Raw genomic sequence first — 72,089 nt, 5'->3', positions numbered from 1 at the left:
CCCCTGCAATGATCCACATTTCCCAGGAGTGGAGCCTCACTGGAGCTAGGCCAAACTGATGCTCCACAATCACAACCAGATCATGGTGGGTATAACTACTGAGTTATTTGTTGAACTAAGTTTTCTTCTTCAGTAGAAGAATAACCAGACAATGATTCATCTGCCTGATAATAGACATGAAGAAAAGTCAGTAGAACTTATTCTTGATCACCTCGCTAGCCCCAGGGCTGAATTTTTCCATCACCTGATCTGGAGTTCTCTGTATCCTTTAAGACTGTTATTAAAATAATATCACATCTAACTGCCATTATAAAGCATTTACAAATGTTCCTCAGCAAGAAAAAAGAAAGTCTAAATTCTTTCACACTCCTTAAAAATTGGTATTCTCAAATAGCATGTTTAAAATTTAAAAATATTTGGGGTTAGAGTCATTATTCTCTTTCTACTCTTAATAATTTTTAAAAAATCAATATCCTACATTTGCAACACACCTCACAGACTATAACTGGTCCAATAAACATAGTTGACCATGCTCTTAGAAGTCTCCAGAGAAGCAAGAGTCTCTCAGTTTTACTGAAGGTCAGGTGATGGGCCAACCTGTGCTTGGATTAACTTTCCTAACATTCTAAAGTTACTCCATGCTCTCATCTAACATGATATAGACATGAGTTAGGGCAACTTGGACTTTCCAGATGGCTCAGATGGTAAAGAATCTGCCTGCAATGCAGGAGACCCATACTCTATCCCTGGGTTGGGAAGATCCCCTGAAGGAGGGCATGGCAACCCACTCCAGTATTCCTGCCTGGAGAATCCCCATGCACAGAGGATCCTGGTGGGTGACAGTCCATGGGATTGCAAAGAGTTGGACACGACTGAGCGACTAAACACAGCATGCCACACTGGGCACCTTTGCACAAATATCTTTTTCACTATTACCGCCCCCTGCCCAAAAGGTATTTTGTTGGATGTTTCGTTTCCTTAACCACTTTCTCTTCTGAAATAGGAATGCCAAAAATTTGCCATCTTTTTATGTGATTTATGTAAGTCTGTGCATAAAATTAAAAACAGTAAAAAAAATGTTCATCCCCTAAGAAAAGATTTTTACTTCCTTGAGAAAGATATTGCCCTCATTTCAAATGCATATTTTTAAATAGGTTGCTTAATTTTTAAAATGGAAGGAGGATAGTATGGTTATTTAAACTCTGAATAAACTGAAATTTTAGCAGTGCTTCAAACAACTGCACATATCTATATGCAATTTTTTTCTCTGCTACATCACCCTCTCATAAAACATGCTTCATATTACCCATTACTAACAAAATTTTATTTTTCATTTCTTTACTTGCTTATTATTTACTTATTCACCACTGGAATTAGTTCCTCACAAATTCAACCCTTTTGTATTATTCAATGTTGTATACCCAAATCCTACAGTTTTTTTCCCCCCACTGTAGACACTGAACAATATTTTTTGAATGAATTTAATGTCTAATTTTCCTAACTGAATTAACCATGAAGCCAGTTTTCAAGTAATAGATGTTAGCATTGTGGGATAACAATGGCAAAAGCCCTATAGAAATAACACCTGTTTAGCTCCTCAAGGTGCTACCCTCGTGCCCAAACTCAGTATCAATCTCCTCAATGATTAAGCTATTTTTTTCCTCCAAATATCTTTCACCCAAGAGTCACTTTCTTTGAAATTCAACCATTTGAATTTCATTTCTTGAGCCGATTATATTTCACTTTTCATGATGCCCATGAAGGGTAATATATCTCCAAAGATGAGACCATCAAGTGGCTTCTCTCTAACAAAAGTGGAATCAAAAAAGTGCAAGTCACGTGAGGAATGAAGGTCAAGGGAGAGCTGAGGGAGGACAGTGTCTCTGCCCCACTAAAAGGGAAAAAGTCTCAGTGGCAGTATCCACAATGCGACAAATGATCATATCTGTGTTTTGATATTTTCACGTCATGACAACAAGGACTACTGTTGTCAGGTGAGAAGAGAGGAAGGAAACAAAGTCTTAAAGTCTTGATGTGTGGCTTACCTTCACTGAGTCATATATTTTTCTATTAAATGCAGTAAAATCCTCCTTAATTACACTTGTTGCTTAAATTATTTGAATAACCTATGAAAATGTATGCCTTAAAGTTGTGTTAGTTTTTCAGTCATGTTCAACTCTTTGTGAACCCATGGACTATAGCACACCAGCCTCCTATGTCCATGGAACTTCCCATGCAAGAATATTAGAATGTGTTGCCATTCCCTTCTCCAGGGGGTATTCCTGACCTAGTGTTCAAATCTGCATCTCTTGTGTAAGTGGTGCTAGTCTTCATGTATATGGTTTGTTAATTTTGCTCAAAAATAGTCTTATTATTAAGGTAAACCTTAAATTAGCTGTCAATTTATGTTTAAATATAAATTAAAATTGTTACTACTAATTAATTCAAATTTTAAAAGCTCAGCCATGACTTCAGATTCAATATAGCAAGTACTTCAGTGTTCTTCAAGAAAATTAGAGATACCAAGGAAACATTTCATGCAAAGATGGGCTCGATAAAGGACAGAAATGGTATGGACCTAACAGAAGCAGAAGATATTAAGAAGAGGTGGCAAGAATACACAGAAGAACTGTACAAAAAAGATCTTCACGACAAAGATAGTCACAATAACGTGATCACTGACCTAGAGCCAGACATCTTGGAATGTGAAGTCAAGTGGGCCTTAGAAAGCATCACTACGAACAAAGCTAGTGGAGGTGATGGAATTCCAGTGGAGCTATTTCAAGTCTTGAAAGATGATGCTGTGAAAGTGCTGCACTCAATATACCAGCAGATTTGGAAAACTCAGCAGTGGCCACAGGATTGGAAGAGGTCAGTCTTCATTCAAATCCCAAAGAAAGGCAATGCCAAAGAATTCTCAAACTACTGCACAATTGCACTCATCTCACACACTAGTAAAGTCATGCTCAAAATTCTCCAAGCCAGGCTTCAGCAGTATGTGAACTGTGAACTCCCAGATGTTCAAGCAGGTTTTAGAAAAGGCAGAGGCACCAGAGGTCAAATTGCCAACATCCGCTGGATCATGGAGAAAGCAAGAGAGTTTCAGAAAAACATCTATTTCTGCTTCATTGACTATGCCAAAGCCTTTGACTGTGTGGATCACAATAAACTGTGGAGCATTCTGAAAGAGATGGGAATCCCAGACCACCTGACCTGCCTCTTGAGAAACCTGTATGCAGGTCAGGAAGCAACAGTCAGAACTGTACATGGAACAACAGACTGGTTCCAAATAGGAAAAGGTGTAAGTCAAGGTTGTATATTGTCACTTTGCTTATTTAACTTATATGCAGAGTACATCATGAGGAACTCTGGGCTGGAAGAAGCACAAGCTGGAATCAAGATTGCCGGGAGAAATATCAATAACCTCAGATATGCAGATGACACTACCCTTATGGCAGAAAGTGAAGAGGAACTCAAAAGCCTCTTGATGAAAGTGAAAGAGGAGAGTGAAAATGTTGGCTTGAAGCTCAACATTCAGTAAACAAAGATCATGGCATCTGGTCCCATCACTTCATGGGAAATAGATGGAAAAACAGTGGAAACAGTGTCAGACTTTATTTTTGGGGGCTCCAAAATCACTGCAGATGCTGATTGCAGCCATGAAATTAAAAGACGCTTGCTCCTTGGAAGGAAAGTTATGACCAACCTTGATAGTATATTAAAAAGCAGAGACATTATTTTGCCAACCAAGGTCTCTATAATCAAGGCAATGGTTTTTCCCATTATCATGTATGGATGTGAGAGTTGGACTGTGAAGAAGGCTGATCGCCGAAGAATCGATGTTTTTGAACTGTGGTGTTGGAGAAGACTCTTGAGAGTCCCTTATACTGCAAGGAGATCCAACCAGTCCATTCTAAAGGAGATCAATCCTGGGTGTTCATTGGAAGGACTGATGCTAAAGCTGAAACTGCAATACTTTGGCCACCTCATGTGACGAGTTGACTCACTGGAAAAGACTCTGATGCTGGGAGGGTTTGGGGGCAGGAGGAGAAGGGGACTACGGAGAATGAGATGGCTGGATGGCATCACCGACTCTGTGGACATGAGTTTGAGTGTACTCCGGGAGTTGGTGATGGATAGGGAGGCCTGGCGTGCTGTGATTCATGGGGTCACGGAGAGTCGGACACGACTGAGCGACTGAACTGAACTGAACTCAGTGTTACCAGATTGCAGAGGAAGAGTCTTTTTCAGTCACTGGTTATTAAAAAGATGTATATATTCACTTAAATATTCACTTTTTTATTCTAGCATGTTGGTATGAAAGCTTCAAACTCTAACTCAAACCTTTCACTAGACTGTATATAGATAGATAGTTTCACTATGTTTGATTGGTTTCATCAGGAAAACAAGACGGGGAAGGGAGAGAAAACCCTTATAGTTGACCTTCAACAATAGAGAACTCACTTTCCTCACTTAATGCCTAATAATTTCACTAAAGTCCAGTTTAAAATAATGTATCCTTATATAAAGATCCACACATTTATCTAACTAATTTTAAGGAAACATACTTGCATGCTTCTATGTTTTATTTATTTTTTAATTGGAAATAATTAGGTCGCTGTTAGTCTTCAAGAGATATTCTTGATGATGAGTATGAGGGACATCTTAATATACCTTAAACTTACAAGCCAGCAAGTCTCCAACTGAGAATGCCAGATAGCCTTATATTTCCATCTTCCGCTCCGAAACTTTCTAAGTTTTCTGTTGACAATTTATAATATACAGCTTATTAAACTTCTCACCCCTCCAGCAAGCCCTTCATATAGCCCCATTGGCCTTAGTTTTCCTCTTCAGATCCTCCCTTTAGTCTTAGAGTAGAAGCAGTATTTATTCAAGAGTTTCCCCATTCTTATCCCTGGATTCTGCTCAGCTAATCTCTAACAGTCACAAGACAAAATGAACCACATATTATTTAAGTCTAGACTCTTGAAATGCTTAATTATCATTATCAGTTGCAAACTTAATCATTTTAACAGCTTAAGGGGCTTCTCACCACTCCAGTACTCTTGCCTAGAAAACCCCATGGACGGAGGGCCCTGGTAGGCTGCAGTCCATGCGGTCACTACGAGTCAGACATGACTGAGTGACTTCACTTTCACTTTTCACTTTCACACATTGGAGAAGGAAATGGCAACCCACTCCAGTGTTCTTGCCTGGAGAATCCCAGGGACGGGGGAGCCTGGTGGGCTTCCGTCTACCGGGTCACACAGAGTCGGACACGACTGAAGTGACTTAGTAGCAGCAAGGGGATTCCCAGGTGGACCGGTTAGATTCCTGGGTTGAGAAGATCCCCTGGAGGAGGGAAAGGCAACCCAGTCCTGTATTCTTCCCTGGTAAATCCCAGGAACAGAGGAGCCTGGCAGGCTACAGTCCTTTGGGTCACTGAAGACCAACATTAGTATTCAATTTCACTAATGGAAAGAAATAGATTTTTGCTTTTCTGAGAAAGAAACAAATCTGATACCATACTAACTAATGTTGGCTTTTGTAATAGTGAGTTGGCATAACTCACCATGCCAAAGCGGAAAAAAAAAAAGAAAAGAAAAAAAAATTGTAATTTTGAAATATATTGCTACATGTGAGAAGAAACTGCAACAGATTTAACACTATCTTCTGAAGGACACGGGCTTTCCTTATAGCTCAGTTGGTAAATAATCTGTCTGCAATGCAGGAGACTTCTGTTCAATTTCTGGATCAGGAAGATCCCCTGGAGAAGGGATAGGCTACCCACTCCAGTATTCTTGGGCTTCCCCTGTGGCTCAGCTAGTAAAGAATCTGCCTGAAATGCAGGAGACCTGAGTTTGATCCCTGAGTTGGGAAGGTCCCCTGGCAATAGGAAAGGCTATCCACTCCAGTATTCTTCGGTTTCCCTGGTGGCTCAGCTGGTAAAGAGTATTCCTGCAGTGAAGGAGACCTGGGTTTGATTCCTGAGTTGGGAAGATCCCCTGGAGATGGGAAAAGTTACCCACTCCAGTATTCTGGTCTGAGAATTCCATGGAGAGTCTATGGGGTCGCAAAGAGTCAGACATGACTGAGCAACAAAGTAAATCATTAAGACTGCAGATATTTGTCTCATCTATAGAACCAAACATACCACAGACTTCAATGTTTCATTTGAAAGAAAGTAAGAGTGAGTTTGAAAGACCTGAGTTGGAAATTCATCGCTGAAACTTTTGAAAGGAAGCTAGATTCCAGTGTAATAGTTCCTGACACACTAATGAGGGAAACACATGTGATGTGAAGCAAGTGAACCTCTCTTGGTTTCAAGTTGTTCTCTGTAAAATGGAGATAATAATAACGAAACTACCAGCTTACAACATGGATGAATAAACTGGTGTCTGATGGATAATAAAATGATCATGTGATGCAAATACATTTATCAGACCTACAGAGCAATAGCTTTCGAACGTAAAAATATGACCTTGTTGAAATTTAATAAAGGGTGTTTCAGTTCAGTTCAGTCACTCAGTCATGTCCGACTCTTTGTGACCCAATGAATCACAGCACATCAGGCCTCCCTGTCCAACACCAACTCCCAGAGTTCACTCAAACTCATGTCCATCGAATCAGTGATGCCATCCAGGCATCTCATTCTCTGTCATCCCCTTCTCCTCCCGCCCCCAATCCCTCCCAGCATCAAAGTCATTTCCACTGAATCAACTCTTTGCATGAGGTGGCCAAAGTATTGGAGTTTCAGTTTTAGCATCAGTCCTTCCAATGAACACCCAGGACTGATATCCTTTAGGATGGACTGGTTGGATCTCCTTGCAGTCCAAGGGACTCTCAAGAGTCTTCTTCAACACCACAGTTCAAAAGCATCAATTCTTCAGTGCTCAGATTTAGTCACAGTCCAACTCTCACATCTATACATGACCACTGGAACAACCATAATTTTGACTAGAAAAAATGCTGTAAAGAGCAATATTGCATAGGAACCTGGAATGTTAGGTCCATGAATCAAGGCAAATTGGAAGTGGTCAAACATGAGATGGCAAGAGTGAATGTCGAATTCTAGGAATCAGTGAACTAAAATGGACTGGAATGGGTGAATTTCACTCAGATGACCATTATATCGACTACTGTGAGCAGGAATCCCTTAGAAGAAATGGAGTAGCCATCATGGTCAACAAAAGAGCTAGAAATGCAGTACTTGGATGTAATCTCAAAAATGACAGAATGATCTCTGTTCGTTTCCAAGGCAAACCATTCAATATTAGAGTAATCCATGCCTACGCCCCAACCAGTAACGCTGAAGAAGCTGAAGTTGAACAGTTCTATGAAGACCTACAAGACCTTTTAGAACTAACACCCAAAAAAGATGTCCTTTTCATTATAGGGGACTGGAATGCAAAACTAAGAAGTCAAGAAACACCGGGATAACAGGCAAATTTGGCCTTGGAGCACGGAATGAAACAGGGCAACGGCTAATAGAGTTTTGCCAAGAAAGCACACTGGTCATAGCAAACACCCTCTTCCAACAACACAAGAAAAGACTCTACACATGGACATCACCAGATGGTAAACACCGAAATCAAATTGATTATATTCTTTGCAGCCAAAGATGGAGAAGCTCTATACAGTTAGCAAAAACAAGACTGGGAGCTGCCTGTGGCTCAGATCATGCACTCCTTATTGCCAAATTCAGACTTAAATTGAATAAAGTAGGGAAAACCATTGGACCATTCATATATGACCTAAATCAAACCCCTTATGATGGTACAGTGGAAGTGAGAAATAGATTTATGGTACTAGATCTGATAGAGTGCCTGATGAACTGTGGACAGAGGTTCGTGACATTGCACAGGAGACAGGGATCAAGACCATCCCCATGGAAAAGAAATGCAAAAAAGCTAAATGGCTGTCTAGGGAGGCCTTACAAATAGCTGGGAAAAGAAGAGAATCGAAAAGCAAAGGAGGGAAGGAAAGATATAAGCATCTGAATGCAGAGTTCCAAAGAATAGCAAGGAGAGATGAGAAAGACTTCCTTGGCGATCAATGCAAAGAAATAGAGGAAAACAACAGAATGGGAAAGACTAGTGATTTTTTCAAGAAAATTAGAGATACCAAGGGAACATTTCATGCAAAGATGGGCTCAGTGAAGGACAGAAATGTTGTGGACCTAACAGAAGGAGAAGATATTAAGAAGAGGTGGCAAGAATACACAGAAAAACTGTACAAAAAAATATTGTCACAACCCAAATAATCACGACGGTGTGATCACTCACCTAGAGCCAGACATCCTGGAATGTGAAGTCAAGTGGGCCTTAGGAAGCATCAGTACAAGCAAAGCTAGTGGAATTTATGAAATGTCAGTTAAGCTATTTCAAATCTTGAAAGATGATGCTGTGAAAGTGCTGCACTCAATATGCCAGAAAATTTGGAAAACTCAGCAGTGGCCACAGGACTGCAAAGGGTCAGTTTTCATTCCAATCCCAAAGAAAGGCAAGGCCAAAGAATGCTCAAACTACCGCACAGTTGCACTCATCTCAGATGCTAACAAAGTAATGCTCAAAATTCTCCAAGTCAAGCTTCAGCAATAGCTGAATCGTTAACTTCCAGATGTTCAAGCTAGTTTTAGACAAGGCAGAGGAACCAGAGATCAAATTGCCAACATCCACTGGATCATCAAAAGAGCGAGAGAGTTCCAGAAAAACATCTATTTCTGCTTTATTTACTATGCCAAATCCTTTGACTGTATGGATCACAATAAACTGTGGAAAATTCTTCAAGAGATTGGAATACCAGACCACCTGACTTGCCTCCTGAGAAATCTATAAGCAGGTCAGGAAACAACAGTTAGAACTGGACAAGGAAAAACAGACTGGTTCCAAATAGGAAAAGGAGTATGTCAAGACTGTAGATTGTCACTCTGCTTATTTAACTTTTATACAGAATACATCATGAGAAACGCAGAAAGTTAAGAGGAACTAAAGAGCCTCTTGATGAAAGTGAAAGAGGAGAGGGAAAAAGTTGGCTTAAAACTCAACATTCAGATAACTAAAATCATGGCACTCGGTCCCATAACTTCATGGCAAATAGAGGGACAAACAGTGAAAACAATGGCAGACACTATTTTTGGGGGGCTCAAAATCACTGCAGATGTTGACTGCAGCCATGAAATAAAAAGTCGCTTCCTCCTTGGGAGAAATCTTATGACCAATATAGACAGCATATTAAAAAGCAGAGATGTTTCTTTGCTGACAAAGTCCACCTAGTCAAGACTATGGGTTTTCCAGTAGTCATGTATGGATGTGAGGGTTGGACTATAAAGAAAGCTGAGTGCTGAATAATTGATGCCTTTGAACTGTGGTGTTGGAGAAGACTCTTGAAAATCCCTTGGACTGCTAGGAGAGCCAACCAGTCAATCCTAAAGGAAATCAGTCATGAATATTCATTCGAAGGACTGATGTTGAAGCTGAAGCTCCAATATTTTGGCCACCTCATGCGAAAAGTTGACTCATCTGAAAAGACCCTGATTCTGGGAAAGATTGAAGGCGGGAGGAGAAGGGGACGACAGAGGATGAGATGGTTGGATGGCATCACCAGCTCAATTGACATGAGTTTGAGTAAACTCTGGGAGTTGGTAATCGACAGGAAGGCCTTGCGTGCTGTGGTCCATGGGGTCGCAAAGTGTTGGAGCAAGAGAACTGAACTGAGCTGCGAATAACCTTATCAGAGAAAGAAACAAGGACATTGAAAGCAAAATAATTAGATTAATTTCTCACATTAGCAAATACACAAGATTCTGAACATGATACTTATTTTCCTTACTTTGGATGCTTTCTTTGGGGAATTTTTTTTAATCTGTTAATACAATTTTTGGATCACATCCTGAGAAGTGCTCAATCTGGAATTAATCATGTCCCACTACTGATATAAAAATCTTTCTGAGTAGTCAACCAACACCACTGTCTCTGTGAACTATGAGGTTTTCCACCTGGTGAGAATAAAAACTATCCCTGGCCCAGTGTGAGCTCCAAGCCCTCTTTATTGTAATCCAACTGGTTAAATCTTCCTTCAGCCTCAGGGATTTTCCTCATATGTGAGCACCGATCAGTACTCTGATGAAACTTGAGTGAATGAAAAATCTCTCTCTCCCATAACCCTCTCTAGACTCCAGAACTATAGTTGTATCCTCTGCAGTATTTTGCTTTCAGAATTTTAGCTGCCTTGGTGTCCTCAGACCCTGAACTTAATCTCTTCAACTCAGAAATTCTATTGGGATTTTTTTGATGTATCCCACTCTGTACCAAAACATGAAATATTTTAATAGTAATAAGCAGGGAAACACTTGAAACTCAACTAATTTTCCATCTTTCAGTGATCACTGCCACTTAATTCATACATGTAGTACCTCAAAAATAATTGTTTTCTATTTTTTCTGACCTGTTTGCTTGTTTCATAAAAAGTTTATATGTATATTTACAGTAGTTTTAATCATAATTTAAATTAGCTGCAAACAGGCAAAATAACTCTTAATCAAGAAAAGTTTAAGAACTGTGACATATCCACAAAATGGAATGCTAATTATCAATAAAATGAATAAACTACTGATCAATACAAGGATACGTGTAAAGCTCAAATGCATACCACTATGAGAAAAATCCATATTTAAAAGTTTACAGAAAAGGCATAATCCTTATACAGAAAATGCAGATAACTGAATCAAAATTGTTAGATCTAATAAACAAATCCAACAAATTTTCATGGTACAAAATCAATCCTGCAAAAATGAATTGCATTTACATATTTAACCATGAAATATATAAAAGGGAAATTAAGAAACTAATTCCATTTAAAATAACATCAGTAAGAATACCATGCATGCTATGCTAAGTCGCTTCAGTCATGTCCGACTCTGTGCGACCCCATGGACGGCAGTCCACCAGGGTCCTTTGTCCACAAGATTCTCTAGGCAAGAATACTGGAGTGGGTTGCCATTTCCTTCTCCAGATTCTAAATAACCAGTGCATAAAAAGAAATAAAATGGATACCATAAGTCACCATAGGCCAGACAAAAAAATTAAAGGAAAAAGTTTTAATCTTATAACTGATTAAAGATCAGTTTAGTTCAGTTCAGTCGCTCAGTCATGTCTGACTCTTTGTGACCCCATGAATCACGGCATGCCAGGCCTCCCTGTCCATCACCAACTCCCGGAGTTCAACCAAATTCATGTGCACTCAGTCGGTGATGCCATCAAGCCATCTCATCCTCTGTCGTCCCCGTCTCCTCCTGCCCCCAGTCCCTCCCAGCATCAGGATCTTTTCCAATGAGCCAACTCATCACATGAGGTGGCCAAAGTATTGGAGTTTCAGCCTCAGCATCAGTCCTTCCAGTGAACACCCAGGACTGGTCTCCTTTAGGATGGACTGGTTGGATCTCCTTGCAGTCCAAGGGACCCTAAAGAGTCTTCTCCAACACCACAGTTCAAAAGCATCAGTTCTTCAGCACTCAGCTTTCTTCACATTCCAACTCTCACATCCATACATGGCCAATGGAAAAACCATAGCCTTGACTAGACAAACCTTTGTTGGCAAAGTAACCTCTCTGCTTTTTAATATGACATAGGTTTCCTTCCAAGCAGAAAGTGTTTAATTTCATGGCTGCAATCACCATCTGCAGTGATTTTGGAGTCCAGATAAATAAAGTCTGACACTGTTTCCACTGTTTCCCCATCCTTTTCCCATGAAGTGATGGGGTCAGATGCCATGATCTTAGTTTTCTAAATGTTGAGCTTTAAGCCAACTTTTTCCACTCTCCTCTTTCACTTTCGTCAAGAGGCTTTTGAGTTCCTCTTCACTTTCTGCCATAAGGGTGGTGTCATCTTCATATCTGAGGTTATTGATATTTCTCCCAGCAATCTTGATTCCAGCTTGTGCTTCTTCTAGCCCAGTGTTTTTCATGATGTAATCTGCATATAAGATCCCCTGGAGAAGGAAACGGTAACCCACTCCAGTATTCTTGCCTGGAGAATCCCATGGACGGAGAAGCCTGGTAGGCTACAGTCCACGGGGTCGCATAGAGTCGGACACGACTGAGCGACGAAACGAACGGAAACGGAATCTGTATATAAGTCAAATAAGCAGGGTGACACTATACAGCCTGTATATTATGTTAAGAATAGGTAATATGTTAAGAATAACATATATAGGAATAAAGTAAATAATGAAAATGAAATACTTGTACACTAAAAAATGTATACTATTAATTAAAGAAATTAAGAAATAAAAAAGGATGCCCGATGTTCATGAATTGGAATAAAGAAAAATATTGTTAAAGTGACCACAGTATCCAAATCAAGTGGAAAATATCAGCAATCAAAGAAAATAAATAAATTTAATTTATAAGCAGTTCATGGAAAAGGAATATAAATGCCTTGAAGTGTGTGAAAAGATCCCCAAACAGACAGCATTTCTGACAATATATATCAACATCATCATTTAAATACATAAAATAATTGACTCAACAATTCTACTTCTTAGAACTCAAACAGACAAAATTTTAAAAACTTCATTACAGAATTATTAAACATTGAAAAAAACTGAAGAATACATGAAAATAGGAAGATCCATCAATTTTAGTGTAGCTTCATGAAAGAGTTAAGTGTTAAGTAGTTAACTAGCTAAATTCAGTTACGAGCTATGTAAACTGGCATGTACAGACCTCCAGGAGGTTGTGCAGTAAAATAACAAATTTCTACACTGAAACAGAAATACAAACACAAAAATGAAAAAAAAAAAAAAAAAGCGTGTATTTGCAGATTATTACTTGAGGAATCTGACAAAGAGAATATAGTGACTGCATCTGAAAGGACTGGGAGAATCTGGGTTGGGATGGGGAGAAATTTTATTCTACATGATTTAACTTTTCATGATTCTATTTCTAGTATTTATTGTTCATTGTCATACTCTTTTTTATTTAGAAAATTAAAATATTATCCTAAAATTCCATATGAATACAAGTGAAACTGAGGAAAAAGGACACTCTATAAAACACAATATATTTTAACTAGTACAATAAGTAGAAAGAAGATAAAAAATAAGAATCTAACAATAGAAACAGGAATTAGAATATTTTTTTTAAAGTTTGGGACAAACTGTAGTATTTGCTATTTGAAGTACTATTTGTATTTGGCATATTACGATGTAACACTGGTCTTCATTTCCAACTTAAAACGCCTAAAAATGCATAACAGGTTTTTAGATTTGTGAATTTTAGTTGAAATGTATTTTATGATGTTACTAAACCTGCAGAAATATTGAAATATTTCAGAGAACTTATTCACTGTACATTTAATTTATTTTATTTATAAAAGTTATGAACTGTAGAAAGTTTTACTTGTTGGGTAATGCTTGTTGCTTCAAATGCTTGTTGCATTTGAAGTGCTAGTTACAAGAAAATCAAATACCTTCAATGTATAAATGCTATTAAGTTTTTAAAGGACTCTGGAGTATAAGTAAGTTTGTTTAAAGAAATTTCGTCTGTTCAACTTGAATCAGCTCTGTCAAACATTAATTAGAAGCCTCATTTAAAAAAATAAATAAATAAATAAATAATGGTGGTGGGAGGGAGGGTTGGGAAGCTGGCTGGAGGTGGAGGTGGTGAAGTTTATAAATCTAATTAAAAATGAAGTTGCATTTCCATTTTACAAAACCACCCATCCACCAGCGTACTGTCACTAGACATTATGTACGATTTTACTTTGCGGCAGAAACCATTACATTTAAAAATTCATTACAGCAAGGTTAGTTAGACACATGATGGATGCAGCTTTAATCCTGCCATATATTATTACAGTTAAAATGTAAATGATGAAAAATACTTTGTGCTTATCAGCATTTATGTGGAAATGTGTTTTACAGTGATATATGCTGTTATATTTCTATTATTGTGATGAAAAAGAAAGCAATACAAAAAGACGAAGTGTTTATTAAAACATGAAAAAAAAAAAAGAAAGAAATGGTTTTGCAGCACTGAAGAGATTATAGAAAGTAAATAAGCTAGATCAGACCTGTTTTATGTAGTAATTTTATAGTTTAATTATTTCAGTTGTAAAATATTGTTATACTGTTAATTAGTTCTGATTGTTCATATTAAACTATTGAAATGCAAAAAATAAATAAATAAATTTTGAAAAAATAAAAAAATAAAAAAAAATTTAAGCCAAAAAAAAACACAAATTAATTTAAAATTATTAACTGTATAAAATTTTGATTGGCTAATTCATGGCATATTATTTATTGATTCCCTAGTTTAAATGTATGCTTTCAAGATTCATTGTTAAACTAGAAATTATTCAGTTTACATATCAGCAGTGAATTGTTATTAATAAATAGCCTGAACATATAAATTATTCTTTAATTATAATTATCACTAGTCTGAAGAAATGGAGTGAAGTGAAGTCTCTCAGTTGTGTCCAATTCTTTGCGACCCCATGGACTGCAGCCTGCAAGGCTCCTCCATCCACGGGATTTTCCAAGCAAGAATACTGGAGTGGGTTGCTCTTTCCTCCTTCAAAAGAAATGGAAACTATATATCAAATTTACGAAGACTTTTACATTCTAAGGAGATTGGCCCTAATGCTAATTTACTAACTTCATAATGGATAATACACTAATTTAAAACTTGGTCTGCCTTTTTTTCTTTCCAGAGCTTATTTATAGCATTAGTCATTTCAGAATTTCTTAGACTGTAGATTAATGGGTTCAGCATTAATGGGTTCTTAGACTGTAGATTAACTGAGTGTATATGATACACTCAATTATTTTTTAATGCGGAAGCTCTTAGTAAGTTTTCTATACATAAAAATACAAGAACAAAGAAGTAGATGACCACAAAGATGTGGGAACCACAGATGTGAAGGACTTTCCACCTCCCTTCCTGACTCAGGTTCTTCAGAGAGTGCAGGATGACCCCATAGACGATAAGTAAGAGCAGAAAAACAATAGTGCATATCAGTCCTCCATTGGCCAGTGCCGGGAGCCAGCGAGGGAAATTCTACCCGTGGCAAAGGTCAATTGAGGAAGAGGCCTGACGGGCAAAGGCTAATCAGGACTCGAGGAGCCCACTGGACTTACCTGAGCATCTACCCCAAAGAAAACCGGAATCTGACTGCTTTACTATCTTACGCTTCTTACCAAGTCCTCTAATACTTACGGGGGCTTCCCCCCAACCACCTTTCTCTGAAAACATTAATTCAGAGCTGTAGTTTAAAAGTTCTCCTCGGCTTAATAGGAGTGTTCCAATCCAGACCCCTCTGATAGCTTTCTAACTTGCATGACAAGTTTGTCCGGGCTCTTACAACTATGAGTGTGACTGTTTATAGCCTCCCAGCCATGCAAGGACAGAAAGCCTAATATTCTAAAATACAGGAATCTGTTGAAGAAGTTAAAATCATTAGACTAGTACTAAAAAAGATTTCATTGTTGAATCAATGCTTGCGCAAAGTTTCCTCTATCTATTGTATCCTTGGAAATATATTAATCACATATAGAGAATATAAGTAGTAGCCTTTGATTTAACCACATCAGATCTTAAGTTAATAAATTCCTTTCTTGCAGCTCACTACACCGGTGCCTTATAGGAATGTAACTTTGTTATGTGTCTAGCACCTGACTCTAGGAAAGTCACCTTAAAAGAATATAAGCCTTTTACTTGCTAACTAACCTATTGTTAGGAGAGAGGGCCATAAACTGTTAGCAGGCCCCCTGGCCAGAAGAGGATGTAAACCACCTAAAACTTTTATCACAAGACACACAAAAATAAGCCCTGAGCCTGATAAGGGTCAAGACTGCTGACCCCACGCGATTTTGGTGTGAATCTATACCTCCCTTTCTCTGTTTCTTATGCGCATAACTTAGGGTATAAAAGCAGCACTGGAAAATAAAGTTTTGGGCCTTGCTCACTGAAGCTTGGTCTCCCCGTGTCGTTCTTTCTCTTTTTCCATCCTTTTCTCTAGTCTCCTTTTTCTGGTTGAGATCCTTGGAGCGCTGGGCCCTCTGAGTTTACTTATCTGCCTGGGCTTCTAAGACCCACTTGAGGGGGTGCCCTGGTGGGGTGCCTCCAGTGATTCGAGAGGGCGCCTGCGGCCTATGTAAACAGAGCAAGCCCCATGCTGGGGTTTTATTGGTTTCCAGCGTAAACCAAGGAATCATCACCCCTGTCTCTCTCTCTTTCTTTCTCTCTCTCTCTGACGCCGACGCCGTTCATCCCGAGGATACCCTGGGTCATATCGAGGCTGGTCCCCGATAGGCCAGCACTAAGAGATCAATAATATAGGTGTTAATACATATGGGTTTCAATAACGGGTGCATGTCACACCTAAAATGATCAATGACATTGGCGCCACAGAATGGGAGCCCATAAGTAGTGCTAAGTTGCATTACTGAGTACAGGAAACCTCCAACCCGGGACACTAGTAGCAGTAAAACACATACCCACAGCCTTATCCATTTACATCTGTGAGTTTAAGGCCTCACTGAGAGTTTTATCCATGACAATGTGCAGGTGGACAACCATCGTCAAAATATAGAAGAGCAAGAGTGAGGCCCAATAGGACAAAAGAAGATATTTGTTCCCTGGTTCCATCTAGTCTGAATAGGACCTGAGTTCACATAGTAGAAGCAGCTACCCTACAAAACAAAGGGGAAAAATTTATTTTTTTTTATTGGAGGCTAATTACTTTACAATATTATATTGGTTGGTTTTGCCATACATTGACATGAATCCACCCCAGGTGTAATGTTTTCCTTTTCTTGAACCCCCCCTCCCACCTCCCTCCCCATATCCTCCCTCCGGATCATCCCCGTGCACCAGCCCCAAGCATCCTGTATCATGCGTCAAACCTGGACTGGTGATTCATTTCACATATGATAATATACATGCTTCAATGCCATTCTCCCAAATCATCCCACCCTCACCCTCTCCCACAGAGTCCCAAAGACTGTTCTATACACCTGTGTCTCTTTTGCTGTCTCGTATACAGGGGTAAGGTTAGCATCTTTCTAAATTCCATATATATGCATTAGTATACTGTATTGGAGTTTTTCTTTCTGGCTTATTTCACTCTGTATAATAGGCTCCAATTTCATCTACCTCATTAGAACTGATTCAAATGTCTTTTTGATGGCTGAATAATACTCCATTGTGTATATGTACCAAAGCTTTCTTATCCATTCATCTGCAGATGGACATCTAGGTTGCTTCCATGTCCTTGCTGTTATGAACAGTGCTGCAATGAACACTGGGGTACATGCGTCTCTTTCAATTCTGGTTTCCTTGGTATGTATGCCCAGGAACGCGATTGCTGGATCATATGGCAATTCTAACTTTTAAATGCATTATAAGTTCATCTTTTTCTTTACCCATTCAACTAAAATAATGTGTTCAGCTCAGTTCACTTCAGTTCAGTCACTCAGTTGTGTTTGACTCTTTGTGACCCCATGAACTGCAACACGCCAGGCCTCCCTGTCCATCATCAACTCCCAGAGTTTATTCAAATTCATTCCATCTAGTCAGTGATGCCATCCAGCCATCTCATCCTCTGTCATCCCCTTCTCCTCCCATGTTCAATCTTTCCCACCATCAGGGTCTTTTCAAATGAGTCAGTTCTTCGCATTAAGTGGCCAAAGTATTGGAGTTTCAGCTTCAGCATCAGTCCTTCAAAAGAATATTCAGGACTGATTTACTTTAGAATGGACTGGTTGGATCTCCAGTTCAAGGGACTCTCAAGAGTCTTCTACAATTCCATAGTTCAAAAGCATCAATGCTTCTGATCTCAGCTTTCTTTAATAGTCCAACTCTCACACCCATACATGACTACAGGAAAAACCATAGCTTTGACTAGATGGACCTTTGTTGACAAAGTAATGTCTCTGCTTTTTAATATGCTGTCTAGGTTGGTCATAATCTTCCTTCCAAACAGTAATCATCTTTTAATTTCATGGCTGCAGTCACCATCTGAAGTTATTTTGGAGCTCAAAAAAATGAAGTCCATCAGTGTTTCCCCATCAATTTGCCATGAAGTGATGGGACCAGATGCCATGATCTTAGTTTTCTGAATGTGGAATTTTAAGCCAACTTTTTCACTCTCCTCTTTTACTTTCATCAAGAGTCTCTTTAATTCTGCCATAAGGGTGGTGTCATCTGCATATTGGAGGTTATTGATATTTCTCCCAGCAATGTTGATTCCAGTTTGTTCTTCAGCCATGATATATCAATTTGTGTCCAATTTGGTATGGATATTGTGATAGACAAATTAAAAAAGGCCTACTTCCCTGCCTCCAGTGATATGATGCCTCAACGAATTCCAGATCAAATTACAAAGTGTTATTTCAATCATATCGAAAAATACTAAGGGTAACAGTGTAGTGAAAATGTTAGTTGCTTAGTCTTGTCTGACTCTTTGCAGCCCGATGAAGTGTAGCATGCCATGGAATTCCTTTGTCCATGGAAATCTCCAGGTGAGAATACTGGAGTGGATCCCTATTCCCTTCTCCAGGGGATCTTCCCAGGTCTTGACACAGGGATCAAACCCTGGTCTCCCACATTGCAGGCAGATTTTTTTACTGTCTGAGCCACAAGGGAAACCTGGTGTTGGAATATATCATATGAAAGGTGTTCAGTTCAGTTCAGTTCAGTCGCTCAGTCGTGTCCTACTCTCCGCGACCCCATGAATCACAGCACGCCAGGCCTCCCTGTCCATCACCAACTCCCGGAGTACACTCAAACTCATGTCCACAGAGTCGGTGATGCCATCCAGCCATCTCATTCTCCGTCGTCCCCTTCTCCTCCCGCCCCCAACCTTTCCTAGCATCAGAGTCTTTTCCAGTGAGTCAACTCGCCGCATGAGGTGGCCAAAGTATTGAAGTTTCAGCTTTAGCATCAGTCCCTCCAATGAACACCCAGGATTGATCTCCTTTCGAATGGACTGGTTGGATCTCCTTGCAGTAAAAGGGACTCTCAAGAGTCTTCTCCAACACCACAGTTCAAAAGCATCGATTCTTCAGTGATCAGCTTTCTTCACAGTCCAACTCTCACATCCATACATGACCACGGGAAAAACCATAGTCTTGACTAGACGAACCTTGGTTGGCAAAGTAATGTCTCTGCTTTTTAATAAACTATCAAGGTTGGTCATAACTTTCCTTCCAAGGAGTAAGCGTCTTTTAATTTCATGGCTGCAATCAGCATCTGCAGTGATTTTGGAGCCCAAAAAAATAAAGTCTGACACTGTTTCCACTGTTTTTCCATCTATTTCCCATGAAGTGATGGGACCAAATGCCATGATCTTTGTTTTCTGAATGTTGATCTTCAAGCCAACCTTTTCACTCTCCTCTTTCACTTTCATCAAGAGGCTTTTGAGTTCCTCTTCACTTTCTGCCATAAGGGTAGTGTCATCTGCATATCTGAGGTTATTGATATTTCTCCCGGCAATCTTGATTCCAGCTTGTGCTTCTTCCAGCCCAGAGTTCCTCATGATGTACTCTGCATATAAGTTAATAGGCAAGGTGACAATATACAACCTTGACTTACACCTTTTCCTATTTTGAAGCAGTCTGTTGTTCCATGTCCAGTTCTAATTGTTGCTTCCTGACCTGCATACAGGTTTCTCAAGAGGCAGGTCAGGTGGTCTGGGATTCCCATCTCTTTCAGAATGTTCCACAGTTTATTGTGATCGACACAGTCAAAGGCTTTGGCATAGTCAATGAAGCAGAAATAGATGTTTTTCTGAAACTCTCTTGCTTTCTCCATGATCCAGCGAATGTTGTCAATTTGATCTCTGGTGCCTCTGCCTTTTCTAAAACCTGCTTGAACATCTGGGAGTTCACGGTTTACATACTGCTGAAGCCTGGCTTGGAGAATTTTGAGCATGACTTTACTAGTGTGTGAGATGAGTGCAATTGTGCGGTACTTTGAGCATTCTTTGGCATTGCCTTTCTTTGAGATTGGAATGAAGACTGACCTCTTCCAATCCTGTGGCCACTGCTGAGTTTTCCAAATCTGTTGGCATATTGAGTGCAGCACTTTCACAGCATCATCTTTCAAGACTTGAAATAGCTCCACTGGAATTCCATCACCTCCACTAGCTTTGTTCGTAGTGATGCTTTCTAAGGCCCACTTGACTTCACATTCCAAGATGTCTGGCTCTAGGTCAGTGATCACGTTATCGTGACTATCTTTGTCGTGAAGATCTTTTTTGTACAGTTCTTCTGTGTATTCTTGCCACCTCTTCTTAATATCTTCTGCTTCTGTTAGGTCCATACCATTTCTGTCCTTTATCGAGCCCATCTTTGCCTGAAATGTTCCCTTGGAATCTCTAATTTTCTTGAAGAGGTCTCTTGTTTTTCCTATTCTGTTGTTTTCCTCTATTTCTTTGCATTGATCACTGAGGAAAGCTTTCTTATCTCTTCTTGCTATTCTTTGGAACTCTGCATTCAGATGCTTATATCTTTCCTTTTCTCCTTTGCTTTTCGCCTCTCTTCTTTTCGCAGCTACTTGTAAGGCCTCCTCAGACAGCCATTTCGCTCTTTTGCATTTCTTTTCCATGGGGATGGTCTTGGTCCCTGTCTCCTGTACAATGTCACGAACCTCCGTCCAGAGTTCATCAGGCACTCTATCAATGAGATCTAGTCCCTTAAATCTATTTCTCACTTCCACTGTATAATCATAAGGGATTTGATTGAGGTGTAGAAGTATATTATTCAAATGGGAATCTGAGAGGCCTTCTCAGAAAAAGCATTGCTTAGTTGAGATTTAAAGGAGTCTTAACTAAAAGTGATAGAATAAATAAAGGCAAAAGAATTTCACAGAAATATTCACCATTCACCAAGTCACACAGATGTAATTATTGAAATACACTTCAAAAAAATTTTACATTTAACATGAGTAGATCAAGCTGTGACTAGAATGTCACTGTCTTTGGAACTCACTGAGTCTTCCTTAGGGTCTTTACTGGGTGTTCCCATTTCCTGACCTATAAATACTGATGCCATCCAATGTTATATCTCCGTCCTCAACCTCTACCCTTATTTTCAAATTTTTGTATGTAATATCTTCAGTTTTGGACATCTGTACTGAAATATCAATTTAGTATGCATAATACAAAGTTTAAAGTTTTTTACAATACAAAAGTTGTACCCTGTCTCATTAAATGGTACTACCTTCAATGTTATTGCTCAGACCATAAATTTCACCGTGTTTTTCACTCCCTTATTGATCTCCTATGACTTATTTAAACCTTTAGAAAATCCATCCGTCTCTACTTTTTAAATGTATCACAAACTTGATGATTCTCTACCCCATCTTCTTCGTGGCCATGGCAGCAGCTTCCTGCCAGGTATATCTACTAGTATTCTGACTTCTAACAATCTGTTTTCTTGAAGCAGCCCAACAGTTCTCTTTAATGTTGTTCTGATGATATTGCTCTACTGCTCCAAACTTCCACATCTTAAGTCACTTCTCTTGTGTCCCACTCTTTGCAACTCTATGGATGGTAGCCCACCAGGCTCATCTGTCCATGGAATTCCCCAGGCAAGAATACTGAAGTGGGTCACCACATCCTCTTTCAGGGGAGTTTTCCTATCCAGGGATCAAACTCACATTTCTTATATCTCTTGCATTGGCAGTTTTGTTTTTTTTTAACAACTAGTGTCACTAGTAGTTAACTACGTTTTTTTAACTACTAGTGGACTTCAATCATATACTCACAGTTTAATGTATATCTTTTAACATTTATAGTCTAAAGAACAGGTCCCCATGTTTAATTTGAAAAATCTAAGGCTTAGAAGTGAAGTGTTAGTCGCTCAGTTATGCCCAACTCTTTGCAACCCCTTGGACTGCAGTCCACAAGATTCCTTTGTCCATGGGATTTTCCAAGCAAGGATTCTGGAGTGTGTTGCCCTTTCCTTTTCCAGGGCATCTTTCTGACCCAGGGATGGAACCCAGGTCTCCTGCTCTGCAGGCAGATTCTTTACCAACTGAACTATGTGGGAAGTCCCCTAAGGCTTAGAACATCTCATTAATTTCCTGAAGGTCAAACATTTTAAATGATAAAACCAGAATTGGGATCAAAGTTTCATTTATTTCCCAAAATAATTTAATTTCTTGCATATTAAAGAAAGTTACACAATTATGAAGCCTGATTCCCAGTATTCACTATTGTCATATTTTGGAGGCATGCTTACAATGTGGTTGAAGAGTTTTAAGTTACTCACAAAGACTTAAAATTCTTCTAATTTCCTCCAAGTAATCTATAAAAAGAATTTAGTAAAGTAGCAGTAAGAGTCTGGAGAAAAACATACTTATAATCATCAAACTAAGTGCTTATCGTTGCTTTCATTACCTTTTCTGAATCTATGAACATGAACACCGAAGTCTTGATGAAGTACTTTAAATGATCAAAAAGCTAAATAAGTACCTGGCAAGTATTAAGTACTCAACAAATGTTACTTTCTGATCTTTTGTCTCTCTATCATTGATCTACCAAATTTTTTAATGTTTTTCTCCCCTCCCCCCCCCCCCATTTTACAACAGGTGTAATCTTCCCTGTGCATATAAATCATCATTTTCTTGGCATTGGTGGTGGTTTAGTTGTGAGGACATGTCTGACTCTTGCGATCCCATGAACTGTAGCCTGCCAGGCTCCTCTGTCGATGGGATTCTTCAGGCGAGGATACTGGAGCAGGTTGCCATTTCCTTCTCCAGAGGATCTTACCAACCCAGGAATCGAACCCTGGCCTCCTCCATTGCAGGAAAATTCTTTACCAACTGAGCTATGAGGGAAGCCTCTTGGCATTGTTCATAGCCTAATTTACTCTCCTCTTGAACGAACTCCTCATGGCATTTTATACCTCTGTGTTTCTCACTGTGTAAATGATAGGATTTAACATGGGAGTGAAGATTGCAGAGAACATAGTCACCCACTTGTCCACAGGGTATGTGGCCACAGGACCTGTGTAGGTGAATATACAAGGACCAAAAAAGTGTATCACTACTGTAAAGTGGGAGCCACATGTAGAGAGGGCGTTTTGCCATTTTCAGAACCAGGGGATTTCAGGGAGATCGGGATGATGATGTAGGAGATGTGGAGCAGGAAAAAAATTAGTAAACACATGCCTCCACTGTTAGTTGCCACCACCATTCCCAGCACGTAGGTGTCGCTGCAGGCAAGTTTCAACAATGAGAAAATATCACATCTGAAATGGTCAACGACATTGGAACCACAGAAGGTCACTTCAGCCATAAAGAGAATCTGCACGGTGGCGTGCAGTATCCCCCCAGTCCAGGCCACCAGCACCAGGAGCGGGCAGAGCCCCTGTCGCATGACGGCCGTGTCAAGGGAGGCTTGCAGATGGCCACGTAGTGGCCACAGGCCATGACAGTGAGGACGATGACCTCTGATCCTCCCAGGAAGTGCTCCAGAAAGAGCTGAGTCAGGCAGCCACCCCAAGAAATGGTTCTCCTCTGGTACAGCAGGTCAATGATCATTTTGGGGGTGCTGACAGAGGTGAAGGAGGCATCTAATAAGGCCAAGTAAGTGAGAAAAAAGTACATGGGAGCCAAAAGTGTAGAGCTGAAGGATAACAATGAGCAGGTTGGCGAACACAGTGAATAGGAAAATCAACAAAAAGACAATGAAGAGTATTTTCTGCAAATGTGGATTCTGTGTGACTCCCAAGAGAATGAATTTGGTCACATTGCTGGGAGACATGATGAGCTCCATCCAGTAAGTAACACCTTCCTGGGGACTAAATTACCTACACAGAGTACAGAATGCTGCCTATGAATCATATAAGGATTGTAGCTTGAACTTCTTAGAACAAAACTGAACCAGTCACAGTGACTGTGGAACCTGTCCTTGGCACTTTTGCACCAGTAATTTTTTCAACCCTCTCATTGTTTTTTTCCATGATGCTTTTCATCTTTTCAGACATCTAATACCTATCACCAGTAAAGCACATATAGAGCAATAGTTCACATTTATTTATTTATTTTTTACTTATCTACAAAATGTTTATTGGAGTATATTTGATCTGCAACACTGTTAGTTTCAGGTGTATAGCAAAGTGAATCAGTTATACATATATCCACTTTTTTTTTCAATTATTTCCCATATAGCACAATACAGAGGACATTTTTTATTCTTACAAATAAATTTTAGAATCAGTCTCTCAAATTTCATCACATATAAGTTTGATATTTTGATTGGTTTTCATTACATTTATAGATCAACACTTCTTTCTTCACTTCTTAAAAATACTTGCATAAAATCATAAGCAGGTTTGAATTTTTTTATTTTTTTAGTTTTCTTCTTTTTTTTTTTTTTTTTTAATTTAATGGTCTGTTTGCCTGTCTCTGCTGCTACATCGCGACTTTAACAAACAGGAACTTGGTGTTCACTAACGGATGCCACCAGACCCTAGCACAGGCTCACAAGTGCTGACTAAGCATCGCTGTGATGACTGCTCAAGATTTTCATGAGATTAATACCATATGAGTAAGAGATCTAGTGCCTAGAATGTAGATCTAGCTGTTAGTATTATAAATTTGTTAAATGAATGCTCAAATCTCACTTTATCAAAGTTTACTCACATGGTCATGCAGAAAGTTCACATTTTTTTTTTAAGTAATTTATTTTTTATTGGAGGCAAATTATTTTACAATATTATATTGGTTGGTTTTGCCATACATATTTTTTTAATTTTTATTTTTATTGGAGGCTAATTATTTTACAATATTATATTGGTTGGTTTTGCCATACATTGACATGAATCCGCCCTATGCTTAGAAAACACTGATCTATCTACACGAGATCTGGATATTAGATTCTCTTTCTGGTTCTGACTTCATGTGACTGCCAAGTAATCTCAGAACCCCATGTTTTCTGAGCCTTTCTTTGTGTATGTGTGGTTACACATTGAAATTCTCAGATGTATCTTGTAAGCTGAGTGTTGCCCCAAAGAGGTAAGAGTTTCTCCCTCTTCCATGAGAATTTTCATTTGAACACTCAACTCTACCTAGGCTAACAAAGATACCACCATAAATCTCTATCATAAGCAGGCAGTTTTGAGAAATGTATATGAGTCATTGAGATGTATTGAGATGCACCCTCCCTGTGACCTATCAGAACACACATACTTTTCAAGTGTGTTTCCTCACTTGCTGCAGTGCCTGAAACCTATGACGTGATGAGTAAATGCTCAGGGAATTGCCATTTTCCATGGATAAGATTAATCCTGCTTCCTCAGGCTATAAACATGGAGGAATTTAGTGTTTTTGTTCTCCTGCTCTGTTTACTGTTACTCTCTATGAGAAACATGAACTGTATAAAGGAGGCAATTTTCCAGTTTAATTATTTCTCACACACTTTAGAGGTTAAGTGTGGAAATATTCTTGCTTCAAGGAAAGGGTATTTACTGGGTCCTTTTACTTTAAAGATGATTATGGCATTTTTAATTGATATTTTTATTCTTAAAACTCTGACCCACATGCAATATAACATAGTTATATAAAGTAAATTTACAACTTCAGTAGACATGGATAAAATCTCTTGTATATGTGTTCAATACAGTAGCATCTATCAAGCAAAGGAAATCCGTATTTTATTTTAAAAATAAAAAATAATGTGGGGAACAGGAAGAAACAGTCCACTAGATAATATAAAAATAGTACTTGCGTGCTCAGTTGCTTCAGTCATGCCCAACTCATTGTAACCCCATGGACTGTAACCCACCAGTCTCCACTGTCCATTGGATTTTCCTAGCCAGAATGATGGAGTGGGTTGCGGTGTCCTCCTCTAGGGGATCCTCACAACCCAGGGATCAAACCCAAGTCTCCTGCATCTCCTGCATTGCAGGTGTGTTCTATACCACTGAGCCATAGATGATGCACTAGGTATACACAGACTAACACAAACATGTATCAAATTGATTATTTATCATGTATACCATAAATTCATTCATTCAGCAAATATTTATTTATACAACTTACTATGTATCCTAATGTGTATGTTTGATTACACAAAGCTGTAAAAAGTTTCCTTGTTAAATGCCTTTAATGCCTGAAATTTTATTGCCAAACATCAGGACTTCATCCATCCATGATAGACATGACCTTCCCACTCATCTATATTTCTGCTGCATGCATGTTCAGCCACAGGTAGATAAGGTTTTGTGCCTCCCATCCTAAGACTCTTCAGCAAGTGCAGAATTATACTATAGGAGATGAGTAAGACCATGACGATGATTACATAGAATGTTCCATCATTGGTAACAGCTGTGAGGCCAATAATGTAGGTGTCAGTGCAGACAAGCTTTAACTGTGGATACAAGTCACAGGTGAAGTGGTCAATGATATGAGAGCCATAGAACGGAAGACTGTGAACAAAGAGAATATGAACTACAGCAAGTAAAAGGCCACCAGCCTAGGCCAATATCAGAGTAAGAACATGTACTTTCTCATTCATGATTATAAAATAATACAAGGCTTTGCATATGGCCACATAGTATTCATAGATCATGACCACCAGAGTAAAACCTCCATATTGCTAAATAAGTGTTCAGTAAATAGCTGAGTCATGCAACTTGAAATGGTTTTATTCTCATGCTGCTGCTGCTGCTGCTAAGTTGCTTCAGTCGTGTCTGACTCTGTGTGACCCCATAGACGGCAGCCCACCAGGCTCCACTGTCCCTGGGATTCTCCAGGCAAGAAATAGAGTAAGTTAATTATCAAATTTGAGTGACTTTAGAATAAACAGCTTCCATAAGTGATGAGTAGCCAAGAAAGAAGTACATAGGGGCATCCAGGGTTGGGGTGAACACTGCAGTCAGGACAATGAGTAGGTTGCACATCATGGTCACAATGTAGATGAGCAAGAACATGACACATAATATTTTCTGACCCTGAACATACTGAGTGAGTCCAAGAGGACAAACTTATTGTTACTTTGTTCCATAGGTCCTTCTGTATGTCTTATTTCTGAGTTCGGGACAAAATTACCTGTAAATATAATTGTTAATGGTGAGTTCCTGAAATCTTATGGTAATTTATTTTCTCAACAAGTAAGCAGTATGACTTATTATGTTCTGGCACTTTCAAATATTATGATCAAGGCTTTTAAAACATCATCCCTCACATCAATTATCTGGGATACTGATAGAGATGTGAGTGATTAGAGATATATGTGGAAAAGGACACATTATTAAAGAGATGAGGTGTCACAACTAGTTCTCCATCTGGAAGCTAAATAAATTGTACATACAGCTAATATCTTTAAAAAAAAACTGGTTAAAGTTTTTAAAAAAAGTAAAGCAAAATTTACTCCCTATTTACTGTCCATTTCATTAAGGAGGTGACTTCATTATAGAATTGAAAGAATCTTCTTACCCAAGCACTGAAATTCCAAATAGATACATTGACAATTTCAATATTTTTAAGAATTTAGAAAGTGATACCACAACACTAGTAGAGAAAATAGTTTGAAGAAAAATTTTCATGTTATATGACATACACAGTTAATATTTAATATAAAGATCCTTAAACTAATAAAAGATAAGAATAAAGAATATAAAATAAATTAAAATATGAACAGACAAATACGGAAAACCTTCAAATGGCCAACAAGCATAATTTAAAATCTTAAAGCTCACCCATGAACAGATAAGTAGCAATTGAAGCCATATCTTGCTAACCACAGTATTGACTTGGGTTTTTGAAAGTCACTCAATCAAGGTCTACAGATTCCACCACATCTTTGAACTTTTAACAGATTAACAGACAACATTTAGAGAACATATTTGTTGAACCTACCATCAGTTTTACATATATCTGCCTATGAAAATATCCCAAATAATTATACTTGAAATCAATGTCTAAGAGTGTATTTCAGAAGGTAAATGTATCCCATATCTTTAGAATTAAAATATATATAAAAAGAGTATTGCAGAATAGAATATTTTAATAATCATATAAAATATTTATTTAATAATATTTAAATATTTACATATGTAACAATTGCAAGGGTTTCCTAACATGGCTAATTTTGAAAATCACAGAGATTCTTAGACTTAATTCTCATACCACCAATGTTCTCCTGCAAAGTGGAAAGGCTGGTTTAGAATTTTATGTCTAAATATACTTCCTGGAATACCTGTATAAGGAGAAACCCAGTCAACCCACGTTCTGGGTTCTGATGCCTTCTCCCTTGTTTTTCATGCCCTGATGCCATCTCTGGGAACACAGAGAGCAAGGTACACACAGCATCACTGGATCTTGAACTGGTTCCATGTGATCAACTATTTCCATGCTTGCAAGAAATCTAATTCATCTCAATTATTCAGAGAAAATACTACTTTTCAAATTGTCGGGATTTTCAAAATGAATATGAATGTCCTACTGTCTAAAGAATACTTAATCTTGACGGTGAACAGAAACTCAAAATATTCATTGTTGGCCAAATTTGTCCTGATAACAAACAAATGTTAATCAACATTTTGATTGGAGATTAAACTACAAAGTGTGCAAAAATTGTTTAAAATAAAATAGTTGCTGTTTTTGTTTATATAATCAAAGTGAAATAGTGAAATAGCCTATTTTTATTTTGAGCCTCAATCAGTTACACTGTCCTGTCTTCATACAACATTGTTGAACTTTGGATTTCCTGAAGGATGGAGAATAATTTCATATATGTACATTATTATGTTTTGAGTACAACATTTTAATTTGAAGAACCTTCTCATGTGAGCACTGCTACAGACAAATCCTCTCTGAGGTAGGGGCCTAAAGACAAATGCTTTGTCTGCATTTAACTATGGGACCTACTACTGAGTCATTCAATTAGTTCATCTCCAATTAAAAAAAATGGTGATTCTTGTCTAATTAAAATCATTGGGACCTTAATCATGATTTTGTGGGTAGACTCTTTATCTCCACAGATGACACCAGGATAATCACCATGTAGAACTAGACTAACAGAACTCTGTCTCTGGGGGGGAAATTATTTAAGATTAAAAAAAAAAAAAAAAACCTTGAAATCATATCACATAAAAGAAAATGTCCATTCTGGGGAGAAATAAAATAACTTCAAAATATGCAAATATGTTTACATTTAAGCTTTGTCTTTGAAGGTGATATCTGAACAAATTTCCAAATATTATGAATGTTAATTTCAGAACCAGTTATTTAAGGTTTATTTCAAATACAGATAAAGGTTGTGACATAATTTCAGACAGGCAAGTTGATAGAATCTGTGATGGTATCAAAGTGGGGAAAGAGAAAATATTTGTGGGACTATTCCAATCACCTCAAAGTGCTCAACATTCACCAAAGTAGAAAATACCCTGGACCATGACAGAAGTTGCAATACATCTTTTAGGACTTAAATCATACAGCATGCATATATTATAATAGTGTAGTTCAGTAGTTCAACTAGAAATCGATAACAAAATATAACTTTTTCAATTTTTTATTTTTTTTAATTGGAGGCTAATTACTTTACAATATTATATTGGTTGTTTTTGCCATACATTGACATGAATCTACCCCGGGTGTACATGTGTTCCCCATCTTGAACCCCCCTCCTACCTCCCTCTCCATCCCAACCTCTGGATCATCCCAGTACACCAGCCCCGAGCATCCTGTCTCATGCATCGAACCTGGACTGGCGATTCATCTCACATATGATAATATACATGTTTCAATGCCATTCTCCCAAATCATCCCACCCTCGCCCTCTCCCACAGAGTCCAAAAGACTGTTCTAAACAACTGTGTCTTTTTTGGTGTCTCGTATACAGGGTTCAGAGAAGGCAACGGCAAGCCACTCCAGTACACTTGCCTAGAAAATCACATGGATGGAGGAGCCTGGTAGGCTTCAGTCCGTGGGGGTCGCTAAGGGTCGGACACAACTGAGCGATTTCACTTTCACTTTCACACATTGGAGAAGGAAATGGAATCCCACTCCAGTGTTCTTGCCTGGAGAATCCCAGGGACGGGGGAGCCTGGTGGGCTTCCGTCTATGGGGTCACACAGAGTCGGACACTACTGAAGCGACTACTGAAGTGTGAAAGTGAAAAGTGAAAGTGAAGTCGCTCAGTCTTGTCTGACTAGCAGCGACCCCATGGACTGCAGCCCACCAGGCTCCTCTGTCTGTGCTATTTTCTAGGCAAGAGTACTGGAGTGGCTTGCCATTGCCTTCATTGGTGTTTTTCTTTCTGGCTTACTTCACTCTCTATAATAGGCTCCAGTTTCATCCACCTCATTAGAACTGATTCAAAAGTATTCTTTTTAATGGCTGAATAATACTCCATTGTGTATATGTACCAAAGCTTTCTTATGAATTCGTCTACAGATGGATATCTAGGCTGCTTCCATGTCCTCGCTATTATAAACAATGCTGCAATGAATATTGGAGTACATGTGTTTCTTTCAATTCTGGTTTCCTCGGTGTGTATGCCCAGGAGTGCTATTGCTGGATCATATGGCAGTTCTATTTCCAGTTTTTTGAGGAATTTCCACGCTGTTCTCCATAGTGGCTGTACTAGTTTGCATTCCCACCAACAGTGTAAGAGGGTTCCCTTCTCTCCACACTGTCTCCAGCATTTATTGCATGTAGAATTTTGGATAGAAGCCATTCTGACTGGTGTGAAATGGTATCTCATTGTGGTTTTGATTTGCATTTCTCTGATTATGAGGGATGTTAAGCATTTTTTATGTTTGTTAGCCATCTTTATGTCTTCTTTGGAGAAATGTCTGTTTAGTTCTAGACTCTGCACAGCAAAGAAAACTATAAGCAAGGTGAAAAGACAGCCTTCAGAATGGGAGAAAATAATAGCAATACTTAATTTTATATTTGTGTATATTTAAGAAACACTTCGGAGAAGGCAATGGCAAGCCACTCCAGTACTCTTGCCTAGAAAATCCCATGGACGGAGGAGCCTGGTAGGCTGCAGTCCATGTGGTCGCTACGAATCAGACATGACTGAGCGACTTCTCTTTCCCTTTTCACTTTCACACATTGGAGAAGGAAATGGCAACCCACTCTAGTGTTCTTGCCTGGAGAATCCCAGGGACAGGAGAGACTGATGGGCTGCCGTCTATGGGATCACACAGAGTCGGACACGACCGAAGTGACTTAGCAGCAGTAGCAGTAGCAGCCATGCATATGTATGGAATTTAGAAAGATGGTAACTATAACCCTGTATATGAGACAGCAAATGAGACACTGATGTGTAGAGGTCTTTTGGACTCTGTGGGAGATGGTGAGAGTCGGATGATTTAGGAGAATGGCATTGAAACATGTATATTATCACATGTGAGATGAATCGCCAGTCCAGGTTCGATGCATGATACAGGATGCTCAGGGATGGTGCACTGGGTTGATCCAGAGGGATGGTATGGGGAGGGACATGGGAGGACAATTCAAGAAGGGGAACACATGTACACCTGTGAATATACAAGGTCCAAAAACGAGTATCACTACTGTAAAATGGGAGCCACATGTAGAGAGGGCTTTGCGTCGTCCTTCAGCACTATGGGATTTCAGGGAGCTCAGAATTACTATGTAGGAGATGAGAAGGAGGAAAAAAATGAGCAAGGCCATGCCCCCAGTGTTAACTGCCACCACCAATCCAAGCCTGTAGGTGTCAGTGCAGGAAATTTCCAATAGTGAGTAGAAATCACACATGAAGTGATCAATGACATTGGTACCACAGAAGGTCAAATCTACTGTGAAAAGAATATTCACGGTGGTGTGCAGGATCCCCCCAATCCAGGCCACCACCGCCAGGAGCTGGCAGAGCCCCTGTGGCATGATGGTTGTGTAGTGCAGAGGCTTGCAGATGTCCACGTAGCGGTCATAGGCCATGACAGTGAGGACGATGACCTCTGACCCTCCCAGAAAGTGCTCCAGAAACAGCTGAGTCAGGCAGCCACCCCAGGAGATGGTTCTCCTCTGGTACAGCAGGTCAATGGTCATTTTAGGGGTGCTGACGGAGGTCAAGGAGGCATCTAACAAGGACAAATGGGTGAGAAAGAAGTACATGGGAGCTGAAAGTGTGGGGCTGAGGGAGATGGTGATGACGATGAAAAGACTGGCCAAGACAGTGAATAAGAAAATGAACAGAAAGGCAACTAAAAGTATTTTCTGCAAGTGTGGATTCTGTGTGAGTCCCAGGAGAACAAATTCAGTCACATTGTTGGGAAGCCTGAAGAAATCCATTTAGTAAGCAGCACATTCCTCGGGCCTCAATTACCTACAAAGGAATAAAGAATGATACCTATTAATCATGAAAGGATTGTGTTCTAAAAGTCACAAAAAAAAAAAACAACAGTCTATTCACTGTAATTGTGGAGCATTTCCTCAGCATTTTGCCCCAGTACATATTTCAAGTCTTCCTTATTTTCTCTGTAATACTTTAGACACTTAGCCCCTGTTGCCTGTGAAACACTTCCACAGCAACATTTTACGTGTAATTTGCTAAGAAAACACTGGGCTGTCTACATGAGATCTAAATTCTCATTCTGGTTCTCCATGTGACTCTGCAAAGCTTCAGAGTGTCCCACGTTTCTGAGTTTCCCTCTGTGTCTGTGAGGGTACAAATTTTAATTCTCAGATGTAACTTTTTAAGTTTACAATCGTTTCAAAGTTAAGAATTTTTCCCCCTTCCATGAGAATTTACATTTAAATTCTCAGCTCTAAAGTGGAAGGAAAGGAACCATCAGTAATTATGTCTGTTATAAGAAGGGAGTTTTAAAAAATGTGTATCAATCATTGGGAGACACTCTACCTGGTATCAACCAGAACACATAAACTATTCCTTTGTTTCCTCACTTATCTCTAGTGCCTGACATGATGTTTGCAGTGCCTGAAACCTACTGCATGAGTGCTCAGTTATATCCCACTTTTTTTGACCCCATGGACTATAGTCTGCCCACAAGGTTGCTCTGTCCATGGAATTTTCTAGGCCAGAATACAGGAGTGGGTTGCCATTTCCTACTCAAGGGGATCTTCCCAAGCCAGGGATTGAACCTGTATCACCTGTATCTCTGCATTGACAGATAGATTGTTTACCACTGCACCACCTGGGAAGCCCCTGAAACCTATTAGGTGATAAATAAATACTTAGTGAATTGCCATTTGCCATAAGTAAAGTATGACTGCTTCCCCTGACCATAAACCTATGATAAATTCAAGTGTTCTTTCCCCCCTGCTCTGTTTATCATTAGTCTCGGCTTTATGAGAACCATAAATATTTGAAAGGAAGCTGCACTCCAGTTTAATAGTTTCTGACACAGTATTAATGTGTGTAATAAATATGAATACATTTAGTTATCTCTAGGAAAAAGCATGTTACTGGGTTATTTTACCTTCAATTTAATTATGGTGTTTATTTATTGTTATTTTTTAGTCTTCAAATTTGTGTCCCACATACAGTTTGAAGTGAAGTGAAGTGAAGTGAAGTGAAAGTCACACAGTCGTGTCCGACTCTTTGTGACCCCATAGACTGTCCATGGAATTCTCTAGGCCAGAATACTGGAGTAGGTAGCCTTTCCCTTCTCCAAGGGATCTTCCCAACCCAGGGATCGAACCCAGGTCTCCTGCATTGCAGACAGATTCTTTACCAGCTAAGCCACAAGGGAAGCCCCAACAGTTTAGCATATTTATATTCAGTAAATTTACAGCTTCTATAGACATGGATGAACAACTCGTGTAGGTGTTAAGCACACACAGATTTTTCACACAGAAGATATCCATATTTTCAAAGTTCTGAAAATAAAAATTTTATGTGGAAAACAAAGAAATAGATTGGTAGGTAAGATAGAAAGTTAGCGTGTTACACTTGTAACATGTATACACAGACTAACACAAACACATACGTAATCTACTTAAGTACCTATTATATGCTTACTCATACAACAAACATTTATTGATCACTTATTGTGTATATTAATGTATGTTTATTCTCACAGTGTCATGCATGAAGAGTGTCCTAGTTAGGGGCCTTTAACGCCTGAAATTTCGTTACCAAACAGCAGCAAGTTGTCCTTCCATGGTAGGAATGGAATTCCCACTCCTTTATGTTTCTGCTGCATACAGCCCCATGTCTTCTTCTCCCAACTTCCCAAGGCATTCATCTTCCTGGTCCTAGGCTGCTGCATTACCATTATAACAGAATGAAAAATTTGGGGAACATTTTCCAAAGAAAATAGAAGAGAAAACATAAATATAAAATGTATTCTGCAAAACATTGTCTTCCTTTTCAAAGATAAATGGATAAACTTTTATTTTTTAATTATCTGGAGGAGAATTTTATACCTATGTAAAATGTGCAACAGTTCCTTTGCATTTTATCATTTCCAAGTGGGATTCCCCCAATAGAATAGAAAAGGATATAGTGTACATAAAGTAAGAGTTAAACCTACTTAATAAAAATTTTCAAAATAAAGATGAAAAATATAAACCACTTTTCCATTTATCTTTGGCTCTACCCTGACAGAAAATACAGGGCTTTAACAAAAAATAAATAATTAAATATTAAAAATTAAATAAAAATATATTTATAAAATATTATTAAATATATTTATAGAATGTAAAAATATGTTTATAAAATATAAAAATATATTTAAAGGACAAAAATAATTTATAATTGTGTTCAACACAATATTAGGAGCTGCATAAATTTTAGAAACAGCATGGAATGTTAAAAATTGGAGAAATGGGTAATTAAATGTAGGGCATCACTTTGCTTATTGTGTAGGTTTTTAAAATTGTGCAGTATCACTGGAAGATTCTTAATTTGTAATATAAAGTGGAGAATGTCTAGATGCAATTTGAATTGCATAACTATTCTAATGATAACTAGTGTATTACTCAAACTACATTTAAATATATATTAATAAGAAAAAAAGGCCCAAAACTTTCTATTTCTAAATTAACAATATTATATATGTGTCTATGTTTCTTAAAATTTTGTATGCTGAAAATGGGATTTTGATTTCAGGTGAAGATAAGTGGTGATTGCATGATTTGTAAGATCCATTTAAACCCAAAAACCTATGATTATATAATTTCCTAGGGGAAAAAAAGCTCACTTGTGCTAACCTATATGTGACATGGATCCATGGTCAAGGCCTCAGACAGTTCTTAGTTCACCAAGAAAAAAGTGAAGTTGTAAGATTTTAAAGTGTCAACTAGCTCAGCTAAAATAAGTATCCTTGTTGATTTATAAATGGTACCTTTGGATGAGCCTTAAAACTACTGCCCTATATTTTGTTTGTAGGAAAATCTGTAGTTTCCTAGCTGTGGCTAATAAGACCCAGGAGGTATTCCACCATCATTAGCAGACATTTCCAAATACTCAATTATTTCATGTAAATTAACTGAAGAGCACAGGAGAACTTTTATTGAACCCATCTTTAATTTTGAACTCCTCTTGTGTCTACAAGAAGACAAAACATTATGACAAGAGTAAGAAAACAGTTGAGTATTTATGAATTTAGGTATTTGATAACGTGTTTATTATGAGGTCTTAATATTTAGTATTATACAATTTAAATATCTGTTGGCAACTGATTTTTAAATTTTATTATAATAATTATTTTTAAATTGATTTATTATTCATGCTAATCATAGCTTTTAAATATTGCTTTTCTATATCCATTAATTTATAAATCCTACTGCAGTATTGTCACTTCACACCAACAAGTAAAGTGCACTGTACTTCTTTGAATTAGTTCTTGTGTCAGTTCTGGAATTAAATTAGCATGATAATATTGAAGATAAATTATACTGAGATATGCTGAAATGCACTTATTGAAGTCATTTATACAATATTCATATGGAATATGAAAACTAGGTAATAATATTCACAATTTATAACAAGGACATATAACACAGGATAAAAGAATGCCACTTGACAAGGAGAAATAAGAAGCCAGGAGACCAAATCTTGGACCAGGATCCTTATCTAAATTATTTTACAACTGAAGTGACATGACACATTTATGCTACCACCTACCATAAAGCCCATTACAATTATCTATGTAAATAAATAAATAACAATTTGATATTTGAAATAATTTCATCAATAAATTTAAATAAATTCAGCTCAGAAGTATTCCTGTATAGATCAGCACTCATTTGGCATGTTTGAATATGTTTGTGCTACTAAGACGAAAAATAAGTTGTAGCTAAAGCTCGATTATAGGGGCTTCCCTGCTGGTTCAGATGGCTAATAATTGCCTACAATGAAGAAGACCTGGGTTCGATCCCTGGGTTGGGAGGATCACCTGGAGAAGGGAATGCAATCCACTCCAGTATTCTTGCCTGGGAAATCCCATGGACAGAGGGACCTGGCGGGTTAGAGACCATGGGGTCGCAAAGAGTTAGATACTACTGAGAGACTAATACTTGAGCTTCCCTGGTGGCTCAGATGGTAAAGAATCTGCTTGCAATGGGGAAACCTGGGTTGAGACCTGGGTTTGATCCCTGGGTCTGGAAGATGTCCCAGAGAAGAAAATGGCTACATACTCCAGTATGCTTGACTGGAGAATCCCATCGACAGAGGAGCCTGGCAGTCTACAGAAGTCCATGGGGTCACAAAGATTCAGACATGACTGAGTGATTAACTGGTTGGTTGGTAAAGTTCAATTGGCTCCACAGAATGTGAGCAGCATGTACAATCAAAGAAAAGAGTTTTAAGAAAGTGAAACCATTTGATCAAACATATTCATTGCACTCTCCATTAGGGTGCACAAATAATATTTGTGATGTCAGATGCCGAAGACAGTTTGGGAATTTGAAATTATCTAAACAACTATTAGTGTTATGGATTTTCCTGAAGTGTCATCATGAAAATGTTGTAGACTTGTCTTTATATTTGGAATGAAAGTCAGATCAGAGAAATAGCATGTACTGACAAAGTCATCATCCCCAACCTCATAAAAGATTGAAACCCATTCAGAATTGTCTGTTAAGTGGTCATTCAGCTTCTACTTAAATAGCTACAGTGCTGGGTAGAGAAATTGATTTATAACCCCTACAAAAATCCCATGGACAGAGGAGCCTGGTAGGCTGCAGTCCATGGGGTCGCTAAGAGTCGGACATGACTGAGCGACTTCATTTTCACTTTTCACTTTCATACATTGGAGAAGGAAATGGCAACCCACTCCAGTGTTCTTGCCTGGAGAATCCCAGGGACGAGGGAGCCTGGTGAGCTGCCGTCTATGGGGTCACACAGAGTCGGACATGACTGAAGTGACTTAGCACCAGCAGCACACTTGTCTATCCAACTCCCCAAGCATGAAAACAGCATAGACAGGAAAGAGGGTGGAATCAGTTCCAAATCATAGAAGGGTCCATGCAAATATTCTTCTAAAGAAGAGTTCCTGGGGCTATACCAGGAAAATCTCCTTCCAGAATACAAGTTCAAGGACACAGGGATTTAAAATTACACAGAGATAGCAACTAAGATTCTCAAAACTGAAGGGTAAACTAGAATGAAAGCAAGAGAAATTATATATGGATCTTATTATTGTTGATCAGAAATTAGTTGAAGGATGGTTCAATTTTTGCTGTCAGGGAATAATTTCACAAAAACAAGGTACCTGCTAAAGTGTTCTTATGGGCAGCTTCATGCATTTCAATAGGTAGACAAACATATCCTTAAAAGAACAAAGCCCTCAGGAACAGAGATCCTGTTGTTTTAGTCCAGTCCAAGGAATCTTTCATCACACAAGGACAAGGACATCTCCAAAGTTTTTTTTTTTTTTTTTTTTAGCCAGGAATGGAAATGTTTTGGGGAGGTGAACTGTCATCTCATAACTCCTCCAATTTTACTTCTAATTGAAGTAGAAGTAAATAAACAATATTTATGGCTATGAACATATTGTTCTGGATAGAATTACAAAACTGGGAAACACCTTTAAATTTACCTAAGCAAGGAGCTTATAGAAACAGGGAAAGTTGTTTAAGGTTATAGAAGATGATGGCGTAGTCTGAAAGAAAACTAATGTCTCCTGATCCTGAAGCAAATGTCCTTACATTTTCATGACAACAATATATTTGCTAAATATTGTTATGATTTCCTTTTTTTTTTAATTTAGCAACTATTTTTTATTTTTTCGTAGTTTTATAAAATTTTTTGATGTGTTGTTCATTTACAAATTTGTGTCAATTTCTACTACCTAGCAAAGTGATTCAGTTTTATATATATATATATATATATATATTTCATATTCTTTTCCAATATGATTTATCACAGGATATTGAATATAATGCCCTTGTTTTACAGTAGGACATTGTTGTTTATCCATCCTATATATCATAATTTGCGTTTGTTAACCCCAAATTTCTTGACAAAATACGGCACAAATGAACTTACCTATAAAATGAAAACAAACTCTCAAACAGGCAACAGACTTGTAGTTGCCATGGGAGAAGGCAATGGCAAGCCACTCCAGTACTCTTGCCTAGAAAATCCCATGGACGGAGGAGCCTGGTAGGCTGCAGTCCATGGAGTTGCTACAAGTCAGACATGACTGACTGACTTCACCTTCACTTTCACATATTGGGAAGGAAATGGCAACCCACTCCAGTGTTCTTGCCTGGAGAATCCCAGGGACGGGGGGGCCTGGTGGACTGCCGTCTGTGGGGTCACACAGAGTCGGACACGACTGAAGTGACTTAGCAGCAGTAGCAGCAGCAACCCCAAACTCCCAATCCACACCTCCTCAACACCCCTTCTCCCATGACAACCATGTGCCTCCTGCATTGTAGGATAATTATTTAACCTCTAAACCATCAGGACACCACTAAAGCTGATTGCCAGGTTTTGTTACCAGACTATATTGTTTTATTTGACAGAGACATCGTTCATGAAATCCTGTCTCTCAGAAAACAGTCTTGAAATACAATATTAACTGCCTCTTACCAAGGTCCGTCTAGTCAAGGCTATGGTTTTTCCAATGGTCACGTATGGATGTTATAGAGTCCTTTGGACTACAAGGAGATCCAACCAGTCCGTTTTAAGGAGATCAACCCTGGGTGTTCATTGGAAGGACTGATGTTGAAGCTGAAACTTTGGCCACCTCATGAGAAGAATTGACTCACTGGAAAAGACTCTGATGCTGGGAGGGATTGGGGGCAGGAGGAGAAGGGGACGACAGAGAATGAGATGGCTGGATGGCATCACCGACTCGATGGACATGAGTTTGAGTGAACTCCGGGAGTTGGTGATAGACAGGGGGGCCTGGCATGCTGTGATTCATGGGGTCACAAAGAGTCAGACATGACTGAGCGACTGAGCTGAACTGAACGGAATGTGGTTAGAAGCGTGTGATTGAAGAAACTTATTACTCTGGATTCGCATGGGGCTAAGGATATGGGCAATGGATGCTTTTCAGGAGTAAATGACACTAAATGAGAAACTTCATATCATGATTTTAAATACCTTTTACAAAGAGAGTTCTTATGTTCAAATTTCTTATATTTCTTATATTTGTCAAAGTCTTCTCAAACAGTTCAGTTCAGTTCAGTCGCTCAGTCGTGTGCGACTCTCCGCAACCCCATGGATCACAGCACGCCAGGCCTCCCTGTCCATCACCAACTCCCGGAGTTCACTCAAACTCATGTCCACAGAGTCGGTGATGCCATCCACCCATCTCATTCTCTGTCGTCCCCGTCTCCTCCCACCTCCACCCTTTCCCAGCATCAGAGTCTTTTCCAGCTAGTCAACTCATCGCATGAGGTGACCAAAGTATTGCAGTTTCAGCTTTAGCATCAGTCGTTCCAGTGAACACCCAGGATTGATCTCCTTTAGAATGGACTGGTTGGATCTCCTTGCAGTCCAAGGGACTTTCAAGAGTCTTCTCCAACACCACAGTTCAAAAGCATCAATTCTTCGGCGATCAGCTTTCTTCACAGTCCAACTCTCACATCCATATATGACCACGGGAAAAACCATAGCCTTGACTAGACAGACCTTGGTTGGCAAAGTAATGTCTCTGCTTTTTAATATACTATCAAGGTTGGTCATAACTTTCCTTCCAAGGAGTAAGTGTCTTTTAATTTCATGGCTGCAATCAGCATCTGCAGTGATTTTGCAGCACAAAAAAAGAAAGTCTAACACTGTTTCCACTGTTTTCCCATCTATTTCCCATGAAGTGATGGGACCAGATGCCATGATCTTTGTTTTTTGAATGTTGAGCTTCAAGCCAACCTTTCACTCATCTCTTTCACTTTCATCAAGAGGCTGAAGTTTTCATCAAGAACTAAAGTTCCTCTTCACTTTCTGCCATAAGGGTGGTGTCATCTGCATATCTGAGGTTATTGATATTTCTCCCGGCAATCTTGATTCCAGCTTGTGCTTCTTCCAGCCCAGCGTTCCTCATGATGTACTCTGCATATAAGTTAAATAAGCAGGATGACAATATACAACCTTGACGGACTCCTTTTCCTATTTGGAACTAACTGTTGTTCCATGTACAGTACTGACTGTTGCTTCCTGACCTGCAGACAAGTTTCTCAAGAGGCAGATCAGGTGGTCTGGGATTCCCATCTCTTTCAGAATGTTCCACAGTTTATTGTGATCCACACAGTCAAAGGCTATGGCATAGTCAATGAAGCAGAAATAGATGTTTTTCTTGAACTCTCTTGCTTTCTCCATGATCCAGTGGATGTTGGCAATTTGATCTCTGGTGCCTCTGCCTTTTTTAAAACCAGCTTGAATATCTGGAAGTTCACGGTTCACATATTGCTGAAGCCTGGCTTGGAGAATTTTGAGCATGACTTTACTAGCGTGTGAGATGAGTGCAACTGTGCAGTAGTTTGAGCATTCTTTGGCATTGTCTCTCTTTGGGATTGAAATGAAGACATCTTTTCCAGTCCTGTGGCCACTGCTGAGTTTTCCAAATCTGCTGGCATATTGAGTGCAGCACCTTCGCAGCATCATCTTTCAAGACTTGAAATAGCTCAACTGGAATTCGATCACCTCCACTAGCTTTGTTCGTAGTGATGCTTTCTAAGGCCCACTTGACTTCACATTCCAAGATGTCTGGCTCTAGGTCAGTGATCACGTTATCGTGACTAATAATAGCAAACATTTGGTTTATCAAATTTTAAGTAATTTGTTCCTCCACTTTTGGATGTTGCTATAAAAATGTAAGTCTGAGTCCCTCTCCAGAATCATAATTTAAATCCTTTTAAATGTGGTAGTATGTGAAGGGGGACCTTTGGGAAATGACTAAGTCATGAAGGTAGCATTCTGGTGTTTCGGGTTATAGTGTGTACTTGAAAGCCACTCAGCCGTGTCCAACTCTTTTCAACACATGAACTATACAGTCCATAGAATTCTCCCGACCAGAATACTGAAGTGGGTAGCCTTTCCCTTCTCCAGGGGATCTTACAAACCTAGGGACTGAACCCAGATCTCCAGAATTGCATGCGGAATCTTTACCAGCTGAGCCACAAGGGCAGGGCATGAATACTGGAGTGGGTAGCCTATCCCTTCTCCAGGGGATCTTCTCAACCCAGGAATCAAACCAGGGTCTCCTGAATTGCCAGCAGATTCTTAACCAACTGAGCTATGAGAAAAGCCCGATGCACAACATGGTGAAGCAATTAACAACATTGTTTATATGCTGAAAGTTGCTAACAGTAGATCTTAAATGTTCTCAACTCATACACACAAGCAATAATTATGTGAGGTGGTGAATGTGATAGCTCATATTACTATGGTAACCTTTTTTTGCTATATATACATAATATCTGTGTAGATATATCAAATAATCTTTATTGTACACCTTACACTAAGCTTGGTGAATGGAGATCTGTACTGAATGATCAGAATTCAATTCAGAAAAAGCATGGCTCCTGATCAAGTCACCTCCAAACCCAGAGATTTTTGAAGAAAGGAGACATCAAGCATTTTTTAAAAATAAGTCCTCTGTAATGTCACCTCAAATAGGTGTTATAAACCTTCAACCAATCTTTCTCTGTGAAATCTGATACTATTTACCAGTTAATCATGCTCTGATCAAATAAAAATACTCAAATCTTTTTGAAGATCACTTGACGTAGGCTCCAAGCTAAAACTCACTCCCGGGTGGCAGAATGGCACTGTCCTCCACTGGTCAGAAAACCTACTGACAGTTGTTGACCTGACACAAATAGACTGACAGACATTTCTCCAAAAGACTGGTTTTGGAAAATTGCAATTTGAGGCCTGAAACCATGGAGGAAAATGTGCAATCACCCCCAAGACAAATGAAGAGCAATGCTTTTATGGAAAGGAAAGGGGAGTTGAGAATGAGGGGGCTCTAGTTAATAAAGAGCCCATGATTTTTCATTACCTTAGGCCTTGACAGGAAAGCAGAGTCTTTCTTCTTCCTGCTGGGCTCTGCTCTGTGGCAGGGTTTAGGATTTCCCCTTTCTAGTCTTTCAACCCCATTTCATTTTCTGTTTATTAGCATTTCCAAAGTGACAAAACATTGACCTGATTCTCTTCAGTTCAGTTCAGTTCAGTTCAGTCGCTCAGTCGTGTCCGACTCTCCGCGACCCCATGAATCACAGCACGCCAGGCCTCCCTGTCCTTCACCAACTCCCGGAGTACACTCAAACTCATGTCCACAGAGTCGGTGATGCCATCCAGCCATCTCATTCTCCGTCGTCCCCTTCTCCTCCCGCCCCCAACCTTTCCCAGCATCAGAGTCTTTTCCAGTGAGTCAACTCGTCTCATGAGGTGGCCAAAGTATTGCAGTTTCAGCTTTAGCATCAGTCCCTCCAATGAACATCCAGGATTGATCTCCTTTAGAATGGACTGGTTGGATCTCCTTGCAGTATAAGGGACTCTCAAGAGTCTTCTCCAACACCACAGTTCAAAAGCATCGATTCTTCGGCGATCAGCTTTCTTCACAGTCCAACTCTCACATCCATACATGACCACGGGAAAAACCATTGCCTTGACTAGACGGACCTTGGTCGGCAAAGTAATGTCTCTGCTTTTTAATATACTATCAAGGTTGGTCATAACTTTCCTTCCAAGGAGCAAGCGTCTTTTAATTTCATGGCTGCAATCAGCATCTGCAGTGATTTTGGAGCCCAAAAAAACAAAGTCTGACACTGTTTCCACTGTTTTTCCATCGATCTCCCATGAAGTGATGGGACCAGATGCCATGATCTTCGTTTTCTGAATGTTGAGCTTCAAGCCAAACTTTTCACTCTCCTCTTTCACTTTCATCAAGAGGCTTTTGAGTTCCTCTTCACTTTCTGCCATAAGGGTAGTGTCATCTGCATATCTGAGGTTATTGATATTTCTCCCAGCAATCTTGATTCCAGCTTGTGCTTCTTCCAGCCCAGCGTTCCTCATGATGTACTCTGCATATAAGTTAAATAAGCAAGGTGACAATATACAACCTTGACGCACTCCTTTTCCTATTTGGAACCAGTCTGTTGTTCCATGACCAGTTCTAACTGTTGCTTCCTGACCTGCATACAGGTTTCTCAAGAGGCAGGTCAGGTGGTCTGGGATTCCCATCTCTTTCAGAATGTTCCACAGTTTATTGTGATTCACACAGTCAAAGGCTTTGGCATAGTCAATGAAGCAGAAATAGATGTTTTTCTGAAACTCTCTTGCTTTCTCCATGATCCAGCGGATGTTGGCAATTTGATCTCTGGTGCCTCTGCCTTTTCTAAAACCTGCTTGAACATCTGGGAGTTCACGGTTTACATACTGCTGAAGCCTGGCTTGGAGAATTTTGAGCATGACTTTACTAGCGTGTGAGATGAGTGCAATTGTGCGGTAGTTTGAGCATTCTTTGGCATTGCCTTTCTTTGGGATTGGAATGAAGACTGACCTCTTCCAGTCCTGTGGCCACTGCTGAGTTTTCCAAATCTGCTGGCATATTGAGTGCAGCACTTTCACAGCATCATCTTTCAAGACTTGAAATAGCTCAACTGGAATTCCATCACCACCACTAGCTTTGTTCGTAGTGATGCTTTCTAAGGCCCACTTGACTTCACATTCCAAGATGTCTGGCTCTAGGTCAGTGATCACATTATCGTGACTATCTTGGTCGTGAAGATCTTTTTTGTACAGTTCTTCTGTGTATTCCTGCCACCTCTTCTTAATATCTTCTGCTTCTGTTAGGTCCATACCATTTCTGTCCTTTATCGAGCCCATCTTTCTGATTCTCTTACACTGGGCCAATTCTGAATATCTAGTAGCCTGTAAGTGTTCTAAAGGGCATACATTTCCATATTGGGTCCCCAGTGCTTGAATAAAGTCATTATAATACAGGACTGAATAGAAAGTTTTTGGGGAAAAAAAATCTCCCATTCCTAAATAGTTAGCACAAAGAAGCACGATATTATTGTGTTCCTAAAGAAATTTGATAGTGCAGGGAATAAGTCTTATCCCACTCCTGTGTAATTAAAGTTTTGGTTTAGCAACAAATGGAGAGCCATGCTAAATCAATGTGAAAAATGCAAACTTAAAAAATACCATATCGTTAATCTTTGAAAATGTTAGTCACTCAGTTGTGTCCGACTCTTTGTGACCCCATGGACTGTAGCTCACCAGACTCCTCTGTCCATGTAATTTTCCAGACAAGAATACTGGAGTGGGTAGCCATTCCCTTCTTCAAGACCCTTCCTGACCCAGTGATCCAACCTGTGTCTTCTGTATTCCAGGATGATTCTTTATAGGCTGAGCCACAGAGAAAACACATCATATAAAGTGACTTATATGATAAAACACTATGGGATTGAGTCAAAGGATGTATTTGCCTATAGTCTCTTAACATCTTCATTTCCCTAGGTAGGTCTCAATGGAATACAATGAAGCTCATTGAAGTAGTCACATACATCAGTTAGACAAAACAATTCCTATTGTTCTCATTATTCTCTAACAAGTGAGGATATCAGTTATGCCATATAAGACAAAGATAAAGCAGATTGGGATTTAGGTAATCTGAATTCTTATCTTTAAACTGACAGTATCAGAATGTGCAATTTTAGAACTGTTGCTTTCCTTTATTGAGTTTCAGATTCTTTGTGTGCACAATAAAGAATAAATTAGATTCTCTCTAAGGACAAGAGTTTGAGCAAACTTTGGGAGATAGTGAAGGACAGGAGCCTGGCATGCTACAGTCCACGGGTCACAAACAGTCCAACAGGACTTTAAGATTGAACAACAATAACAACAATAAACTATTATTTCTCAGTGCCAAAGATTTATTATCTGTTTGCTTATTTGTAGACCAAAATCTGGCCTGCATGTGTTTGAATTCTCAGAAAGTTCATTTAAAATATAATATGATATCCAGGGTTGTTATTCTGCTCTGTTGAAAAATGTCCAACATTTTCCAGAGATTGACGATTTCTGAGAGCTATTAAATTAGACAGCTAATAACTCAGAAATGAAAGAACAGTAATGGGCTTTTAATTCTATTGCTTACTGGTTCACCATCCCAGACTGTTAGGAGCCTTAACATATGAGTAGCCAGGATAGGCCTGAGACCTTGCTTAGGCCTAAGTTTTGATTTCCTGGAGACAGGGTGGAGGCTAAGTCCACAGAAACTCCTCCCTAAGAAGATCCCGCCGGCGCCAAAATTAAGAAACTCCTCCCTAGAAAAGTCCTGCCGGCGCCAAATTCGGGCCAATCAGAGTAAAAAGGGAAATCCCCCAGAAAAACCCCGCGCGCGTATAAACTGGCCAATGAGCTTCCGCGCGTGCATGAACTGGCCAGTGAGCTTCTGCCAGCTTGATCTTTTGAACAGAAATAGGTGCTTATGTAACCAGAGACTATTAAAACCGCTGTAACCTCCGCTTGGGGCTCTTGTCCCACTCCACTGCGCTGGAGGAGGCATGAGCCCTAGCTCGAGCTAGAAATAAACCCCATTCTTGCTTTTGCATTGCTGCGGGTGTCTTATTCTACCAGTATGGGGGAACCGGACTCAGGGCATAACAAGACAAGTGGGAGTAATTTTTTAGACTCAGATTTTCTATTTATGAAATGAGAATAATAATTTCATCTCATGTAGCTGTTTTTAGATAAAATATGAAAGATGATTGCCAATAATAAGTGTTCAATGCATGATATTTCCTTTTAATAGCAAATTTAAGGCAGATTAGAAATACACATGTCTTTAGTAATGTCTTATTAACTAACTTATCAGAGTAAGGAGCATACTTGCATGATTCTAAACCCTGCCTGAGAGAGGAGATGGAAAATTCTCCACGGAAGAAACTGACATTTTTCAAATTCCCAAGTGATTTATGGTCTCCATGAGAAACAGTCCTCTGAAAGTCTTCGTTGATAGATGGATGTTAAAGAAGTCTCCTGCTTACCATTTGGTAAGTTTTTACATGAGAGGTAATGTGGGGTCAAAACCAGAACAAAACTTGGGATTAGGGCTTCCCTGGTGGCACAGCGTATAAGAATCTGCCTGACAATGCAGAGGACAGGGGTTCCATCCCTGGTCTGAGAGTAGTCCTGATGCCATGGAGCAGCCAAGTCCATGTGCCTCAACTAGTGAGCCAGAGCTCTGGGACAGGCGAGACACAACTATTGAGCCTGAGTGCTTCAGTCACTGAAGCCCACGGGTGCTAGAGCCTGCGTACTGCAGGTGCTGAGTCCACATGCTACAACCATTGAAGACTTTGGGCCTAGAGTCTGTGCTCCAAGCAGCAGAAGAAGGCCCCACAGTGAGAAACCCATTCCCCACAGCTAGACAGTAGCTTCCGCTCTCTAAATCTAGAGAAAGCCCAAGCACAGCAACAAAAGACCCAGAGCAACCACAGATAAATAATTTCTTTTAAAATATTTGAGATCAGTTAGTCTTGAATTGTCGGAGAAGGCAATGGCAAGCCACTCCAGTACTCTTGCCTAGAAAATCCCATGGACAGAGGAGCCTGGTGGGCTGCAGTCCATGGGGTCGCTACTAGTCGGACAAGACTGAGCGACTTCACTTTCACTTTTCACTTTTACATATTGGAGAAGGAAAAGGCAACCCACTCCAGTGTTCTTGCCTGGAGAATCCCAGGGACGGGGGAGCCTGGTGGGCTGCCATCTGTGGGGTCGCACAGAGTTGGACACTACTGAAGTGACTTAGCAGCAGCAGCAGTCTTGCATTGTATCTTTAGGTCTGCTCCTCATTCACTCTATGTACTTGGGACACATTGCTGACCTTCTCTGTCTCAATTTTCCTGTCTTCCAACAACATATAACTTGTTTTAAGCATGTTAACTGAAATTATTTAAATAAAATCTTTTGCAAAACACCTAGTATATATGAAGCAGTCAATATTAACTTTTGATCATTTTTTATAACAATGGTCTCTCGTTCAAAAAATCTTGCAATTTGCAGGAAAAAAAATCATTTGTAGTTTACTATATAATAACATCACTCAAGAGAAAAGTCCTTCATCATCTCAGAACTTGTAACCTTTAGATATCACAAATGATGAAACAGAAGTGAGAAAGTTCTATAAGAACATTTGACTTCAAAACAAGTTATAAAGGAGATTTTTACAAATTGATTAGCTAGAAAAAAAAAAAAAATCCCAAACAAAATAAAACAGAAAAAGCATGGTGAAATAGCACACAAAATAAAAAGAGAGTAAATATTATTTAGTGAATTACTGGGGAGGAAAAAGTAAAACATGGGGAATGAAAGTCTTCCAACTTATTTATTCAGCTAATTGTATTGAACACCAGTATGAGTCAGGCACTGAACCAAGTGCTGGTGATAAAGGGGTGAAGGCAGATACAGACTTATGCCTCAGATTTATTTAAATGTCTTTTATATGGAAGACGACAGTGAATTAGACTTTTCTGTATATTAACAGATACAGAATCAGAATCCAAAGTTTTAGTTTTTTTTATATTTAATAAAGAGTTCAATAATGTAATTAGCCTCCAAGTAAAATACATAAATTAAAACATTAAAAATATAATTATAAAAAAAGAGTTCTGAATATTTCTTATTGGCTGAAAAGCAATCAAGTTAATTTCATGGTGAACTCAGCACCCTGTGCCTGGTTGTGCTCCAGTAAAGACCCAGGGAAGAAGATGTGGAAGAATTTGGCTGTGGCTCGGATCATGAGCTCCTTATTGCCAAATACATACTGAAATTGAAGAAAGTGGAGAAAACCACTTGACCATTCAGGTATGACCTAAATGAAATCCCTTATGATTATATAGTGGAAGTGAGAAATAGATTTAAGGAACTAGATCTGATAGACAGATGCCTGATGAACTATGGATGGAGGTTCATGACATTGTACAGGAGACAGGAATCAAGACCATTCTCAAGAAAAAGAAATGCAAAAAAGTAAAATGGCTGTCTGAGGAGGGCTTACAAATAGCTGTGAAAAGAAGAGAAGCAAAAAGCAAAGGAGAAAAGGAAAGACGTACCCATTAGAATGCAGAGTTCCAAAGAATAGCAAGGAGAGATAAAGAAAAAAAAAAAAAAAGCCTTCCTCAGGGAACAATACAAAGAAATAGAGGAAAACAACAGAATGGGAAAGACTAGAGATCTCTTCAAGAAAATTAGAGATACCAAAGGAATATTTCACGCAAAGATGGGCTCAATAAATGACAGGGACCTAACAGAAGCTGAAGATATTAAGAAGAGGTGGCAAGAATACACAGAAGAACTGCACAAACAAGATCTTCACGACCCAGATGATCACGATGGTGTGATCACTCACCTAGAGCCAGACATCCTGGAATGTGAAGTCAAGTGGGCCTTAGGAAACATCACTATGAAAAAAGCTAAAGAAGGTGATGGAATTCCAGTTGAGCTATTTCAAATCCTGAAAGATGAACCTATTAAAGTGATGCACTCAATATGCCAGCAAACTTGGAGAACTCAGCTGTGGCCACAGGCCAAAGGTCCGTTTTCATTCAGTTCAGTCGCTCAGTCGTGACTGACTCTTTGCGACCCCATGAATCACAGCATGCCAGGACTCCCTGTCTCTCACCAACTCCCGGAGTTCACTCAAACTCACGTCCATCGAGTTGGTGATGCCATCCAGCCATCTCATTCTCTGTCGTCCCCTTCTCCTCCCGCCCCTCAATCCCTGCCAGCATCAAGGTCTTTTCCAATGAGTCAACTCTTCGCATGAGGTGGCCAAAGTATTGGAGTTTCAGCTTTAGCATCAGTCCTTCCAATGAACACCTAGGACTGATCTCCTTTAGAATGGACTGGTTGGATTTCCTTGCAGTCCAAGGCACTCGCAGAAGTCTTCTCCAACACCACAGTCCAAAAAGCATCAATTCTTCGGCACTCAGCTTTCTTCACAGTCCAACTCTCACATCCATTCATTCCAATCCCAAAGAAAGTCAATGCCAAAGAATGCTCAGACTGCTGCACAATTGCACTCATCTCACATGCTAGTAAATTAATTCTCAAAATTCTCCAAGCCAGGCTTCAACAGTACATGAACCATGAACTTCTAGATGTTCAAGCTGGATTTAGAAAAGCCAGAGGAAGCAGAGATCAAATTGCCAACATCTGCTGCATCATCAAAAAGCAAGAGGATTCCAGAAAAACATCTACTTCTGCTTTATTGACTATGCTAAAGCCTTTGACTGTGTGGATCACAATAAACTGGGGAAAATTCTTCAAGACTTGGGAATACCAGACCACCTGACCTGACTCTTGAGAAACCTGCATGGAGGTCAGGAAGCAACAGTTAGAACTGGACATGGAACAACAGACTGGTTCCAAATAGGAAAAGGAGTACATCAAGGTTGTATATTGTCACCCTGCTTATTTAAATTATATGCAGAGTACATCATGAGAAACCCTGGGTTGGAGGAAGCACAAGCTGGAATCAAGATTGTTGGGAGAAATATCAATAACCTCAGATACGCAGATGACACTACCCTTATGGCAGAAAGTGAAGAACTAAAGAACCTCTTAATGAAAGTTAAAGAGTAGAGTGAAAAAGTACAGAAAACTAACATCATGACATCTGGTCCCATCACTTCATGGGAAATAGATGGGGAAACAGTGGCTGACTTTATTTTTCTGGGCTCCAAAATCACTGCAGATGGTGATTGCAGCTGTGAAATTAAAAGACGCTTACTCCTTGGAAGATAAGTTATGACCAACCTAGACAGCATATTAAAAACCAGAGACATTACTTTGCCAATAAAAGTCCGTCTAGTTAAGGCTATGGTTTTTCCAGTGGTCATGTATGGATGTGAACCTAACTGAACTAAACTGTGAGAGCTAGAGTATAAAGAAACTGAGCACTGAGGAATTGATGTTTTTGAACTGTGGTGGTGGAGAAGACTCTTGAGAGTCCCTTGGACTGCAAGGAGATCCAACTGGTCCATCCTAAGGCATATTCAGGCCTGGGTGTTCATTGGGAGGAGTGATGTTGAAGCTGAAACTCCAATACTTTGGCCACCAGATGGGAAGAACTGACTCATTTAAAAAGACCCTGATGCTGGGAAAGATTGAGGGCAGGAGGAGAAGGGGACAAAAGAGGAAGAGATGCTTGGATGGCATCAGCAATTCAATGGATATGGGTTTGGGTGAACTCCGGGAGTTGGTGATGGACAGGGAGGCCTGGTATGCTGCGGTTCATGGCGTCACAAAGAGTCGGACACTACAGTACCTGAACTGAACTGAACTGTGATAAGCTGAGGGCTTCCCAAGTGGTGCTAGTGGTAAAGAACCTGCCTGACAAAGCAGAAGACATAAGAGATGTGGGTTGGATCTCTAGGATGGGCAGATCCCCTGGAGGAAAGCATGACAACCCATTTCTGTATTCTTGCCTGGAGAATTCCATGGACAGAGGAGCCTGTCAGGCTACAGTTCATAGGAATAAAAAGAGTTAGACACAACTGAGTGACTTTCACTTCCAAAAACAGCACATGGTATTTTCATATATTTGCATTTCTGTTTCATGTATAAATTGTGCCTTTTACTCTTCAACCTCCTGGACATTTTTAGATACCAGTTTCTTTGGTCTAACTCATTCTAGTTTCCTCCTACTACCTAAATTAAAAAAAAAAAAAAAAAACATGGCAATTGATTCATCTGACCTTCTTCATGTTTTCCCGTCTTTTTCAAAAAAAAAGCAATGTTTCAAGTGATACCAATGTTAAGAAAAAAAAAAACAAGGTACCTGCTAAAGTGTTCTTATGGGCAGCTTCATGCTGGAGCTTCTCCAGAGGCTCTTCTCAACCCAGGGATCAAATTTGAGTCTCCTGCGTTGCAGACAGATTCTTCACCTCTGAGCCACCAGAAAAGCCTAAAATTTATACACTGAAACATAAGCACAAGAAGAGGAACTCAAAAGCCTCTTGATGAAAGTGAAAGAGGAGAGTGAAAAGGTTGGCTTGAAGCTCAACATTCAGAAAACAAAGATCATGGCATCTGGTCCCATCACTTCATGGGAAATAGATGGAAAACCGTGGAAACAGTGTCAGACTTTGTTTTTTGGGGGTCCAAAATCACTGCAGATGCTGATTGCAGCCATGAAATTAAAAGACGCTTACTCCTTGGAAGGAAAGTTATGACCAACCTTGATAGTATATTAAAAACCAGAGACATTACTTTGTCAACAAAGATCCGTCTAGTCAAGGCAATGGTGTTTCCCGTGGTCATGTATGGATGTGAGAGTTGGACTGTGAAGAAGGCTGATCGCCGAAGAATCGATGCTTTTGAACTATGGTGTTGGAGAAGACTCTTGAGAGTCCCTTATACTGCAAGGAGATCCAACCAGTCCATTCTAAAGGAGATCAATCCTGGATGTTCATTGGAGGGACTGATGCTAAAGCTGAAACTGCAATACTTTGGCCACCTCATGCGACGAGTTGACTCACTGGAAAAGACTCTGATGCTGGGAAAGGTTGGGGGCGGGAGGAGAAGGGGACGACGGAGAATGAGATGGCTGGATGGCATCACCGACTCTGTGGACATGAGTTTGAGTGTACTCCGGGAGTTGGTGATGGACAGGGAGGCCTGGCGTGCTGTGATTCATGGGGTCGCGGAGAGTCGGACACGACTGAGCGACTGAACTGAACTGAAATATATAAAAATGCCTTGTATTTGAACATTTTTACTTGAAGAATCCTAGCAACAGAGTGTAGTGACTGCACAGGAAGGACTGGGAGAATCTGGTATGGGACGGGGAAAAGTTTCATGGAAACTTTTTGAGTATTTTTTATTTGTTTTTTTCCCCAGCACTTATATTAAGCATTATGCTTTCAACTTTTATTTTTAAAAAGTTGACATATATGAACTTTCATGCAAGATAAATGAAATTGAATAAAACGGATATTTTCACAGAACTAAATATTTTGACCAGTACAATAAATAGAATGAAGGAAAAAGTAAGAATATAGCTAAAAATAAAAGAAAGAATAAGAAAGTAGTAAAAGTACAAGCAGACATTAATTTAAAATCAGTAACTTTGTAAAATTTAATTGACAAATGCATTACTTGCCATTTATTGACTTCTTACTATAAATGCATCCTACTATTCCAGGTTCAGTGATAAATCAGACAACAGACTGGTTATAAATAGAGAAAGAAGTATGTCAAGGCTGTATATTGTCACCCTGCCTATTTAACTTATATGCAGAGTACATCATGAGAAACGCTGGGCTGGATGAAGCATAAGTTGCAATCAAGATTACCAGGAAAAATATCAATAACCTCAGATGTGCAGATGACACCACCCTTATGGCAGAAAGTGAAGAAGAACTAAAGAGCTTCTTAATGAAAGTCAAAGAGGAGAGTGAAAAAGTTGGCTTAAACTCAACATTCAGAAAACTAAGATCATGGCATCTGGTTCCATCACTTCATAGCAAGCATAGCAAATAGATGGGGAAACAGTTGAAGCATTGACAGACTTTCTTTTGTTGGGCTCCAAAATCACTGCAGATAGTGACTGCAGCCATGAAATTAAAAGATGCTTGCTCTTTGGGAAAAAAAAAAAAAAAAAGCTATGACCAACTAGATAGCATATTAAAAAACAGAGACATTACTTTGTCAACAAAGGGGTGTCTAGTCAAAGCTATGGTTTTTCCAGTGGTCATGTATGAATGTGAGAGCTGGTGGAATGATTTGGGAGAATGGCATTGAAACATGCATATTATTATATATGAAATGAATCTCCAGTCCAGGTTCGACTGGATGCTTAGGGCTGGTGAATCCAGAGGGATGATATGGGGAGGCAGGTAGGATGGGGGTTCAAGATAGGCAACACATGTATACCCGGAGCGGATTCATGTCAATGTATGGCACAACCAATACAATATTGTAAAGTAATTAGCCTCCAATTGAAATTAAAAAAAAAAAAGAAAAAAATAAAAAGCTGAGTGCCAAAGAATGATGCTTTTGAACTGTGGACTGGAGAACACTCTTGAGAGTTCCTTGGACTGCAAGGAGATCCAACCAGTCCATCCTAAAGGAAATCCGTCCTGAATATTCACTGAAGGACTAATGCTGAAGCTGAAACTCCAATACTTTTGCCACCTGATGTGCAGAACTGACTCACTGGAAAATACCCTGATGGTGGGAAAGATTGAAGGCGGGAGGAGAAGGAGATGACAGAGAATGAGATGGTTGGATGGCATCACCGACTCAATGGACATGAATTTGAGTAATCTCCGGAAGTTGGTGACGGACAAGAAAGTCTGGTGTGCTGCAATCCATGGGGTCGCAAAGAGTCAGACATGACTGAGTGACTGAACTGAACTGAATGTATGATGACCAGATATTCTTTACCTGGATAAAGGAGCATTGCAGGTATCTCCCACTTTATTAAATTTCACTTTAGTCACTTCATTTTTATGAAGATGTATATCAGTGTTTAATTTAACTAATAGAAATAGACCTGAGGAGGATTTTTTTCAACCCCCAAAAAATCCATTATAAGAATAATATTGGCAGATATTTTAACTTTTTCAGTTTTTATTTTTAAAGTACAGTTAATTTACAATGCATCTTGATGAAAATGAAAGAGGAGAGTGAAAAAGTTGGCTTAAAGCTCAACATTCAGAAAACTAACATCATGGCATCTGGTCCCATCACTTCATGGGAAATAGATGGGAAAACAGTGGAAACAGTGTCAGACTTTATTTTGGGGGGTTCCATAATCACTGCAGATGCTGATTTCAGCCATGAAATTAAAAGATGCTTACTCCTTGGAAGGAAAGTTATGACCAACCTAGACAGCATATTAAAAAGCAGAGACATTACTTTGCCAAGAAAGATCTGTGTAGTCAAGGCTATGGTTTTTCCAGTGGTCAGGTATGGATGTGAAAGTTAGATTGTGAAGAAAACTGATCACCGAAGAATTGATGCTTTTGAACTGTGGTGTTGGAGAAGACTCTTTAGAGTCCCTTGGACTACAAGGAGATGCAACCAGTCCATTCTAAAGGAGATCAATCCTGGGTGTTCATTGGAAGGACTGATGCTAAAGCTGAAACTCCAATACTTTGGCCACCTCATGCGAAGAGTTGACTCATTGGAAAAGACCTTGATGCTGTCAGGGATTGAGGGGCGGGAGGAGAAGGGGACGACAGAGGATGAGATGGCTGGATGGCATTACCAACTCGATGGACGTGAGTTTGAGTGAACTCTGGGAGTTGGTGATGGACAGGGAGGCCTGGCGTGTTGCGACTCATAGGGTCGCAAAATGTCGGACACAGCTGAGCAACTGAACTGACTGAATTTACAATGTTATGTTAATTTCAAGTGAATAATAATGTGATTCAGTTATATATATATATATGTATAAATAGAGACCTAACTGTATATGTATGTGTGTTCTTGTGCATGTATATATATATGTGTATATATATATATATTTCTTCAGATTCTTTTCCATTATAGGTTACCATTTGTTGCAGAAATTTTAATTCTGGACACTGTTGCCAGAATAAATCTCTGGGACAAAATTTTGGGTAAAGTAGAAAGAAATAGCTTTATTGCTTTGACTGGTAAATGGGACCACAGTGCACTAGTGCTCTCAAGAATGTGTGTACCCCTTGGAGATGGTAGTGAAAAGCCTTATAGAGTTTAAGAAGCAGGGCTTATATAGCTCATGGACTTTCCTCTGATTGGTTGGTGGTGAGGTAAGTGGGAGTCACATCATCAACCTTCTGGTTCTGAAGTCTACATCTTCTGGGCAACATACAGTTAGCTTCTTCCACCTGGTAGGGGTTTCAGTGTCTGCAAAGAATGTGGCTCAGCATCTTATCTACAGACCTAGAACAAGAACTAAAATTTCTTGACTTTGTTTAATGGGGAAATTATTATTTTGTTTTTCTTGACTGTTTTCCTTTCCTTCTGCATTTTCTTACTTCTCTGATTAAATTTATTCTTTGGCAGAGATTTTCTACAGACAAAAGGACAGTGGTTGACATGGTCAGGAGTCTATTCTCAGAGGACTCATAGGGTTTGTTACACCAGTACCATTTTGAAAGAAAGGCCACAACAGTTGGTCTTCTGTAAAAGAGAAGTGGTAAAAGTTGAACTTTCTAAATGAGGACAAAAATTGCAATGCTAAAATACATTCTTACATGTGAGATAAAGCTAAAACATATTGACATCACAGTCTTGAAGGACAAACTAAACCTTTAAGACTGCAGATAATTTTCTTATCTATAGACTTACACAAACCATAGCCACTATGTCTCATTTGAAAGAAAATAAGACTGATTTTTAAGACATAGATTGGAAGTTTATAGCTGAAACTTTTGAAAGGAAGCTGTATTCTAATACAATAGTTTCTCACCCATTTTACAGTGGAAGAAGAGTATTGTGAGTGAAGTAGATTGGTAAATCTCTCTTGGCTTCAATTTCCTTCTTTGTAAAGTGGGGATAATGATAATGGAACCACTAATTTATTACATGTATATATAAACTGAGGTGAATGCACTTGATAGTTAAAGTGTTCATTTAATGTAAATATTAATATATGTAGGAGGCCTACAGAGCAAGAGCTTTGGAAACTAACTATTCTTTTATGTTGAGATTTGTAAAAAATGCTTAACCTTTTTCAAATGGTTCTTCAGGTTTTAGTATAAAAAGACAAAATATTCCGTTTATATTCAAGAAACACTGAAATACATGAAGTTAAGAAATATGAGCATATTAAGAGTAGTTTCAAAATTTCTGGTTTATTTTTCATTACAAAGGAGAAATTACAGATAGATTATGAATTATCTGTTTTTCCTGTTGTGGGTGTCTCTCTTTTTGCTTTTGGGCTGGATGGCATCACCGACTCTGTGGACATGAGTTTGAGTGAACTCCGGGAGTTGGTGATGGACAGGGAGGCCTGGCGTGCTGTGATCCATGGGGTTGCGGAGAGTCGCACACGACTGAGCGACTGAACTGAACTGAACTGAAACTCAAAGTATATTAAGAAAAAAAAAAAAAAAAAAAAGCTGTGATTCCCACACTCAAATGTCCCTTCCCAATGTATTTATTGAAGAATTTCTGTCCCTTATTTGCTTTAACACAGACTAAGCAAAAAACGGAAAAAAAATTATTTTGAGATCAATATTCTATGAAAGAAGCTAATTTCATCCAAGTAATATATATGAAGAATTTACTAAAGCAGCAGTAAGACTCTGGAGAAAAAATCTTATTCTACAGTCACCAAAGTAGGGGTTTTTGCTTGTTCTTTCCATTGTCTAGTCTGAATCTATGAACATGAACATTGAAGCCTTGGTAAAGTGCAGCAAAATTTATGAATATGCCTGAAATATATCTAGTTATTAAATCATCAATAAGTATTAGAGTTTAGATATTTATTTGCTGCCAGTGATCTGCAAATTCTTGGTATTCTTTCACTATTTACAACAGACACAATACTCCCTAGGTACACAAATGATCACTAAATTGGCTCATGATTACTCTAAGTTATTCTCTTCTTCAACAAACTCCTCATGGCATTTTTAAACTCTACATTTCTCACTGTATAAATAATAAGATTTAACATGGGAGTAAAGCTTGCAAAGAACACAGCCACCCACTTGTCTGTAGGGTAAGTGGCTACAGGGAGCAAGTGAGTTAATATACAAGGTACAAAAAAATGCATACCACTACTGTAAAGTGGGAGCCACATGTAGAGGGCTTTGTGCCTTCCTTCAGAGCCATGGGATTTCAGAGAGTTCAATATGACTATGTAAGAGACCAATGACGTGGAGAAAATAAGCACGCACATGCCCACTGTTAGTTGCCACCACCATTCCGGGTCGGTAGGTGTCGCTGCAGGCAAGTTTCATCAGGGAGAAGAAATCACACATGAAGGGGTCATTGACATTTGGACCACAGAAGGTCAAGTTGACCATGAAAAGAACCTGCACGGTGGCGTGCAGGATGCCCCCGGTCCAGGCCACCACCAGCAGCAGCTGACAGAGGCCCTGTTGCGTGATGGCTGTGTGGTGCAGAGGCTTGCAGATGGCCACGTAGAGGCCAGAGGCCATGGCGATGAGAAGGATGACCTCTGATCCTCCCAGGAAGTGCTCCGCAAAGAGATGAGTCAGGCAGCCACACCGGGAGATGGTTCTCCTCTGGTACAGCAGGTCAGTGATCAATTTGGGCGTGCTCACACAGGTGAAGAAGGCATCTAAGAAGGACAAGTGAGTGAGAAAGAACTACATGGGAGCAGAAAGCATCGGTCTGAGGGTGATGATGATGACCAAGAACAAGTTGGCCAGTACAGTGAATAGAAAAATGAACAGAAAGACAATGAAGAGTATTTTTTGTAAGTGTGGATTCTGAGTGAGTCTCAGGAGAACAAATTCAGTCACATTACTGGGCAGTGTAAGGACGTCCATTTAGGAAACAACCATCTTTCCTGGGCCCTGAATTACCTACAAGGGAAAAAAGAGTGATACCTTTTAATCATGAAAGGATTGTGGTCTGAATTTCTGAGAACAAAAATAGTGCAGTCATTTTAGCAGTGGAACATGTCCTTGGCACTTTTGTCCCAGTACCTCTTTCAAGTCTTCTTACTTCTTAGAGGATGACTTTTTAGCTTCAGACACCTGTGCCCTGTTAACTGTAAAACATCTATAGGGGCAAGATCTGATGTGCAGTTTACTGAGAAAACACTGGGCTCTCTGCATGAGACCTGGATTCTCATTCTGGTTCCAACCGCATGTGCCGTCCTAAGTCATCACAGTACTCCATGACTCCCGCCCTCCTCTATGTCTGTTATCTTATAAATTATAATTCTCAGATGTAGCTTGTAAGCTGAGATGTGCTACCCACAAGTAAGAGTTATTTTCTCTTTCATGGGTATTTACATTTGAACCGTTGGCTCTAACTGTGGAAATGAAGACAATATAAATAAATATGTCATAAACTAGATGTATTGGGAAATGTTTATAAGTCCTTGGTGACACACTCTGTCTGGTCCCTTTCAGAACACACATACTATTCAAGCGTGTTTCCTCACTTACTGTAGTGCCTGGCATCGTGTCTGCAGTGCTTGAAACATACTAGATGATGCATAAATACTTTGTGAGTTGCCATTTTCCATGGGTATGACTCTTCCCCAGAATTTAAGGGCTTCTCTGGTGACTCAACAGTAAAAAATCCACCTGCAATTCAGGAGACCCGAGTTCACTCCCAGGGTCAGGAAGATTGCCTGGAGAAAGAAATGGCAACCCCCTTCCGTAATTTTGCCTGGGAAATCCCATGGACAGAGGAGCCTGGGCGGCTACAGTTCATAGGGTTCCAAAAGAGTTGCACACAACTTGGCAACTAAACAACAACAACCAGACCATAAACCTAAGAGTAATTCAAGTGCTCTTTTTCTCTTGCTCTGTTTGTCATTTTTCTCTTCTTGATGAGAAACATAAATAAACATTTGAAAGGCAATGCTTTCTAGTTTAATAGCTTTTGATGCCCTTTATGGGGTAAGTATGAAAATAATTCATTGCCTCTGGGAAAGAATATATTACTGGATTATTTTACTTTCAAGATAATTATGGCATTTTTATGGATATTTTTATTCTCTAAAACTCTGTTACACATATAATTTAACATAATCATATTCAGTCATATTCAGGCTAGCTTCTCTAGACTTGGATTGAAAAAAAAATTCGCATGAAGTTGTTCAGTACACAAGATTTGTTTTAAGCAAAGGAAATCCTTATTTCCAGAGTTCTAAAAATAAAATTTAATGTAGAGAACAGAACAAAATAGTCTTCTAGGTAAAACAGATAATGTACCACACATATAATCATGTACACACAGACTCAGCTTCCCAGGTGGCTTAATGGTAAAGAATCTTCCCACCAAAGCAGGAGACAAGGGCTCAATCCCTGGATCAGGAAGATCCCCTACAGAAGGGAAAGGAAACCCACTGCAGTATGCTTGCCTGGGAAATTCCATTGACAGAACACCCTACAGTCCGTGGGATCACAAAGAGTCAGACACACCTTAGTGACTAAACAATGGTAACACACAGACTAACAGAAACATATATAAAACATTTTTCTTGTGATAAGTAATTATTACAAGTTCAATTATTCAATAAGCATCTATTGAAAGATTAGTGTGTGTGTTAATACATATTGTTCACACAGTTATAAAGAGCGTCCCTGTTAAATACACTTAATGGCTGAAATTTTGTTACCAAAGAGCAGCAAGGCATCCTTCCAAGATAAGCACGAGTTTCCCACTCTTTATGTTTCTGCTACATGCATTCTCATGCCTTCTTCTCCGATCTTCCCATAGTACCCAGCATCATCATTACTGGTTACAGGATACTTCATTACTAAAAGAATAAGAAACCTGGGGGCATAACTTCTCAACAAAAAGAGATGAGAAAATATAAATATAATAAAATATATTCTATAAAAAAATAAGTATTTCTTTTCCAAGATAAATGGGTACAGAGGTTTACTGTGTAATCACCTGAATTAAACCTTATACATGTGTGGACACAAAGTGCAGCGATCCCACTACACTTCCTTGTTCTGAGGTGATGTCCCCCAGCAGGTTAGAAAGTAGTGAAATGGAGTAAGCAAGATTTAGATACAATTACCAAAAGCTTTTTGAAAATAACCGGGAAGAAGCAGAAATAACTTTTTCATATTTCTTTGTCTCCACAATATTCTTTCTACTAATAAATCTTATGGAAAATATCTTTAGAGAAGAAATATTAATATTTACAAGTATGCTCAACACAGTTATTATGATCTGTAGAAAATTTAGAAATGATATAGATTGTTCAACACTGGAGAAGTAGATGATTACAATATAGTGCATCTCTTTAATCAATGTGTAGTTTTTAACAGGTGCTTTTAAAAATTGTGACATATCATACTAACATTCTATAAAGTCAAGAAAATTGAAGATACTCTTTCAAATTATATAATCATTCTGACTAATTTAATTCTAACTAATTGCAGTGTAATTCTAACTAATTTAAGATCATATCAATACAAATAAGCCCTGAGATAATTTTACTTGTAAGTTGGTGGCATTGTACTTGAGTCTGTCATTCTTGATGGATGTTTTATATGATGAAAAAGGAATTTCAGTGTCACATGAGGATGAGGGGTAATTATATGATTTGTCAGTTATATTTAATTCTCAGAGTCCATGATTATACAATTTCCTGGGGGGAAAAAAAGGCTCACCTGTGAACATGTCTGACATAGGTTCCAGCACCTGTTACTTCACCAAGAAAGAAGTAAAATTGTAAACTAGCAAAATACCAACTAGATCAGCTACAATAAGCATACTTTCTGATTTATAAATGGTATATTTGGATAAGTTTTCAAAGCACTTCTATGTATCCTGTTTGGGGGCAAATTCTGTAAAGTTTCTTAGCTATAGTTAACAAGACCTCAGAGGCATTATATCATCATTAGCAGTTCTGCCAATGATTCAAGTATTTCAGGTAAATTAACACAACAGTAGAGGAAAAGTTCTACAGCACTCATCTTTAATTTTGAACTTTTCCTGGAGTCTACATGAACGTCAAATGCTATAAGAGAAAAAAATTAAAAAAAAAAACACATTTGAATATTTATGGAATTAGGTTTTTGATGACAAATGAGCTTAAAATGGAGATTGAATATTTAGTATTGTGTAAGTAATTCTCCAGGTCAGGCTTCAGCAATATGTGAACCGTGAAATTCCAAATGTTCAAGCAGGTTTTAGAAAAGGCAGAGACACCAGAGATCAAATTGCCAACATCCGCTGGATCATGGAGAAAGCAAGAGAGTTCCAGAAAAACATCAATTTCTGCTTCATTGATTATGCCAAAGCCCTTAACTGTGTGGATCACAATAAACTGTGGAAAATTCTGAAAAAGATGGGAATACCAGACCACCTGACCTGCCTCTTGAGAAACCTGTATGCAGGTCAGGAAGCAACAGTCAGAACTGTACATGGAAGAACAGACTGGTTCCAAATAGGAAAAGGAGTCCGTCAAAGCTGTATATTGTCACCTTGCTTATTTAACTTATATGCAGAGTACATCATAAGGAACACTGGGCTGGAAGAAGCACAAGCTGGAATCAAGATTGCCGGGAAAAATATCAATATCCTCAGATATGCAGATGACACCACCCTTATGGCGGAAAGTGAAGAGGAACTTTAGTTCTTGATGAAAACTTCAGCCTCTTGATGAAAGTGAAAGAGGAGAGTGAAAGGTTGGCTTGAAGCTCAACATTCAGAAAACAAAGATCATGGCATCTGGTCCCATCACTTCATGGGAAATAGATGGAAAAACAGTGGAAACTGTGTCAGACTTTCTTTTTTTGTGCTGCAAAATCACTGCAGATGCTGATTGCAGCCATGAAATTAAAAGACACTTACTCCTTGGAAGGAAAGTTATGACCAACCTTGATAGTATATTAAAAAGCAGAGACATTACTTTGCCAACAAAGGTCTGTCTAGTCAAGGCAATGTTTTTTCCTGTGGTCATGTATGGATGTGAGAGTTGGACTGTGAAGAAAGCTGATGGCCAAAGAATTGATGCTTTTGAACTGTGGTGTTGGAGAAGACTCTTGAGAGTCCCTTGGACTGCAAGGAGATCCAACCAGTCCATTCTAAAGGAGATCAATCCTGGGTGTTCATTGGAAGGACTGATGCTAAAGCTGAAACTGCAATACTTTGGCCACCTCATGCGACGAGTTGACTCGCTGGAAAAGACTCTGATGCTGGGAAAGGTTGGGGATGGGAGGAGAAGGGGACGACAGAGAATGAGATAGGTGGATGGTATCACCGACTCTGTGGATATGAGTTTGAGTGAACTCCGGGAGTTGGTGATGGACAGGGAGGCCTGGCGTGCTGTGATTCATGGGGTCGCGGAGAGTCGGACACGACTGAGCGACTGAACTGAACTGAACTGAAGTAAAATATTCAGGCAGTCAGCTATCTGAATTTTAAATTTTTACTATAATATTTTAAATTTATCTGCCATCCATGCCAGTCATAATTTTTAAATACTGCCTTCAGATTTACTTTGAGTATGAGTTCTAAGCCCTTTTATAATATTGGCACTTCACATCAGGTAAATTTTATAGTAATTTTTCAAAGTAGTTGTTTCTTGAGCCAATTCTGTATATAGTTTGACATGATAATCATGAAAATAATTTACTTTTCAATTGCATTCAGAGATGGTAAAAAAATTTTTTTTTATTTTAAATTTAATTGTACAACATCCATATGGAATGGAAAAAATAGGCAGTACAATTGACAACTTATAACAAGGAAATAGCAGATGAGGGATAGGAAAGTCATTTGCCAAGGGGAAAGAAGATGCCAGTTCACTAGATCCTGGACCAGGATACTTACTGTTAAATTAATATTTTACAACTAAAGTGACATTACATGTTTATGCTGCCACCAAATGTAAAGCTCAGTATAATTATCTACTGAAATTAACAGTACTAATATTTGAAATAATTTTGTAAATGAATGTAATACAATTTGACTTAGGAATATTCCTGCATAGAAGCAGCCTCACTCAACATGTTCAAATATGCTTTCTTAAATAAGAAAAATAAATTGGACATAACTGTCAACTGGTTTCAGAGAATCTAATCATTATGAGTAACATGTGTCACACAGGAAAAGAGTTTAGGAAAACTGAAAACTTGTGACTAAACCTAGTTTGACTAGACACACCCATATTATTGTGCTGTGATATGTGTGATGACATATGTCAAAGGCAATCTAAATGAAGATTTGGAAAAAATAAATAAAAAAGTAAAAGGGATATGGGTTTTTTTCTGAAGTGTCATCATGAAAATGTCTTCAACTTATATTTCAACTCTGTAATTAAAGCCAGAGTCATATCAGAATTAGCATGTACTGACAAAGTCATTGTTTCCAACCTCATAAAGACTGATGTCTATTCAAAATGTCCCATTGATTGGCCATCCAGCCTCTCCTTAAACATCTATAGTGTGGTTAAAGAGACAACTTTAGACCCTCTATACCTGTTTAGCCCAGCACTCCAGGCCCTAGTCAAGCATGAAAATGAAAGCAGAGTTGAGTTAGCTCTAAATCTGTGAAGCCTGTCCATAAAAATAATTTTTCAAAGAGGACTTCCTGAAGCTATACCAGGAAAGTCATTTCTATAAGACAAATTCAAGAACAGAGTGGTTAAAAATCCTGGGGAGACAGAAATACAGATTTTCAAACTTGAAGGATAAACCAGAAGGAAAGCAGAAAGAATAATACATAGATTTTATCATCATTGATAAGAAACTAATTGAGGTATGATATGATGTTTGATATTTTCAGAGACTAATTTAACAAAATCAGATACCTAACAAAATATTCTTATGGGCAGCTTCATTTATTCATTTTTTTATTCTTCAGTTTTAATTTTTTTTTAAAATTTAAAATAGCAGATTTTTAATTCAAACTATACACGTTTGATAGCAATATTCAAACTTCGTAAGCTATGTTCAATAATGTAAAGTTTAACATTAATTAAAGCATCACAAAATTAAAAAAAAAAAAACCCAACATTTTTCACATACCTTAGCTAAGTTAATACAAATATTTCTAATGGTATCCTGAAGTGATTTATATTAAGCAAGATTTTTTTTTTTAATTTAAATACATAAACATGTTCTAAAAATAATAAAACTTTAAATAGCACAAATTTGATGATGGCAGAGGAATAGGATCAGAAGACCACTTTCTCCCCCATAAATTCATCAAAACAACATTTGACCACTGAGTAAATTCCCCAAAACAACGTCTGAATGCGGGCAGAGGACATCAGGCACCCAGAAAAGCAGCCCATTGTCTTCTAAAGGAGGTAGGAAAAAGGATAAAAGATAAAAAGAAAGACAAAAGAGGTAGGGACAGAGCTCTGTCCCGGGAAGGCAGGCATAAAAAAGAGAGAAGTTTCCCAACACCAGGAAACACTCTTACTGGCGTGTCTGTGGTGAGTCTTGGAACCTCAGAGGGCAACATACCTGGGAGGAAAAAGAAATAAATAATTAAAACCCACAGATGACGTGCCCAACGGTAAGTCCCAGCGGAGAAGCAGCACTGATGCCCACATTCGCCATTTGCAAGCGGGGGCTAGGCAGGGAGGAGCCGGCTGCACTGAGGACCCTGCCTGAATGCTGCGAGGGCAATCTGAGAGAGCTAACTGGAGATAGCAAAGCAGACTGTGGAATAGCTACCGGAAGAAAAGGTGAAAAGCCCAACCTAAGACTCTGCCAGACCCACCCACAGAACGAAGGACTGAGCAGAGCTAACCAGCTGTGGACAACCCAACCCCCATACCCCACTGAGACAAGCAGGGGAGGGCAACCAGAGCTGGAAGGGGGCAATTGCGGCCCCAGAGAGGCATCTAATACCAAACTGCTAGCATATTTCATTGCTAACCAAGACTTCTTTGGTTTCTGGCCAGTCGACATCCACCTGAGAAGGTGCACTTGGTTGTACACCCAGAAAACCGAGCGGGAGGGACCAGGGAGTCAATAAGTCACAGCAACCATGCTCGCAAACACCTGGTCACCTGAGCTGCTCGGACCAACCAAGTCTGCGCCTTTGTGGAGTACCCGAGTACCTGAGTCTGCGTAGCTTAGACCTGGGATGTGCATGCAACCAGGCGCCAGCCTCAGACAGTTCCTGGCAGAACAACCTAGAGCCTGTGCAGTGTAGATAGGGAAAGCACACATGCCATGAGTGGGGGCAAACCCACTGTGGCTGAGACACTGTGAGCACTCCCCACAGACGCCAGAGATATTGGGCTACAGAGTTCCTCCCTCCCCACAGCACGCCTGAACAAGTGAGCCATATAAAGAGTCCACCACCGCCCCCTAGTGTCAAGGCAGAAATTAGACACTGAAGAGACCAGCAAGCAGAAGAAGCTAAAGCAGAGGGAGCCACCTTGGAAGTGACAGATGGAGAAGTCTTGAGGCTACTGCAAGAATAAGAGTGAAAACCAGAGTCAGGAGGCTTAAACCCGAATCCTGAGAACACCAGAGAACTCCTGACTCCAGGGAACATTAATCGATAGGAGCTCATCAAACCCCTCCATACCTACACTGGAACCAAGCACCACCTAAGAGCCAACAAGATCCAGAGCAATACATACCATGCAAATTCTCGATCAATACGGGAACATAGCCCTGAGTTTCAATATACAGGCAGCCCAAAGTCACTCCAAAACCATTGACGTCTCATAACTCATTTCTGTACACTTCATTGCACTCCAGAGAGAAGAAATCCAGCTCCACCCACCAGAACACTGACACAAGCTTCCTTAGCCAGGGAAACTTGACAAACCACCCGTCCAAACTCACCAACAGCAATAAAACCCCACAATAAAGAGAACTCCACAAACTGCCAGAAGAGGGAAAGGCCACCCCAAACACAGCAATATAAGCAAGATGAAGAGGCAGAGAAATACCCAGAGAATAAAGGAACAGGATAATTGCCCACCAACCCAAACAAAAAACGAAGAGTTAGGGAACCTACCTGATAAAGAATTCCGTATAATGATAGTGAAAATGATCCAAAATCTTGAAAACAAATTGGAGTTACAGATAAATAACCAGGAGACAAGGATTAAGAAGATGCAAGAAAGGTTTAACAAGCATCTAGAAGAAATAAAAAAGAGTCCGTACACAATGAATAATGCAATAGATGAGATAAAAAAACACCTTGGAGGGAACCAAAAGTAGAATAACTGAGGAAGAAGATAGAATAAGTGAGTTAGAAGATAGAATGGTAGAAATAAATGAAACGGGGAGGAAAAAAGAAAAACTAAAAGAAATGAGGACAATCTCAGAGACCTCTGGGACAATGGTAAAAGCCCCAACATTCGAATCATAGGAGTCCCAGAAGAAGAAGACAAGAAGAAAGACCACGAGAAAATGCTTGAGGAGGTAATAGTTGAAAATTTCCCTAAAATTGGGAAGGAAATAATCACCCAAATCCAAGAATCCCAGAGAGACCCTAACAGGATAAACTCAAGGCAAAATACACCAAGACATATAATAATCAAATTAACAAAGATCAAACACAAAAAACAAATAATAAAAGCAACGGAAAAAGCAACAAATAACACACAAGTGGATGCCCATAACGATAAGAGCTGATCTTTCAATAGAAACTCTTCAGGCCAGGAGGGAATGGCAGGGCATACTTAAAGTGTTGAAAGAAAATAACCTACAGCCCAGAGTACTGTACCCAGCAAGGAACTCATTCAAATATGAAGGAGAAATCAAAAGCTTTACAGACAAACAAAAGCTAAGAGAATTCAGCATCACCAAACCAACTATCCAACAAATGCTAAAGGACCTTCTCTGACAGGAAACACAGAAAGAGTGTATAAACTCGAACCCAAAGCAATAAAATAAATGGCAATGGGATCATACTTATCAATAATTACCTTAAATGTAAATGGGTTGAATGCCCCAACCAAAAGACAAAGACTGACTGAATGGATACAAAAACAAGACCCCTATATATGTTGTCTACAAGAGACCCACCTCAAAACGAGGGACACATACAGACTGAAAGTGAAGAGCTGGAAAAAGATATTCCATGCAAATAGAGACCAAAAGAAAGCAGGAGTAACAATATTCATATGAGATAAAATAGACTTTAAAACAAAGGTTGTGAAAAGAGACAAAGAAGGACACTACATAATGATAAAAGGATCAATCCAAGAAGATACAACAATTATACATATATATGCACCCAACATAGGAGCACAGCAATATGTAAGACAAATGCTAACAAGTACTAAAGGGGAAATTAACAATAACACAAGAATAGTGGGAGATGTTAAAACCCCACTCACACCTATGGATAGATCAACTAAACAGAAAATTAACAAGGAAACACAAACATTAAATGATACAAGAGACCAGTTAGACCTAATAGATATCTATAGGACATTTCACATCAAAGCAATGAATTTCACCTTCTTCTCAAGCACACACAGAAGCTTCTCCAAGATAGATCACATCCTGAGCCATAAATCTACCCTTGGTAAATTCAAAAAAATTGAAATCATTCCAAGCATCTTTTCTGACCACAATGCAGTAAGACTAGATCTCAATTACGGTAGAAAAACTATTAAAAATCCCCACAAAAGGAGGCTGAAAAACACGCTGCTGAATAACCAACAAATCATAGAAGAAATCAAAAAAGAAATTAAAATATGCTTAGAAACGAATGAAAAAGAAAACAAAACAACCCAAAACCTGTGGGGCACTGTAAAAGCAGTGCTAAGGGAAAGGTTCATAGCAATACAGGCATACCTCAAGAAACAAGAAAAAAGTCAACTAAATAACCTAACTCTGCACCTAAAGCTACTAGAAAAGAAGAAATGAAGAACACCAGGGTTAGTAAAAGGAAAGAAATCTTAAAAATTAGGGCAGAAATAAATGAAAAAGAAACAAAAGAGACCATAGCAAAAATCAACAAAGCCAAAAGCTGGTTCTCTGAGAAGGTAAATAAAATTGACAAACCACTAGCCAGACTCATCAAGAAACAAAGGGAAAAAACCAAATCAATAAAATTAGAAATGAAAATGGAGAGATCACAACAGACAACACAGAAATACAAAGGATCATAAGAGACTACTATCAGCAGTTACAAGCCAATAAAATGGACAACTTTTAAGAAATAGACAAATTCTTAGAAAAGTACAACTTTCCAAAAATGAACCAGGAAGAAATAGAAAATTTTAACAGCCCCATCACAAGCACGGAAATTGAAATTATAATCAGAAAACTTCCAGCAAACAAAAGCCCAGGTCCCGAAGGCTTCACAGCTGAATTCTACCAAAAATTTAGAGAAGGGCTAACACCTATCCTACTCAAACTCTTCCAGAAAATTGCTGAGGAAGGGAAACTTCCAAACTCATTCTATGAGGCCACCACCACCTTAATTCCAAAACCTTACAAAGATGCCACAAATAAAGAGAGCTACAGGCCAAAATCACTGATGAACATTGATGCAAAAATCCTTACCAAAATTCTAGCAATCAGAATCTAACAACACATTAAAAAGATCATGCATCATGACTAAGTGGGCTTTATCGCAGGGATGCAAGGATTCCTCAATATCCGCAAATCAATCAGTGTAATACACCACAATATCAAAATGAAAAGTAAAAACCACATTATTATCTCAATAGATGCAGAGAAAGCCTTTGACAAAATTCAACATACATTTATGATCAAAACCCTCCAGAAGGCGGGAATAGAAGGAACATTCCTCAACATAATAAAAGCTATATATGACAAACCCACAGCAAACATTATCCTCAATGGTGAAAAACTGAAAGCATTTCTCCTAAAGTCAGGAACAAGACAAGGGTTCCCACTTTCACCACTAGTATTCAACATAATTTTGGAAGTTTTGGCCACAGCAATCAGAGCAGAAAAAGACATAAGAGGAATACAAATTGGAAAAGAAGAAGTAAAACTCCAACTGTTTGCAGATGACATGATCCTCTACACAGAAAACCCTAAAGACACTACCAGAAAATTATCAGAGCTAATCAATGAATATAGTAAAGTTGCAGGATATAAAATCAACACACAGAAATCCCTTGCATGCTTATACACTAATAATGAGAAAATATAAAGAGAAATTCAGGAAACAATTCCATTCACCGTTGCAATGAAAGAATAAAATACTTCGGAATATATCTACCTAAAGAAACAGAAGACCTCAATATAGAAAAATATAAAACACTGGTGAAGGAAATCAGAGATGACACTAATAGATGGAGAAATATAACATGTTCATGGATTGGAAGAATAAATATTGTGAAAATGAATATATTACCCAAAGTAATTTATAAGTTCAATGCAATCCCTATCAAGCTACCAACGGTGTTTTTCACAGAGCTAGAACAAACAATTTCTCAATTTGTATGGAAATACAAAAAACCTCGAATAGGCAAAGCAATCTTAAGAAAGAAGAATGGAACTGGGGGAATCAACCTGCCAAACTTCAGGCTCTACTACAAAGCCACAGTCATCAAGACAGCATGGTACTGGCATAAAGACAGAAATATAGATCAGTGGAACAAAATAGAAAGCCCAGAGATAAATCCATGCACCTATGGACACCTTATCTTTGACAAAGGAAGCAAGAATATTCAATAGAGAAAAGACAATCTCTTTAACAATTGGTGCTGGGAAAACTGGTCAACCACTTGTAGAAGAATGAAACTAGACCATTTCCTAACAGCATACACAAAAATAAACTCAAAATGGATTAAAGATCTAAAGGTAAGCCCAGAAACTATAAAACTCCTAGAGGACAACATAGGCATAACACTCTCTGACATAAATCACAGCAGGATCCTCCATGACCCACCTCCCAGAATATTGGAAATAAAAGCAAAAATAAACAAATGGGACCTAATTAAAATTAAAAGCTGGAAATAATTCAAATTTCCATTGAAATGGTAGGTGCATAAACACATTGTGCAAAAAAAAAAAAATTAAAACCTTCTGCACAGCAAAGGAAATTATAAGCAAGGTGAAAAGACAGCCTTCAGAAAGGCAGAAAATAATAGCAAATGAAGCAACTAACAAAGAATTAATCTAAAAAATATACAAGCAATTCCTGCAGCTTAATTCCAGAAGGATAAAAGACCCAATCAAAAAATGGGCCAAAGAACTAAACAGACATTTCTCCAAAGAAGACATACAGATGGCTAACAAACACTTGAGAAGGTAATAGCTACCCACTGGTCCGTCTAGTCAAGAATACTGTAGTGGGTAGCTATTACCTTCTCCAGGAGATCTTCCCATATCAGGGACTGAACCCAAGTCTCCTGCATTTCAGGTGGATTCTTTTCCATCTAAACCCTCAGGGAAGCCCTGGTGAAATAGAATTCCTGTATCCTAAAATTGAAGTAGTGTATCTATGCTCCATTACATCTTCAAACCATAATATGTGTGCTAAATAATTTTGCATTATGAAGTCTACAGATTTCTTCAACAGAGCATATGCTACTCAATTCAGTTCAGTTCAGTTGTTCAGTCATGTCTGACTCCTTGTGACCCCATGGACTTCAGCATGTCAGGCCTCCCTGTCCATCGCCAAATCCCAGATCTTATTCAAACTCACGTCCATTAAGTCAGTGATGTAATCCAAGCATCTCAACCTTTGTCATCCCCTTCTTCTCTGGCCTTCAATCTTTCCCAGCATCACAGTCTTTACATATGACTCAGTTCTTCTCATCGAGTAGCCAAAGTATTGGCGTTTCAGGTTCAACATCAGTCCTTCCAATTAATATTCAGGACTGATTTCCTTTAGGATGGACTGGTTGGATCTCCTTGCACTCCAAGGGACTTAGAAGAGTCTTCTACAACACCACCAGGTCAAAAATATCAATACTTCTGCACTCAGCTATCTTTAAAGTCCAACTCTCACATCCATACATGACTACTGGAAAAACCATAGCTTTGACTAGATGGACCTTTGTTGGCAAAGTAATGTCTCTGCTTTTTAATATGCTGTCTATGTTGCTAATAACTTTTCTTCCAAGGAGCAAGTGTCTTTTAATTTCATGGCTGCAGTCACCATCTGCAGTGATTTTGGAGCCCAAGAAAAGAAAGTCTCTCAGTGTTTCCAATGTTTACCCATCCGTTTGTCATGAAGTGATGGGATCAGATGTCATGATTTTAGTTTTCTGAATGTTGAGCTTTAAGCCAACTTTTTCACTCTCCTCTTTCACTTTCATCAAGAGGCTCTTTGTTCTTCTTCACTTTCTGCCATAAGGGTGGTGTCATCTGCATGTCTGAGGTTACTGATATTTCTCCTGGTAATCTTGATTCCAGCTTGTGCTTCATCCAGCCCAGTGTTTCTCATGATGTACACTATATATAAGTTAAATAAACCGGGTGACAATATATAGCCTTGACATACTCTTTGTCCTATTTGGAACCCATCTCTTTTTCCATGTCCAGTTCTCAGTATTTCTTCCTGACCTACATGCAAATTTCTCAAGAGACAGGTCAGGTAGTCTGGTATTCCCATCTCTTTCAGAATTTTCCAGAGTTTGTTGTGGTCCACATAGTCAAAGGCTTTGGCATAGTCAATAAAGCAGAAGTAGATGTTTTTCTGGAACCCCGTTGCTTTTTAGATGATCCAGTGGATGTTGGCAATTTGATCTCTGGTTCCTCTGCCTTTTCTAAATCCAGCTTGAACATCTAGAAGTTCATGGTTCATGTACTGTTGAAGCCTGGCTTGGAGAATTTTGAGCATTACTTTACTAGCATGAGAGATGAATGCAATTGTGCAGCAGTTTAAGCATTCTTTGGCATTGACTTTCTTTGGGATTGGAAGAAAACGGACATTTTCCAGTCCTGTGGCCACTGCTGAGTTTTCCAAATTTGCTGGCATATTGAGTGCAGCACTTTCACAGCATCATCATTTGAGATTTGAAATAGCTCAGCTGAATTCCATCACCTCCACTATCTTTGTTCATAGTGATGACTCCTAAGTCCCACTTGACTTCACATTCCAGGATGTCTGGCTCTAGTTTGATAATGACATCATTGCGATTATCTGGGTCTT

General features: G+C 39.0%; 1 protein-coding gene and 2 pseudogenes across 1 annotated transcript; all 3 read right to left on the bottom strand.

Moving 5' to 3' along the window:
* Positions 1-22,866: 22,866 nt before the first annotated feature.
* On the bottom strand, positions 22,867-23,783 carry LOC129560074 (olfactory receptor 4C3D-like; annotated as a pseudogene).
* Positions 23,784-31,414: 7,631 nt separating this feature from the next.
* LOC129560072 (olfactory receptor 4C3D-like) lies at positions 31,415-32,275 on the bottom strand. The gene has a single exon (XM_055431995.2). The coding sequence runs from the start codon at positions 32,273-32,275 to the stop codon at positions 31,415-31,417; it is 861 nt and encodes a 286-aa protein (XP_055287970.2).
* A 24,671-nt stretch (positions 32,276-56,946) lies between these two features.
* Positions 56,947-57,871, bottom strand: LOC129560391 (olfactory receptor 4C13-like; annotated as a pseudogene).
* Between the last annotated feature and the right edge of the window lie 14,218 nt (positions 57,872-72,089).

The sequence above is a fragment of the Moschus berezovskii genome, chromosome 16 (assembly GCF_049115385.1).
Source record: "Moschus berezovskii isolate FMDL1 chromosome 16, NW_MosBer_1.0, whole genome shotgun sequence".
Taxonomy (NCBI): domain Eukaryota; kingdom Metazoa; phylum Chordata; class Mammalia; order Artiodactyla; family Moschidae; genus Moschus; species Moschus berezovskii.
The sequence above is the reverse complement of the archived record's forward strand: the minus strand, read 5'-3'. Positions and strand labels throughout refer to the sequence as shown.

Bases quoted from the DNA above. Each gene is read 5' to 3' on its own strand.
- LOC129560072 (XM_055431995.2), bottom strand. From the start codon at position 32,275: ATGGATTTCTTCAGGCTTCCCAACAATGTGACTGAATTTGTTCTCCTG.